The following is a 70470-nucleotide window of genomic DNA, read 5'->3' as shown; positions in this document are numbered from 1 at the left end:
TATAGAAATTGTTACAAAACTAATTATGAAAGTGTCCTTTATTTTTTAGTGCATTTGTTTTACAAAATATGGCTATTACTGTCATTGGATTAATATTATAACTATTATATAGTAGGTGTAATGTAAATAGACACTGTAACTAAAAGAGGTTTGAATTTTTCTTTGTTTAATTTGCACACTGAATATGGGTTGGAGCTTTTAATTTTGAACTCTCAAAGTGCACCAGATTGATGAATTTAACATTAAAATGCACAAAATTTTCTCACGGGGGGGCATGCCCCCGAACCCCCCTAGAAGAACCAAGGTCCACCCACCACAGTTTTAACAAAAAATCCTGTAAGAAACACTTGTATTGCTATGCCAGAGCCGCTTATAGCTTGTTTTAGGATTCACCACTGTGGAGTATAGTTCGACTGTATTAATAAATGTCAAATTTGTACTTATTTCATCTGTAAACTTACACTCGTTCCTATACTCACTCATTACATGGCATTAGTGGTTTTAATGAATAGGAGTTGGTATGCATATAATTAAGGGCGTGCAAAGATGGGTGGTGTTTATGATCATATAGTGGGCCGGTCTGGGCCAAAATGCCCGGGCCGATTTTTTGTCCCAGTCCAGCCCTGCCTGGCATATCACTAATAATTGCAATCTTTCTCCAACCTCACAATGGTCTACTGGAGACAAAAACATGCCCAAAGATGAAGTTTTCATTTTATTTGGAGCCTGGACTCTCAGGGTGTTTATTTCAGAGGACTATGATTGAATTAGAGCAGCAACGGCAAATGTTTGATTGGCCCAGACACAACGCTAAATTACATTAGTCAGTTATTCTCCAGCCGAGAACAGCCATCAGCTCTCGATTAAAACACAGAGTTGATTTCATCTCCAATGTGATGAAATTTGTGGCAACACATTCATTCTGAGAATGAAGAACTCAACCTGTCAAGCAGTTCAGCCGATCTCAGTTCTGGATCCACACACACGCTCCTTTGCTGACTCTCAGAATCATACAAATATATAAATTATAAAGTAATGTACATCAATATTAAATGATCCCAGGGCATTTTAGGATTTATTTCATATATCAAAGTTTCTGAAATGACAGCTTCGCTACATCCATGCCCAAACAGAAAGAGTGTATGTACACAGAAAAATACAGGTTTCTATAAATACTACATATGAAGAAATTATATACAAAATCAAATTATTTAATTTTGTATATATATATATATAATATATTCATTTAATGCTTTAATGCATTTGATGCTTAAATTAAAATTAACAAATAATTGGGATAAATTTGATTTATTGACCAGCATATCCAAAAATGATTGAATGCCCTAATATATACTTTTAGCTCCTTTTTAATAATATATGGTTAAAATATAATTAGTAACAAATATAATTCATATTACATTACATAAATCATAGATTTCATTTTTTCATTTAAAATCTAATAGAATCCAAAAGAAATTGTATTCATTGAAAATATATTAAATAAGAGCAATGAACACTCTATTCTTGCTTTCTTTCTCTCTAACCAGCTGACTGTTTCCTCTTCTTGGCTTATGGAAAGTAAACAGTCCCCTGTGATAAAAAAAAAAGCCCAAAAAACTGAGACAGTAGTAGTGAAAAATGATGCATTCTGGGGGATATGTGTTGGTAATAAAAATGACCATAAAGTGGATGAATGACACTGGAGAGTAACAGAGCTCACACGAAATAAAAGGAGTCTAGAAAGGCATGAAGTGGAGCATCATTTAGACAAGAGACCTCGACAGGCCAAAAACGCTCCGCAGGGGAAACCGGTAAAGAGACGACCTTGGGATGGGGGGGTGGAGTTGAGCGTATAACAAAATAGCCGAAGAATAGCAGTTTTTCAACTTGACTTCCAACATTTTGTCGCCTTTTGTCAAGTTTCAGCATGAGAAGAATGTGTGTGTAACGCAAGATGCCAAAAGGTATCTGACATAATGAATCATCAGGGAACATGGAGTTGCTTTTGTAGCACTGAAGCGGCGTGTGTGAAACGGCTCTGAGGGACGCTTTGGCACCGGGAGCTGTCAGTTTCAAACAAAAGCGCCGTATGCTGACACTTTTTAAAAGTGTTTGTTCTTCTTCTTTGTGTTGTTATTCTCTGTGGAAAAGGTCAGCGTCCCCTTTTCAATTTATAATGACTTCATTTACATACAGCACAAGTCAGGGCATCAAGGAAACATGACAGAAGCGCACTTGTACACATACAACCCAATAAAAACACATTCAGGCACCATTAACACTTCATGAAATCCTTTTTGTGACATTATCTGCAGCGCTTTTCACGTGGAAGTCAAGCGATGCATGGCATTTGTGTTGAGAGATGCGTTAAAGTCCTAATGTGAGTTGTGTGTGATACTGTGAAGGAGTCTACTTTCTCAAGGATTGGTTAGATTGAATGAATGTAGCATATTTTTTGTTAAATATTTTCTGTGGTATGCCTATAGTTCACCCAGAAACCAAAAATTCTGTCAGTATACTCACCGTTACGTCGGATATTTGAACAAATATAACAGGAAATTGTGGCAAACACCATTGCTCTCCTTTTGTGCCATCCAGCTCTTCACACTCGAAATGTTCATCTTCTGGCATTTTATACACAACAAGTGCATTTATGCCACGCCACCTACTGGACTAATCACTTTGTAGGCTAATCGGCTGTTAGCATCACACTGGTTCCCTCAACAAAAACCCAATAGGATTTTTCCATAGGCTTTTGGATTATCGCAAAAAACAAGCTCTGTGATCAACAAAAGTTTATGATACTTACACGTTTTGTCCGTCAAGATAAGTATCACAGATTAACACAACTTTTATGAATTTTGAAGCCTAAATGCAGTCGCCAGAGGTAAAAAGCTAAAGGTATAGGCTATAAACGAAACTACACCATGGTCCCACGACTTCAACGTCACCATCACTAAGTTTCCGACAACTCTGTTTTTATCAAAAAAAAACATTTTCCCAGAACGCTTGAGTTGGAATAGTTTATAAGAGCACAATTATCAGCATTACGAGGCTTTAAAAGCGGACTGAGTTTACCTGTTCGGCGTGATGGCGTTTAATCTCCTCGACAGCCTCTGTAGTCCCATTTAGCCACTTGTTAGCAACCACCTTTTTCAAGACATGTAACAGCTTAAAAAAAATCACGAGTGGAGTAATACTGATGTATTTTATGTCGTAGAATAAAACTTTAAGTATCTTGCACTTGTGTTCACCACAGACATTATTTCAGCCATTTAACCAAAAACCCATTCAAAAAACCCATTGATTTCAGGACGATGGATGCTAACGCTAACTCTGGATGAAATGCTAACTCGTTTCTGCGTTTTGCCTGCACGAATTGTTGTTCAAAAAGCAAGCAGTCCCGCCCTGAACACACGCCATTGGTTGAGCCAGTGTTCAAACAAGCAGATTGCAATTCCATTTGGAGCCATTAGTGCAGGGGTGTCCAAACTCAGTCCTGGAGGGCCACTGTCCTGCAGAGTTTAGCTCCAACCCCAATTAAACACACCTGAACCAGATCATCAGACCTTGATTATCTGGTTCAGGTGTGTTTAATTGGGGTTGGAGCTAAACTCTGCAGGACAGTGGCCCTCCAGGACTGAGTTTGGACACCCCTGCATTAGTGGCACAGAAACTATAAGTGTGTTTTTATATACGTTCATATAAATGAGCATGTGTTTTGATTGGTGTCTAGGTGGGCTTTTCCACAGGATCTGGACTCATAGAGAGGCTTAAGTATGCTAGTGTCCTGGGACAGCTGAATAGGTTCAGAGAGCATACACATGTACTACAGTACACACTGGCTGAGCTGGCGGTCGCACCCTACCTGCAGGACATCGGTCCTTCTGATGCAGAGCTGGTGAGTCAGTTACTTTTTATTTCTGCCCCTCACTCTATTAAAGTCGTCCTGAAACGGAAGTCGAGATCGTCTTTTCTTCCTTAGTGTGGCGTATATCCGAGTGAAATGACTTCTCAAACTAGAAAAACTTGGATGGGACTTGATTTTGTCCATTGGGAACTGATTGGATTGGGTTGTTATCGTTTGAATAAAAAAAAAGTGCACTGATAAATCATTTATATTAAATACTGTCAATTTTGATTTCATGATGACGTCCATGGAACACAAAGGAAGATATTTTGAAAAATGTTGATGCTATTTTCCATACCATGAAAGTGAATAATATATATAAAAATATCAAAAAAGTTTTTTGTACGGCATCATAAGAGTGGTACATGCACATGTGGAAAAAGTGTGCTTAATTGTATTGAATGTTTTAAAATGTAGTATTAATGATAAAAATGTATATATTTGCAGATAATATAGTATTAATAAAAATAAAAGGCCATGTAAGTGTACTTAAAGGGTTAGTTCATTTACTCGTTCACCCTCGTGTCGTTCCAAAGTCAAACCCTTTTTGATTTTTTTGATGAAATCTGAGCTTTCTGTCCCTCCATTGACAGGAACATTGTTTTTGTTTTTTTGCGCAAACAAAGCTCTTCATAAATTGAGGTTAAACCACTGGAGTCTCATGGATAACTTTAATGATGTCTTTACAACCTTTCTGGGGCTTGAAAGTGGTAGTTGCTTAGGCTGTCAATAGAATAGAATAAGCTTGTGAGAGAAACTTAAATTTAAGCTGTTATTAACTGAAAATCTCATTTAAACCATGGTGACCATTCACTTTCATTGTATGAACAAGAGCAGCATGGGCATTCTGCTATTAATAACTCCTTTTGTTTTCCTTGGAAGAGAAAGTGATAAGAGTTTCATGTATTTGTATCCTCTCATGGCAGGATTGTTTATTTTATCGGGGTGAAAAATTCCTGTAGCGAATTCTTGCCGATTTTTACTTTTCTCTTGTGCTTTTTAATGTCATTCGATGAAAGAAAGAAAAAAGTTACATGAAAACAAAGCTATTCTCCTCATCTCCAACTTCAAACGAATGTTCCTCCAAAAGGCATTCATAATATGCAGATAAACTGCTGCACAGGGCCAAGCTTGCTCTCCGAGTACAGGTGGAGGAAGCAGACAGCTGGAATGAGACGCGGTGGCGATCCCTGGAGTGTGCATGCACTGAAAAATACAAGAATGAAATCAAATCAAAGGATTATAAACATCCTCTATCGGATTCAGATCAGTCTGAAGTGGGAATTTAGTCTAAATGCACATTTACATAGAGATCTTTCTTTTATTTCTTCTTATCGCTATTTAAGTGTTCCCCTTGCTGTGAACAGGCTGAGCTACTTATGCAGATCTCTTGATAGCTCTGGGCCATTCTAGGCACACTTAACACTGATCTAAGAACAGTTTTAGATGGTAACTGCTCTCATTGGGCTCTACCCAAGCTGGTAGAGCCCAGTGTCCGATTCACAGACGAATGGCTCTAATGAAGCTGGTTCTTTTTAGTGGAGGATTCTAATGGAGGCTTCCCCTTCGTAAGCCTGCTGTCGGTAAGTGGGCGGCACCTTGTGTTATGTTACCATTGTGGCACAAAATCACTTTCAAGAACGTTTTTGTTCACTGTTCCTTAATGGTGGAATGATCTTCCCAGCTCTATATCCGGACAGCCGGATCCCTGACAATATTCAAGAAATAGTTGTAAACTCATCTTTTTTTGTGAGAAATGTAATGCATCCTGCTGAAAAAACACAATTCTTTAATCCCTCCCTGCATTAGCTGTTCTGAACAATGTCTTAAACATTGTATTACTAACACTTCTTGTGTTTATTGGCACTTTAAGATTGCTTGTTGTATTCCTCATTTGCATGTTGCTTTGGATAAAAGTGCCTGTTAAATGAATAAACGTATTCTGATTCTCTTCTAAAGTGGCTATTTTTAGTGAATTAAAAGCATACAGTTTAGTGTAATTCCCGAATTAATGACTACGATAAGTCGGTTCTTTTAGTGAATCAAAAACATGCTGCACAAACAGCGTAGTTCAATTTCCCAAAAGAATCATTTAAATGAGTCGATGATTATAACAAATAGTTCAAAAAAGCGAATTGCCTGTTAGAATCAGTCTGGCACAGTAGCATAGAGAGAATTTCTTACATCAGCAAATACACCTGAACAAATCAAAATCAATTCAGATTGAATTGAGAGCTTGTAAATGAGAATTTAATTCAAATTGGGAAATCTGTATCAATACGCAGTCCTATTCAAAAGTAGAGTTTTTTTTGTTTTTTTACAAGAAACATTTTATATCATTACACTGTTAAAGGAGAACTCCGGTCAATTTTAACATTGAGCTCATTTTTTTGTACATTTGGAGTGCTGTCAGTACAGAGAACAACGACAAAAATCGATGTTGCCTACACGGTGTTATCCTCGTTTAAAAATTTGCACCCTGTTGACTTCAATGGGGCAAGTTTTAAACCTGCTTTTAGCCTCTTAAAGGGATAGTTCACTTTGAAATTAATTTTTGATATGTTTTAGCTTACCTCAAGGGCATCCAAGATGTAGGTGTCTTTGTTTCCGCAGTAGTTTCAATTTTGATATTTTTAGGTCAAACCGTTCTTGTCTGTCAGTCATATAATGCATGTCGATGGTCACTGGCTCAAAACACAAGCACAGAGTCCAAATTAAAACAATTCCCCATCGTCCAAATGAAACAATTCCCCATCATAAGTACACATTGATGGCCTAAGACACGAAACGAGCGGTTTGTGTGAGAAAACGAACAGTATTTATATCGTTGTTATCTCTTGAAAACAGCACACGTCCAAATGATCTGACGGCGCGGGCGGGTATAGATATAAACATAGATTTCGCCTTGGCTACTGCAGTTCATTTGAACGAAACCGTAGCCAAGGCGACATCTATGTATATATCATATATCACATATCTGCGGAAACAAAGACACCTACATCTTGGATGCCCTTGAGGTAAGCTAAAACATATCAAAAATTAATTTCAAAGTGAACTATCCCTTTAACATCCTTGATGTGTCATTACAAGTGCACAGGTCATGTGAGTGATTCCTTCTGAGTGAACGCGGGTGAATCTGACTGCAGTGGATGTGAAAGAAATATATAAAAAATGATGTTTATTCAGCCAGCGCACATACTTGTATTTACATCCTGTTTTCGGTCGAAGTCCACAGTAATCGATTGTCGAGTTCACGCGCATAGGTTTAGTACCTATGATCACGCGCGTGAACTCAAAAATCGACTACTGTGGACTTCGACCGAAAACAGGATGTAAATACAGGTATGTGCGCTGGCTGAATAAACATCATATATTTCTTTCACAAAAAAAATGTGTCATTTTTTTTTGTAATGACACATCAAGGATGTTAAGAGGCTAAAAGCAGGTTTAAAACTTGCCCCATTGAAGTCAACAGGGTGCAAATTTTAAAAAGAGGATAACACGGTGTAGGCAACACCGATTTTTGTCGTTGTTCTCTGTACTGACAGCACTCCAAATGTACAAAAAAATTAGCTCAATGTTAAAATTTACCGGAGTTCTCCTTTAAAAAGTATAATGATCAATAAGTTATGACAACATGTCTTTACAATGCTTTAACAAATTTTAAGTAATTTCAACTTTTTTTTATACGTTTTTTTTAAGATTCTTGTATATGCTCGCAATGGCATACAATTTTTGGATCAGAAAATCAAGTTAGTCAGGAAGTTATACCACTGTGTGTTTTGAGGGAGCGATCATGTAACTTCATACCACAAGAGCAGAACCAGGCCAGCTTGATTTAATAAAGTCTGGAATTATGCACGGCAATAAAACAGCTCTGTTGTGAATATTTATGAGATTGAAAGGGAAACTAACGCAGACAAAGACGACAACCGCTATTGTGCATGCATATATAGAAGTGATGGAACAGAACAGAGAAAAAAGAAAGAATAGAAGGAGGAGATGACATAAATCTCATTCTGGCATACAGTGCTGAAGCACCATAATTGCCTCTTTACTAGATTAGCGCTCCACAGTGGTGAGATTAGCCCAGATCAATAGAGCATGATGTATGTGAGATTGCGACCAAATCTGCCATGAATGGAGAGCCACAGGGCGCTCAATTACCGTGATGTTTGTATGGGCGCAATACAACACCTCCCAGAATCATACTGACAAATTGCAAGGACCTGCAATTAAATAGAAACCTACAATAGAGAAGCACATATATGTACATGAGTAACTGTTGCTTCAAAAGAGGTTCAGAGCCACATGCTGCTTCTGAAAATGGTATGTACTTATACATGAGAATATAAGAGAGCGTACAGAGCGATTGTGTGAAGAGAGTGTGTGGTATACTGTATATCGAGAGTGGATTCACTACAAAATCAACTCGATATACTTTAACTGCACTTAGTAAAGCCAGCTACTTTCACTTCTTGTACACGTTTAGCACTGCTCTCTGGTTTTTGATGATGAAAATATTTTTCAAAATCTAGTTTGAAACACGTGCCAGGTTATTAATAATCGTAGTATTTTTTTTAATGTTTACAATATTTCTTTTTAAATAAATCATTTCTTTTATTTTTTGTTCTTTTTGAAATCATCTAATAATAATAATAACTTTCCAGTATTCTAATGAGATTTTTTCTTTCTTCTATCTCCTCCTTTGTGCTTCTCAGTCTCTTTTACTTTTCCATCCTGGTCCTAAATGAATCTTAGCATTATTAATAATCGTATTCATTTTTCAAAAATATTTACATCATTTTCAACAAAAAGTTTGTGTGTGAGTGTGAAGTATCAAACTTTTTTTTTTTTTACTTTTTCAATTGTGAATATTACATTTAGTTTTCTTGAGTTTGTACCATAGGATATGACACACTAAATTACTACTTATTATCTGGTATTTTTGTTTGAGTCTACATGGTTCCTCTCTGTGATGTCATTTCCTGTATTATAATTGTCCTTCCTAGAGCTTATATCGCACTGATTTTGACATTGCGGACAATTATTGGTATTTTTTTTAAAGAATTCCAATCTTTTCAGGAGATTTTATTCATTACAATCGCTGTATAGTTATAGTGCCTTAACATATTTTACTTTCCCATAAAATTTCCAAAAAATTAACTAATTAAAATTGAATTGATGAATCAGTGCCACATCATTGACCCCATTTACATTATTTATCTATCACGTTCTCTGTTTCTTAATGTCCCTTTAACTTCCCCTTCCTTCTCTCTCTTACTCTCCTCCATCCTGGATCTTCAGGTAAATGGGTCTCAGCGTGCAGCCCTGTGTACATTACCATCCGCTGTGCCCTGTGATGGACGAGTGTTGTTCCTCAATTTGTCTGCATTGTTTTAGTTTCTAACCAGCGGCCTTGTAAAAACCCAAGACCATCTCTCCCCCTCTCCACCACCCAAAGGGGAACAAGAAGGAAGTCCTCATTATATGAGGGATGACTTATAAAAATCAGCTGCCAACAAATGATTTTTAATTAGCTTTTAAGGTGCAGCGTTTAGAAAAGTTATGGCGTTTGTGTGAACTGAGCAGTGATAATCTTTATCTCCTCCTGGCAGCTGCTGGCTCTAATGGCAGACATCATGGACACCCTTGAAGGCAAGCGGTCTGATCAGGAACGTGTGTGGAATGCAATGCAAAAGGTAAATAGACAGCGAAAAGGAAAAGGACAATGACGGCGTGTGTAGATGGGGCACAAATGCCACTCAGTGCCTGCGCATACACACTCCGTTGCACATTGTTCCATACACACACTCCTCAGAATTCAAAAAAGACATTTGATATACCAAATCTGAAGGGTAAAATTCATTTTCCGAGGTGGTCTTCAGGGCCTGCGGAGACTTCTTGGCAGGACTGTCATCTCTATTATGGTTAACTAAGTCGTGTGAACTTCAAAATGGCACTTTTGATGTGGCCAGTTCTTTGATTCTCGTCTATAAAGGAATTTCCCCTGTTAATTAGCCTGGCTCGGGATATTCAAATTGCTACTGAGAGTAGGAAATCAAGCCAGGACCCTGGCAAGAGCAGAGTTAAGCCCATGATTCATATTTCATAGAGCACTGAGCCTTTTGAAATGTTGTTCTGAAGCACCATGGAAACTATTGACAGTGTATGCTAGCCTGTTTACCGTCTTGTGTCTGAATGAATTGAATCTACCTCCCACTCTTGTGGAAGCCTGACCAGAATAGAGACTTTTAAAGGTAAGTTTGGGTATACTTTGAAGGCTACAGTATTTAGAAGATTCCAAAAAATGCAGTTCCTCTCAAGGATTCATGTTTGTACTGAAATCTGTAATTATTGAGTGAAATTCGAATGCTTACAGCTTGATAATGAATTTAGTTGGTGCTTTGGAGGTGCTCAGGGAACGCTGGAGATTAGGTTCCCAGGAAGAAGTTGCAAAAATGTCAGAATATGTGCAGTAGAATATGATGTCATGCTCTATAGGGCTTCTGTTTGTAATAAATAATTATCTCTAAATCAGATTTTTGCTGTGTCGGCAGGTATCTGATCGATTGTAACGATTGGACAAACATCTATGTAAAAAAAATTATATTTAGACCACTACTCTTATTGATGTGAAGAGAGTTTTAACCAGTATAACAAAAAATGCCTACCCTACCTTAAAGGGATAGTTCACCCAAAAATGAAAATTAGCCCATGATTTACTCACCCTGAAGCCAACCTAGGTGTATATGACATTCTTCTTTCAGACGAATACAATCGGAGTTATATAAAAAAAATGTCCTGGCTCTTCCAAACTTTATAATGGGAGTGAATGGGCACCACAAGTCTATACAAGTGCATCTATCCATCATAAAAGTGTCCCAAATGGCTCCGAGGGGTTAATAAAGGCCTTCTGAAGCGAAGCGTTGATGTAAGAAAAATTCCCATATTTAAAACTTTATCGACTAAAATCAACATCGTCAAGTGTTACTCTTTTGGCTTAAGTCAGTGGTTCTCAACTCCAGTCCTCGTGACCCACTGCTCTGCACATTTTGTATGTCTCTCTTATCTGACATACTCATGTTCATGGAGTCTCTCCTAATGAGCTGATGATCTGGTTCAGGTGTGTTAAATAAGGGAGACATACAAAATGTGCAGAGCAGTGGGTCACGAGGACTGGAATTGAGAACCACTGGCTTAAGTCGACTTGCGTATGGTCGTCTGCCAGAAGCTAGTTATTTTAGTCAATAAAGTTTTAAATATGGACATTTTACTTACAAGAATGCAAAGCTTCGCTTCAGAAGGCCTTTATTAACCCCTCGGAGCCATTTGGGACACTTTTATGATGGATAGAATCACTTGTATGGACTTGTGGTACCCATTCATTGCCATTATAAAGCTTGGAAGAGCCAGGAAATTGTTTTATATAACTCCGATTGTATTCGTCTGAAAGAAGAATGTCATATACACCTAGGATGGCTTCGGGGTGAGTAAATCATGGGCTAATTTTCATTTTTGGGTGAACTATCCCTTTAAGGTAGGGTAGGCAATTTTTGTTATACTGGTTGAAACTCTCTTCACATCCTTATAGCAATCAATAAGAGTAGTGGTCTAAATAGATAAACCCTGTTTTTTAGCTTTAGTATGAATATTTTAGGTTATGAATAAGCTGGTGTTCTCCAAAACAATGACAAAATTCGCATTTAGGAGATTCCGCATTCAAAACTTACAGTCTCTCGCTTCCGCTAAAATGGATTATGGATTTTTATGACATCACAGCGGACTTCAGCTTCTCATCACATCTTCTGTCCAATCAAATGCTCTCTAGAATCTAAAGCGTGCCTTTTCAGGCACCCAAAACGCTGTTGTCGTGTAAACGAACGGCCAAAACGCATAAAAAGTTTTACGTTTTTAGTTGAAAACGGTGTCGTGTAAACAGCCCCTCAGTTAACAGTTCTTTCAAAGGTTATTTACTATGTTGGGGTTTCATTTTAGTGGGAGTGTGGAGGATGTTGTTTTCAGGCCAGTGGGGTTATGGGTTGGACTCCAGGGCTCCGTTCAGTCGGGGATTGTTGGGTCTAGAAAGGGAATGTGTTGTCTGGGCCGTAGCGGTGATGAATTACGCTGAGGAAGGAATGATGACACTCACACAGTAAAAGACAGTGCATCAGCGGGTCACTCGCTCTCAACCACAGCAGCGCCTGTCGCCCTGGGGTTACTGATGGACCCTTATTAATCACTCCATCAGCTGCCCGCACCTCAGAGTCGCTCTGATTACATCACACGCCGCTGCTAAAACACACTCTTCTTTAAAGCTCACACTCTCTCCGGTGGACGTGACCTTTCACTCCAGATCTGTCTCATACATCATCCAGCCAGCATTTGGGACAAAGGGAGTGAGGGAGGAAGAGAGGGCAATGGGCAGAGATGAGGCCCGTCCCGCAGTTGATGATACTTAAATACTAAATCCAGGGGCAGGGAGAAAGACGTTTCTGGCACAGCTATGGAGTTCATCACAGTGTAATTGCTCAAGGGCACAACCTCTGGAGGGACAGTGGGGTTGGAAGAAGGTTGCAATTGTGTGTTTTCTTTCTAAGATGAAAGATACTGGTCTGTAAAAGCAACAAGCCATATTTACACACACTTAAAGTAATCCCACCAATATTCATGGCTCAAATCATCAGAAATTAGAAATCAGATTAACTGGATTTTAGTGCTGAGAAATAGCTATAAAAATCTGGAAAAAAAAAAAGATAAAAAAGATATATATATATAGCCTATACTAAGATATTTCTAGTCAACTAGTAATCATTAATTTAAGCCATTTGTCGCACATTTATATAATTTAATTACTTAAATCTACAATATGTAATTTTTTTCGCCGCTAGGGGTCGCTAACCTCTTACAATAACAGCGGCTTAGATTGATAACGCATAAGCGGAATTATGGATCTTGTCGTCATGCTGATGGATCTAATATTGTTTCTGGATGAGTGAATACATTCATGTTTTTAACATGACTGGTATGAAGCTGGGCGCGATTGCTAGACATATCAGCGCCACATGCGAGTCCCGCGGATATAAAGGAATAAGGACATTTCATTCTACCGAACTACTCGCAAGTGCTGAATTACTACTCACAAAGGGTCAGTTTATTAGACGAATTAAACTTTTGAGGTAACGCAGCGCTGTTTTACTTGCTAAAGTTATAATGTTATTCTATGTGTTAGTTTGTTGGCTGTTTGAGACTAGCAGTAAGCTAGATCAACATTAGAATAACATACTGATCATATTCTAACTTTTCATCATGTTGAGCTATATAATATTGATTAGTTTTATGTACATTTGCTCACCTGTCTAATAAAGTACATGCAAGAGACTAATTGAAGTCTCTGTCAAGTCAAAGTTTGTCGCGGACGTGGAGCTCTCTGCATCTCGAAAACGGCACGCTGATATTGATCCTCGTTTTATTTCTCCTTTTCTCCCAAAGTCTGCTTGTCATGGTCCATAATGTTTGAACGAAACAACAACAGTGTGAGTGTGCCGCTAGACGTTACGCAGTTGTCCACCTCTGTCGCCATGGTTACTATGGCAGTACGAGCGGAAACAAGGGATAGCGCGGATATTATGTCATTGACAGGCGACAATGACAAGGGGTGAGCCATTATTTAAAATTGAAATTTCTCTGAAATTAAAAAATCTTTGGGAACTTTTGGGATATTGTAAGTATACAACTGCAGGAAATATATCACACTGTGCAAGTGATTTTTGGATATTTTATTACAAAAATCGGACATATTGTACCTTTAAATATATACTGAGGAGAATACTAAACCATAATGACCGTTAAATATAAGCGTAAGCGCATGCATAAAGCTTGCTGCAAATCACTGCCAAAAGAAATGATTATGAAGGTGAATAATAGCAAGGAGACGTTTTGAAGGGGTGGTATAATGTCCCATTTTACAATATGTAAAATAAGTCTCTGTTGTCCCCAGACTGTGTATGTGAAGTTTTAGCTCAAAATACCCAACAGATAATTTTTTACAGTATGTTAAAATTGTCCCTTTTTGAGGGTCAGTAAAAACACGTAGTTTTGTGTGTGTCCCTTTAAATGCAAATGAGCTGCTGCTCCCGGCACAGAGGGCGGAGCTTCAATAGCTTGTGTGTGTGTGTGTGTGTGTGTTAGCAGCACCTCAACGCAGAGTCTGACAATGATGGAGAGACTCAAAAAGAAGTGACAACATGCAGAATGCAACAGGACGTTTCTGAATGGTTAGTTATCATGTTATGTCATGATAAACTATAAAATAATTTGTGTGGGAACTGTTGTAATATGATTACAACAATATGGTTACAAAAATATGGTTTTCACAAGATACAGGGATGAAGAAGGTCATTGACTACAATGGGGAGAACAAGTATTTGATACACTGCTGATTTTGCAGGTTTTCCCACTTACAAAGCATGTAGAAGTCTGTAATTTTTATCATATGTACTCTTCAACTGTGAGTGACGGAATCTAAAACAAAAATCCAGAAAATCACATTGTATGATTTTTAAGTAATTAATTTGCATTTTATTGCATGACATAAGTATTTGATACATCAGAAAAGCAGAACTTAATATTTGGTACAGAAACCTTTGTTTGCAATTACAGAGATCATACGTTTCCTGTAGTTCTTGACCAGGTTTGCACACACTGCAGCAGGGATTTTGGCCCACTCCTCCATACAGACCTTCTCCAGATTATTCATGTTTCGGGGCTGTCGCTAGGCAATATGGACTTTCAGCTCCCTCCAAAGATTTTCTATTGGGTTCAGGTCTGGAGACTGGCTAGGCCACTCCAGGACCTTGAGATGCTTCTTACGGAGCCTCTCCTTAGTTGCCCTGGCTGTGTGTTTCGAGTCGTTGTCATGCTGGAAGACCCAGCCACGACCCATCTTCAATGCTCTTACTGAGGGAAGGAGGTTGTTGGCCAAGATCTCGCGATACATGGCCCCATCCATCCTCCCCTTAATACGGTGCAGTCGTCCTGTCCCCTTTGCAGAACAGCATCCCCAAAGAATGATGTTTCCACCTCCATGCTTCACGGTTGGGATGGTGTTCTTAAGGTTGTACTCATCCTTCTTCTTCCTCCAAACACGGCGAGTGGAGTTTAGACCAAAAAGCTCTATTTTTGTCTCATCAGACCACATGACCTTCTCCCATTCCTCCTCTGGATCATCCAGATGGTCATTGGCAAACTTCAGATGGGCCTGGACATGCGCTGGCTTGAGCAGGGGGACCTTGCGTGAGCTGCAGGATTTTAATCCATGACGGCGTAGTGTGTTACTAATGGTTTTCTTTGAGACTGTGGTCCCAGCTCTCTTCAGGTCATTGACCAGGTCCTGCCGTGTAGTTCTGGGCTGATCCCTCACCTTCCTCTTGCATGGTGAGAGGCATGGTGCCCCAGACCGAGGGAGATTGACCGTCATCTTGAACTTCTTCCATTTTCTAATAATTGCGCCAACAGTTGTTGCCTTCTCACCAAGCTGCTTGCCTATTGTCCTGTAGCCCATACCAGCCTTGTGCAGGTCTACAATTTTATCCCTGATGTCCTTACACAGCTCTCTGGTCTTGGCCATTGTGGAGAGGTTGGAGTCTGTTTGATTGAGTGTGTGGACAGGTGTCTTTTATACAGGTAACGAGTTCAAACAGGTGCAGTTAACACAGGTAATGAGTGGAGAACAGGAGGGCTTCTTAAAGAAAAACTAACAGGTCTGTGAGAGCCGGAATTCTTACTGGTTGGTAGGTGATCAAATACTAATGTCATGCAATAAAATGCAAATTAATTATTTAAAAATCATACAATGTGATTTTCTGGATTTTTGTTTTAGATTCCGTCTCTCACAGTTGAAGAGTACCTATGATAAATTATAGACCTCTACATGCTTTGTAAGTAGGAAAACCTGGAAAATCAGCAGTGTATCAAATAATTGTTCTCCCCACTGTAGGTGTTCTCACAGTTTATTTATATATTTATTTTTTACACAATTTATTATTTATGGTGGATATAAACATGGGTAAATATGTATGTTATTTTTGTATTTCTTGGTGTGTGGAGATAAACAGATTAAGATGATCAGCCAACCGGATGATTATTTACGAGTAGTGGAGGAGTAGGATTAAATAAGCTTATGCTTCTTCCTACTCCTTTTCGGACATGTATAAGTTAGACTGTTATTGTTTTGCTTTCTGTTTTGTTGAGTATTTTTTCTTTTTTGTCCATTAGCTTTTATTGCATTACTATTATTATTATTATTATTATTGTTTCTTTTACATGTTTGAAAAAAAGCCATTCATTCAACATTACACACTAACTGAAGTTAGAAAAGTGAAATCATAATCAACCACCCCTTTAATTATTTATTAATAAACTAGTGTTTTCTTAGTCAGTGTCGGCTGCAAAAGATGAAGTTGACGATGCTGCCTCGTAATCTCTGCAGTATAGTGAACGCACCTATAAAGAAAAATGCACCTTTCATACACATTAAATAAGCAGAGACTATTTCTTTTAGTTTCAAATTGGTTCGTTTAAAAGTAGACATTTCAAGCTTTCTATATATATATTTCTCCTGTCTGTGAGGCAAGGTTCATTTTTGCAACGCGCTCCAGTTCATGGAGACAGAGACGGCACAAAGCGCGTCCTGTTTGTTTTCTTTATTTTACAAAAGCACAACTTGCTTTTTTTGTTATTGTGAGTTTACACAAATAAAACCTGTAAGGACCACCCATTGGCCCAACGACGGAATCCAACGGTGGGCGAAGGAATAATGCGTGTGTGTCTTTTCAGCGCTCCAGTGAAGTTCACTTAATTTATTGGAATTTAGTTTCAATATTACTTTAGCTCCACGCTTAATCTGACTCCAATTTCAAATGATAATCAAATTTAGATTGTGTTTGTGATTAGAAAATAATCATAAATATTGATTATGATTTAATTTAGATCTTTGATTATTCTGAGCATCTCATAATTTCAAATATTCGTTCATTAAGGCCCAGTGTCACTTTGAGACGTCACGTCGCGAATGTGCGCTCACGATCACAAACTAGCCAGTCCTGAAATAGTCAGAGGGTGCAGTGCAACTATTTTACCCTAAGCGGCCGCTCACTGCTGGTGAGGTGCTCACCGTAGGTGTAATTTTTGCAATAGTTGCAGCATACAACATGCTAAGTCAGGGAATAGTCAGAAATCGGAAGGTCTTCCTAAGATGTGCCCCATGCTCCATTCATAGTGCCTTCGGTTTGATCTATCCTGGACAGAGATTTGCGGAAACACCAGACTGCACTTTAATCTACTGGAAATAATGATTTCAGAAAACTGTGATTTCAGTAAAGTAAATGATTAAAAGCCAATTCAGAAATAATAAATACTCAAAAGATGACTCTAAAAGTAAGCAATGTATTCCTGACAGAGACACAGAGTGGTCACAGATAAGGAAGAACAAAAGTTTGGACAGGGCAATGTCCTGTGCTCTGTCTTTGCAATCTTCTGTCCAGAGTGCATTTTATGGCTTTATTGCAGGGTGAGTTTTTGTTTTAGCAGGAAAATCAGTCCTTACAAACCCTTTACAGTTTCGATTGATGTATTACTCTTACGTATGACCAAAAATGACGGAGTGTTTTAAGTTGTTTCCGCTGTTATCAGGAAGAAATGCTAGTGATTGCTCCTCCATGTCATGCAGAAAAGCGCGTTATACTGTACTTTAGATTCCACATCCACACTCAGCACAAACACTCGGACATGCGCCTAATAATAGCACAGATTTATCTAGGTTAATGTTAGAGCAAGCAGCCATGTAAAGTTGTTACTTACATGTTTCAAATAATTAAGCCATATTTGGTCGACGGATGATAGGCGAACGTTTTAATTACTACAAGAACCCGCCACTAACTATCTGTCCCTCACGGACTGCGTTTTTTGTGTGTGCAACTAACCAACTAATACAATTTTGGTCGACTTAAGATCCGTTCACACCAAGAACGATAATAACGATAACTATATTTGCGTCCACCACACCAACGAACGATAACGGTCTGTTTATTCTAAGCTCGCGCGCTGCGGTTTCAGAGTGTGTACAATGTCACTGAACATGTTTTCGCTGTTCTTGTTGCATTTACACAGCTTTAACCAGCAGATATCCTCAGCATTCTATGTTTTGAGTGAAGCTAGTGTAATCGATCTAATAATCTAACAGTGAATTTACATGATGTAGTCAATATAGTGGAACAAAAACAACACCTAGTCTTTTTCACCGCAACTTTAAAGGAAGCAAGACAATGTTGTCGAAACGATCGCTGGATACCTGAGGTGATACTTCTCACCATTTATTTAGAGGGTATGAACGATTGTTTTCCCTATCCATTTTCTTGAAAATGGGCTTGACGGGTGGATTTTTCTGGACCTCTGCGATTAACTTCTCCGCAATGTTGTCTGCCATTTTAAACTAGTAGGGATAACTGCAGGCTGGAGCAATGGGCGTGCCAAAAGGGATGGGGTGTGCCATAAGGTCTTTACAATTGGATGCGAAAGCTTCCTGTTCCGCATAAAAGCAAGCCATAAACTTTATCACCATTAGCCAACAAATAATTCAATAAGACCAAATACCTTTCTTTCACCGTAAAAATAGCGATAATGATATTGAGAATATTACATTCTAAAAAGTACGTTACCTTTGGAACTTCTTACATGACGTCATCACCACCGCGACTTTGTTTAGGGCTTATAGTGGAGCAGTCATTCAAATAAATCATAAAAACCGAATTACAATTATTTTTTTATTATTATGTCTCCTGACACACTAGTTGTTCATCATTTGGAAATAACCGGTTGTAGCGTCTATTACCATTGTATTGGTTACACATATCAAAAATACATGATACAATTAGTCATTTGTACTGTTTTGAACTGATTTCATTTTTCTTTCATTTAAAGTGCATACAAACTAAAAACAAATTTGTTTTGACTGTTTAAACTGTTTAATAACCTTCTGTTAAGTGACATTAACTAATTTAGCAAAACAGATACCGTTTTATCCACAAAACATTTATTCAGTTTTCAGTTGTCATTTTGCAACAATTCATTTTTTGAAGCGTCAATTCAATTTCTGTTATCAAAGGCTTGTGTTCAAAGTCAAAACACAAAGAAAACTCATTCCTTCGCTCATTCATACTGTAGTAGCAGTCCATTGAACAGAAGCCATCAAACTCTTTGTCTGAATAGAACGCAGTGAGGACCCGCTTCTTTCCATTGCCGCAATATCCAGAGGTGTTTTTGTAGATGAATCCACAGGCATCACACCTGGTGAGCTCAAACTCCAACCTGTATTCTTCCCTCAAATCCAGACGGACAGACTTCCAGTCAACAATACCTGCAAGGGGGGGAAAAAACCTGAATTAATCCAATAAACTTAATTAAATATATTAGCTTAACTTGTTCATTTCATAAAAGTAATACATATACATACTGTCCAGCCAGGCAAAGTGAGCTTTTTTTTTTTTTTGAAAACCTGGATGGTTTCATTAAACTTTCTGCACACTAGTGACAGAGTCTGAAAGGCTTTGTCTCCTCATCTAGAAGAATGTGACTGAGCACCTCTGTTGGTAGCTGGAAAAAAATATAGAAAAACTATTTTAAAATGTTAAATAACTCTAATGAAATACTTCATATTCCACCGTACATCAGCAAGGCCTCCTGTTGGGTCCATGGATGGAAAAATATTTTTTATTGCAAAGCATACATGCATCTTTATAAAATTGTAAATGACAATATTGTTTATATCTATGAAATTACAACTACAAATTCCACATTCACTAAGTTTTCAGATGTGCATTAAAGGAAAAATAGGTGTAAAAAAACAACATTTGTACATGTGAACAAAGTAACATTTCATTTTCCAAGAAACTGCTGATTTTATTTCTTTTTCAATCATTATGGGTTAGCCATTGAAGCCTTAATGTTTTTTCATTCTCATTTTCACCAGCCATGTTTTTAATATATTTTTACATATGTTTTATATTTTAAACTGTTTAACATAACAGATTTGACTTCACACGGGCCTTCAACCTGAGCATCTTTTCTGTGCCTTTTCCGATCTGTAGGAGACCTTAAAAATGAGAGAGAGAGAGAGAGAAAGAGAGAGAGATTTACAAAGTGCTAAATGCTAGAATTAGAAATTACCCTGAGCCTTCAAGTAGCAGTACACGCCACCGAAGATGCTGACTGGTCCATCTTTGGAGCTGTCACTACACCGAGAAGGAGAAATTTAAAATAGGAAAATTCATATATAAAGCAAAAATGTTTGACATAAGTTTCCAATTATGATACGTAACATCACCGTCCACATTATCATCTATAACCTTAACAAATTATCTGTAAGGTAACAGGCATGCATATCACAACTGAACTTATACTTACGTTCACGATGAACCGCGCGAAGTCTGTGGCTTTGCAGATGACTATAGCCGCTTTCCGACCAAGTAGTTACAGGAACTTAGTTCTAGGAACTGTCCACTTCTAAACAGTTCTAAGAACTACTCTCCCCCAAACTCAGTTTTGCTGTTTGTGTTCGCACTGGCCAAGTGGCCATAGGAACTGGTAGGAGGGGTAAGGGCGTGACGCAAGCACGGTGACTTTTATTTTGACGGCGCGACAGACCTTTATTTTGGCGGCGCTGAGAACGCCAGAGCAAACAATGCTCGCATTCTCTGTTTATTAGTTAGCGATCTGTCTAACAGTACTGTTTAATATGTTATTAGATAGAACTGTTATAGAAAGTAGACAGTATATGAAAGGAAAAAAAAGGTTATTAGCCTATGCCTGTGGTTGATGTGTGCTCCAGTGTTGCTAGCTGGGCAGATAAACATAATCATGTTTGGCTTGGTCCCCTCAAAGTTGCGTTGGATTTTCTCTTCAGCATAAAGGTTTAGAGACCCATCTATCACTGTTTTCCATGTTTGTATAGTTAGTTTCTGGAGTAAATATATAATCTGTGTGTTTATATTCTAGCTGTTTTAAAAATGGCGGGTGCTGGTGTTCTGCGTGCGTTCGGTCAATCAGCGTACACTAACGTCACGGGTAGTTCCTATAGTGCTGGTTTAGACCCTACTCTGAAGTAGGACCTAAATTAGTTCCTCCAAATGGAGTTCCTAGAACTAAAATCGTTCCTAGTTCCTGCAGTGCGAACACGCCGACATCCGGGTACTTTAGCCAATAGTTCTAGGAACTGTGAAAAGGTTCCTCCGGTCGGAAAGCGGCTTATGTATCTTGTGTATTTCACATGGTCTAAAAACACTGGTTGCACAAAACGGACATCGAAACAAATCGCCGGCTCTGAAGTCTTCAATGCAAACGCAGTCATTGCTTCGTCTCACTGTAATGTGTCTGTCAACACCAATTAAATAATTACCAAAGGTGAAAGATGTAACGCAAAGGAAACAACAAATTATGATATCGTATACATGCATTACCACTGCCATCTTCCTTCAGTCTAAAGGAAATGACGTAGAAGTATGGTTACTGCTGATTGGCCAATGCAGTTGCCAGGAGGAAACTCCTTTCACCAATGAGAAACCTTTCAACACGGCCCCCTACCTTTTGACACGCCCTTACCTTTCGACATGCCCATTACTCCAAGGTGCAGCTACCTCTGTCTCATTTTAAATGCGCAAGACCTTAAATTAGAATGGATTCTAATTGGCTGTCAGTGTTTTAGCGTTCAACAGCTGAAAAAAAAAAAAGTCCCGAAAGTGATCCCAACAATTTTGTTTCTCTGTGCAATTATCGTTATAGCTGTGGTGTGAACTCTGCTATTCTGTAATATTGAGAATGATTTTTAGAACTATATTTTTATCGTCCTTTGTATGAACGGGCCTTAAGCCTCTTCTAGTCAACTAACGTTTAGTCGACTATTAGGGGGCAGCCCTAGCCTATACCATGGTCTGTCAGAATACGCTATTCTGATTGGCTGGAAGGTCAAACCGCATAATGCACATGTAGTTCCAGTTTGTTCTGTTCACCGTTCTACTTGTCAGTGTTGGCAAGTAACCAACTGCGATTTTAACGCACTTCGTGAAGTCGGGTGGTTTCTTTGCCTCCATGCCATGTATTAAAATCATGTAATGCACACCTAGCCATGGATTATCAAGCTTTAAAATGAAACTGAAAATTGAAAATTATAAATAAAAATGAAAAATATGAATAAATTCTATAGTATTACATAATACTAAAACAACTCCAAGTACTAAAATTTCCTCCAAGTTTGATTCTCAGACATAAGTTAATGGCTAAATACAAAGCGTCTTCAAAAACAAATTAATATTGAATATATTACAAATATTTTCTATCACGGTTTCTTGTGCTTTATAGAACAGATCAGAATCCCAGACAGGAATCAGAGATCAGAGGCATGCGAGAGAGACAGGTCTGTGGGCAGTGCATTTTCTGTTCTGTGTGGCATGTGGTCCTCTGCTTCAGTCTCCCAATTTTGAAGTACTTGATCTTAAACTAAACATTGTGGACCATGTTTTTGAGACGAATTAACTGGATAAATCTCCACCCAGAGGTTTCTAGAGAGACCAAGCCAAAAGATAAACAGTTTCCAAAACATGCCAACCCAGCGCTCAACAAGAAACCGAGCCCAAGGGGAACTTCTGTTATCAAATACTGAATACTGATATCTCAGCATACATACATACAGTCTTGGACATGGATTCCTTTTGTTAATCTCCTGATGCAATCCATCTGCCCTTAGAAGATAAAAAATACCATCATAGCATAAATACCATCATGTGGTCTGACATATGCCTGACTTAACTGGCATAGGCCTGACATAAATGAGACTGACTGATTTGCCAATGCCAAATTTTTGAAAAAGTAACTTGAGAAAAAAAAAAACTGCTGTGAAAAAAATTAACTGCTCCGCATGAAGGCATAAAAAGCCTTAATAAACAAGGCAGACATCAAACTTCATATGCAGCTCAAGTGCTTCAGCCCTTCATCTCCTTCAAATTATTGAGTAGTTAATTTATGAAGCTCGGCAGCACGTCCTTCTCAGAAATACACCAGTAACAGGTTTCATTTCCAACCCCAATTTGTTCTACATGAATCAAAGGGCCATTAAGCGACACATTCTGATGAGCGCTGGAGTTCACATATTGAGGCCGTACATGTATTGATTTGGCAGTTTGTTTTTGGAGAGTCATTAGATGCTGTGTTTCGGGCTGTTTTTTTCCAACACACTATAGTATAAGTGCACATGGGCGTCTTCACATTTATGAGCATAAGCTACATGCTCTCAGCTCGTTTCATTCTCTGCCAGCTGCCATCCCATCTATTTCTGACTCCTCCCGCGGGAGGGAGAACAGATATGAGTAATCGTTCCTACATTAAGTCTGCGCTTTGGTGCTTGTCGATTCACTTCGAGAGCAGAGAACAATCTGACTTCGTGGAAGTGTGACCTTTGACCTCCCGAGATGAAAAACCTCAGGCTGCCTGATCTCCTTAGTTTTTCAAATAGGTATTCATACATAATGTTCACACATATATTTTCTGCACGTTTAGATATGAACTGAATACAAATATGGCTATATGTACAAAATAGATTATTTATTTAAGGAACACTATGTAATTTTTCGCCACTAGAGGTCGTTTATTCAAAACAAAGGCGTAGCTTGATGACGCCTTGATTTCGCGGAATCATGGGGTTGTTGTCTTCACCTCTACAGCCGGTGGAGAATTCGACAGGACTCGGGCAGAAATAATATTCATGGATGACCAGTAATGTTTTAAAGATTTATTAACGTTACGAAAGCCGTTGGAGCGGAACGAGGCCGCTGGAGCGATTGCTAATGAGAGACGAGCACGACACACAGTTCGAGAGCAGTGGAGCTTTTATTATGCCGCTGACCACTTCTTCTGGTCATGCGTATGTGGGGTAACGCAGCGCCGTTTCATCATATTAGATACATTTGAGTGTGATGGAAGTTGTTATAATGCTACTATATGAGACACTTGTTGCAAATGGTAAATATGATACTCGCGGTAAATCAAGAAAACGAGATTTAAACAAAAAGACTAACTGTGTTGAGCTGTATAACAATGATTCGTTTTCTGTCGATGAATGTATCCAAACAGTTGCTCACCTGTCTAATAAAACACATAATATATTAAAGCATCTTTGGTGTTTCCATGGTTTCTTCAAAATAAAAACGGAAATCGAGGGTAACGCGGGTATGATGTCATTGATAGGCGACGCACGGACACAGTCCGTGTCCTGGTTAAAACTGCTTATTTCTCTGGATTTAAACATTCTTAGAAACATTTGGGATATTGTAAGTACACAAATCAACTAAATATTTAACATTGTTCTAGTGGTTTTTGGATATTTTGATCCAAAATTCTCACATAGTGTGCCTTTAACAGCAAATATAATGCAAAAGTATATATATTCACAGCTTTAGTGTGTGTGTGTGTGTGTGTGTGTGTGTGTGTGTGTGTGTGTGTGTGTGTGTGTATATATATATACTGTATATATATATATATATATAATGTATGTGTGTATATACATATATATATATATATATATATATATATATATATACAGTACAGGCCAAAAGTTTGGAAACATTACTATTTTTAATGTTTTTGAAAGTTTTTGTAATATTAATATTTGATCATTAATTGTAATAATCCAGTGATATTTGTGTATGCACAAGGAATCTGACAACAGCCAGGATGATCTGATCTCACCATCATCGAGTCCGTCTGTGATTACATGAAGAAACAGAAAAAACTGAGACAGACTAAATCCAGAAGAACTGCGGGAACGTCTCCAAGATGCTTGAAGAAACCTTCCAGCAAAGCTACAGTACTGTGAAAAGTACTGGCACTTGTGTTAAAATGCTGTAAAGTGAGAATGCTTTCAAAAATAAAATCACAAATTGAATTTATTTATGATTTAACTTCTATTAACTAATTCAAATCAATATATGGTGTAACGACCCTTTGCGTTTAAAACGGCTTTTGTCCAGGTACACTTGCGCATAGTTTTTCAGGTAGCTTTGCAGGAAGGTTTCTTCAAGCATCTCAGAGACGTTCCCGTAGTTCTTCTGGATTTAGTCTGTCTCAGTTTTTTCTGTTTCTTCATGTAATCAGACGGACTCGATGATGGTGAGATCAGATCATCCTGGCTGTTGTCAGACTCCTTGTGCATACAGAAATCTCAGTGGATTATTACAATTAATGGCAAAAAGAATGTTTGGAAATGTACGGTAAACTGATATTTCCTACTGACACACTACAGCAAAAGATATAAATAACTGACTTAAAACCATTTTTTTGGGGGGACGGGGGGTGGGGGATATTAACATGCCTAAGACTTTTGCACAGTACTGTACATACATACATATATACATAAATATATATATACATTTTACAATTAGATGATAGATTAGAAAGTCACTTTAGTAAAGCAGTTGTCTAATTTAATTTGCTCACGTCAGATAAACAGTGAGGGACTTTCATTCAGCCTATTTAAAGCTCCATCAAAATGGCTCGAACTGCCAAAATCTGATTTCACTGGATTTTCGACCCCTAGTGCAGACTGTTTAATGCACAGAGGTGGCAAAAAATACACCTACCACAATTGCTGCAAATAATGTATAACGCTCAAAAGCTGATTGCTGATTCTCGCGTACACAGCCACAGAAAAAAAGCATGCACTGATTTTCTTAGCCATAACTACAGCATAATAAAAAAATTGTTACATTTATTTTTCTATTCACATACTCAAACAGCGACAAAACAATTTCTGCCACTCAGGGACTGAGTTCCGGACCCCCCAAACTTCATCTAGTGAATAAGTGTCTAACTGCGTAAACGGTTAAAAGGCCAGTAAAGGCCAGCAGGACTGACAGTCTGACTGCATAATGAGCTTTACTGTATTCTGAAGCAGAGGATGGGCTCTTTGATCAGGGCTCTGTTTCCTCTCTGTCGAGAAGGCCCTTTGTTTTGGGGACTGAATGATGGGCGCTGACAGGTTTGATAGGCATTTTGACAGCTCTCGTATCGCTGCTGAATGCCTAAGTGGTAGCAGGAGCAAAAAGCCAAGACCTGCACACACACAAAAACCAACAGATATGCACAGTAATGGAGAGCTAATTGTTGCTGCAGAGCCGAATCTGTCCGTTTATGAGTGGGTAGGCGGCCACACGGACCGAGAACGAGAAGAAAAGAGAAAATGGAAGGGTGTTTCAGTAAAAAAAGTGAGCAAAAGGGGAGAAAGAATACCTTTGAACGTGGAATGGCTGTTCAGCCCTCTACTATGGAGCTTTCAGGCCGGTTCCCAGAGGAGAAAAAGCAAAAACCTTCCAAACAAACGCACTTGGACTGAATTCATAAGCAAACTGGACTCACCGCCTACATATAACTGTGTGTTTCTGAACTACTGAGCCTTTGACACGGTCTCTCTTTCCCTCAACCTTGCTTTTCTTTTCCACCCTAACTCACATCCCGCATTCACTTTCATATTTCACTCCCCCTCTTTCCCCGTTCTCCGAGAGCAGACATAATAAATTCCCACGCCAAGCCATCTACTCAAAAATGAGAGGTCGAAAGGGGAGCAACTTCGTAATTAAGTCTCTAAGGGGGGCGGGGGGGTTACTTTGCAAGTGCTTTTGTGTTGATCTGCAGCCTTCTCAAATGCTAAAGCTTGATAAAAATGATGTCATGTCCCTGTCCTCTGATAGTATGTGTTAGTGTATGTCTTAAAGCAACGGTTCACCCCAAAATTCTCCCTCGTGTAAATCTAAACCAGGGGTGTTCAAAGTTGGTCCTGGAGAGTTTAGCTCCGATTTGCCTCATCACAACTGCCAGGAAGCTTCTAGTATGCCTGGAAAGAGCATGATTGGCTGGTTCAGGTGTGTTTAATTGGGGTTGGAGCTAAACTCTGCAGGACAGTTGCCCTCAAGGAGCAGGATTGGACACCCCTGTTCTAAACTCAATTTTTTCGGTGGAACATAAAATGAGAAATTATATTTACATTATTCTTATAATGATTCTCATTACACGGTGAACAAAATTGTCACATAACCAAAATGTGCTTCATGCTATTTAAGTGAAAACAAGGAACAATAATGTGATAATATGAAGGAATTTTCCGTATTCATTTTTCTTCTGTGCTTTGTCCGTATTTTGAATTATGCATTGTGTTGTAATTTAGGGTTAAAGGAGATATTTGTGAGCTTAATCCTGGCAGAAAATTACATTTTTTGCTATGGATTGTTTTGTTTTCTTACAGTGTGTGGTAACATCTAAATGAACAGATTTGATTCAAGTCAAATATATTATTATTTTCAAATATATAAAACTTTATTAGGACATTAAAGGAATAATTAGTAGTTGGACCCCATTGACTTCCATAGTAGGACAAATAAATACCAACATTCTTCAAAATATCTTTTTTTTTGTTTTGTTTTTTTCAGCAGAAGAGAGAAATACATACAGGTTTGAAACAACTTGAGGGTGAGTAAATGATGACAGGATTTTAATTTTTAAGTAAATTATTCCTTTAAAGGTCTGATCCAGTAGAAATAGCTTAGTTTTTTATTTATTATTATTAATCAAATGTAGTACAACTACTGTAAAAAAAAAAAAAAAAAATGGATTGAATAACATTTTACATTTTACAATGTTTAAACATTATGTCATAACATTTATTACATTTAATTAATATTTTTAAACAATTTTTACATTAGAGAAATGAGAAAGGATTCAGTTTATATAAGAATGTTTAGATTTTAGCCAGAAACATTGAATGCACTGAAAGGAAAGAAAACAGAAAGTCCCTGGACTGGCAAGCTTCAAAAAGGACCAAAAACCATCATAAAAGTGCTAAAAGATCCATCACAGCTCTCAAATCTAATTTGTGCATTCGCATATTCAAACTTTGCATGTCAAGACTCAAGTTTGACGTCAATGACGACTGACACATTTGGTTTTTGCTTCTTCTAATCAAACCACGTTTAAATACGGAAAATGCAAATGAGATTTGAGAGCTATGGCAAATCAAAAAACAACTTGATAACATTTGTTTCAAAGGATGGCACATGATGAACCACTGAAAACATTTGGTGTAGAAACATTTTTCGCTTAAAAATTGCCAGTACTCAAAAATGATTACAAAAAAACAGCAAGTAACATTAAATTAAACGTGAGATTTTAAAGTAGAAACACTGAAATATTTACTTTTTTTTTTTTTTTTTTTGAGGGGCGGGGAGTGACCACTATATGCTTTCAAAAAGAACAGCTATATTCTTTAAAATGTCTCTCAATGCTTCATAAAAGAAAAGCATATAGATTGGGTGAGCAAATCCTCATGTGTGGCTGAACTTTTCTTTTATAGGTGGAGGCAGTGAAGGATATGCTTTATCAGTTAGAGGAGACCTATCTGAAGGAGGAGGCACTGAGGGCCACCAGACAGCAAAAGGCTAAAGAGAAGAAAGCCCTAAAAAAGACGTCCCCCAGGAGTCCCGCCACACCACCCCAGGGCGAACCAAATGCAGTGGTCCGACCCTCAGCCCAGTCATCCAATAAGTGAGAACCTTCCGCCACCCCACAGACACTTATCTTCTGCCAGGAAGTAGGACACTCCACCAGGCCATTACTCCACCCTGACGGAAATAAATGAGCTTTGCGGGCGAACCATCATTCAGATCCGTCTTTTCTCAAACCATCCCACATTCGTTTTACGACTCAAGAAACCCCCTTTCCCCACACCTCTCCCTTCCTGGGTATCTACATTGGGTTGACATGAATAAAATAGCATATTTATAGCATATTAATTAATAAAATAGCATATTAATAGCATATGCCGCACTGAAAGGGGTCTGTTTCACTTATGTAACCATTCATATAGAATATGGATGAATCTCAGGAACACATTTCACCACAAATTCAATAGGAAAAAGTAAGAAATTAATGCATAGTCTGTATTTAGTTCCATAAATATTTTTTTCTTGGACAATTAAGCTAATTTTCCACTTAAATTGTCATTTACCATAATGTGTTTGACATTTTATTGAAATCATTCTTAGTATTCTCAATTATGATCCTCATTACACTGTAAGAATATGTTGTCTAAAAATGTCCCTCATGTTTTAACGTTTAAATAAATGATTTTGTTCAAGTCAAATATATATTTTTAAATGACTTACACCAGTAAAGGTAATTTTAAAATAATTTTTTTTGTTGTTAAATAATTATTATAAAGTTATAATGACATTTTTTGTGAAAAATTATTTTTTTATTATTAAATAATCAGATAAAAAAAAAAAACAGCATTGAATATGATCCCCACCAAATTATTATAAAATTATAATATATTTTTTAATAAATAAAATATTTTTAAATAAGCATTAGTTAAAGGCAGTAAAAACAACTCTTTACAGTATTTACAAATAATATATTGCTTATTTTAAATGTAATAATGACGATAATAATACGTTTGTTTTCATTTTAAATATATACTTCTACTAAAGTTTGTGTTTACATAATATGTGTGTGTGTACTGTGTATAATTATTTTGTATATATAAATACACACATATGTATATAATATATTTATACATAATTTATATTATATAGAAATATAATTTTTATATATATAAATAACACATTTTTCTTAAATATATACATGCATATCTGTGTATTTATATACAAAATAATTATACACAGTACACATACATATATTATGTGTAAACAACTTTTATTTTGGATGCGATTAATCACGATTGATATATGAAAAATATCATTCCTCAATATTTTGGTCTGAAATGTGACCCAAACATTCTCGAGCACTACAAATGCACCACAAGCTGAACCAGTAAAAGCAAACCCAGCATGCCAAGACAGAAAACACATCACTGAAGCATGACTGTATTATTGTTTGCTGGGGAGTTAATGATCTGAATTCACAGGTTACAGTCGGAGGCGGAGAAAGATTGATCAGGCGCTTCAAAACACAAGGAGTAAACATGCACACACACACCAAAGGCTCCGTCACTCACGTGATGGGTGAAGATTGATCGCTCGCACGCACACCACAGGGGTCCCGCGGGAAGGGGAGGGGGGGGCGTTTTCAGCCATATTGACAGCTGCGGAGATCTCTGCACACACACACACACACACACACACATATGCACAGTGCTGATTCATTTAAGTCCTTGAGTTTTTGCAACATACAGTACCCACAATCTCCATTAGCCAGGACCCAATTATAGACCGTCCCAAACAATAGTGCTTAGCCCTGAGTTTCTGATGGGCCCGTCCGGTGTCTTTAGGCAATTAGGAGTCTTTGGTCGAGTCCGCACGGCCCCTCCAGTGTTAGGGTCAGCAATTAGTGCGTATTCATTTCAATACATTAAAGGCATTCATCGAGTGGAGTGAGAAGGAAAGACATTTGCATTGCACACTATCGGCATGTTGTAGAGATTAATTACCGCCACGTGTTTTCTAAATGGTAAACAGTTATTGTAATCCACTCTTGCATGTAAAACGAAGAGGAATTCACTGCACGGCAACAGCACTATAAAGAGAATATGTGATGCTGGTTTTGTTGGTGGTTTAGATTGTATAATGATGTTTCTGAACGCTGTGGATTTTGATAAAGCGCGAAAAAACGCGCGCCGATCCAGTTTTCGCACACGTAAGCAGCTCGGGCGTTAAATCATTATATTCTACAGGAGTGATTGAAGTATTTCCGTTCACAGCTTGAGAGGAAAGGTTTTAAATTAAAAGGAGATGAGAGAGTTTTGCTTTCCTCTGTTCTGCTGCGAAATAACCGGCACTCTGTGGTTCACATGATAAGCTATTAATTTTCTATAACTAGAATGCCGTCCAATTTTACACAGGAAAACCACTGATGTAGGTCTCAACACACACCGGTGCTGTAAAAACACAGCACTGGTTTTGTGTTTTATGTTTACATTAGTTGTATTAAAGTATAGCATTAAGCTAATGTCTTTAGGTGCAGAATTTAGTCTTAATTTAATAAAGGCGGCAGCTATTTACTCTAAAAAGTGATAGAAAATATTTTCTTTGCATTAGTTAGATGCTATTCATACTTAATGTACATAGTGGAAGATATTATTTAGTATTAATAATAAAAAAAATTCAGCAAGGACGCATTCAATTCATCAAAAGGGACAGTAAAGGCATTTAAAATGTTACAAAATATTTCTATTTCAAATAAATGGCGTTCTTTTGAACTTTAATTCATCAAAGAACCCTGAAAAACGTATTGTGGTTTCCACAAAAATATTACGCAGCACATTGATAATAATAAGAAATGTTTCTTGAGCAGCAAATCAGCATATTAGAATGATTTCTGAAGGATCATGTGACACTGAAGACTGGAGGAATTATGCTGAAAATTCAGCTTTGCCGTCGCAGAAATATATTACATTTTAAAATATATTAAAATAGAGAGCAGTTATTTTACATTTTGACAACATTTCACAGTAATGTTGGTCAAATAAATGCAGCCTTGGTGAGCATAATATACTTTTTTATATTAATTATTATTATTTTTTATATTTTTATATTTATCAAAATGTTATGTTGAGCAAATTCATTAAGTGCTGCTATGTAACAAACATAGCGATCCATTATGGGAGCTAGATCAAATATATAACATATATAATATATAATATATATGGTAAATAGATCAAATATATAACATAACTGGAAAGCTGTACTGACCAATCGGCATCCACCACTATGCACTTTATATAAAAATGAAAGAACAGCAAACAAAATTCAATAATAGCTCTATGCGGTAAAAACAATCATTCAGAAGCATCTTATGAAATCGGTCAACACCCCGTAGAGCTTCAGCGAGGTCTGAAACTGGCCGCCTGCTGTTCTGAACACTGCCCAGCTCCCGGAGCCAGGTATCAAACTGCTTATCTGCAGTATATGATTAATATTTACAGGAATAAGCTAGACGTAGGCGGTATGAGTGCGTGGAGAGAGTCGCAACATGGAATATGGAAAGCCATAGTTGTTTGACTAACAAATATACAGTCGTCTGAAAGAAAGACGATGAACTTGGCTGGCAGATCCCGGTGTGTGAAAGGAGGAGCTGGTTTCGCTAGGATTTCAGGTGGAATAAACTGTTTGCTCTGAGCCCAAGAGAGCATGCAGGTAAACATTTCTCCTGCCATGTTTTTTTTTTTTTTTTTTTCGCTAGGAAGAAGTTGGGAGATCTTTCTGATCAAATAGAGTGAGCACAGAAGTGCTGCTGTGGTTAGAACTTGGGGGACTGAAGAAGTACCATTTTTTATTTTTTTTCCTCTCTCTCTCCTTCTGTTCCCGTCTCTCATTTCCAAGAGGAAAAGTAGAGACAGGTGCGAATCTGTCACTTGAGTGTGGAGTACAAAATCTGATCTGAGCCCATCTCATTCCAAACTATTCCACAATCAGAACAAACAGGGTTTTTCAGAAGAGCTTCACGCTTTAAAGACGACACGAGCTTCGTGAAGGCTCTGTCTGGAAATAGGCTAGTCTGTGTTCTCAAACTGCAGTGAAACATTTAAAAGGGAATGGTTTAGCAGAAGACCATTCAACATCAAACAATCAGACCAAATTCAGTACTCTATCAAGAGACAGATTAAAGGGATGGGAAAAAAGAAGCATGTCTTTTTTTTACTCACCCTCGCTTCATCCAAAACTCGTATGACTTTCTTTATTCCGTGGGACTCTAAAGGAGATATTTTGAAGAAAGTACCCCTTTTCCATCGTTTTTCGAACCGTTCCATTCCATTTCCACTGCAGGAAAGGGGGTTCTGGGCTGGAAAGATAGGTTCAACAGAGGGTGTTTTGCCATTCGTTCCTCAAGTCTGTGGAAACACGCAGCCGGTTCGCAACAGGCTCCAGTTTGCATGGCTCTGGCTCCAGAACGCGAAACCAAGGTACTGACCGCTTGCAAGAACGGATGGCATTTGGTGTTTCACATCAAGATTTGAAATGACTTCAGTCTGGTCCTCATACAAAAGACACGGCATAATGCAAATTAGTCGTATGGATCACTTTTATGGGGAATTTTTTAGAGCTTTCCTGTCCATCGTCCCCATTTACAATCATTCTACAGCAGCTTTGACATTTTGCAAGCACATATTTTATGTTCAAGGAAAAAAGTCTTTTTAGATTCATTTCTGGTTGTCTATTCCGCTAAGGTTTTTGGTATTCTTAACTTCAAATGATTCGTTTTCGAACGTGGTTGTATAAGATCAAAGATTCTCTCTTTTGGCTTGGAGATCACTAAGATATATAATTGACCCTCAACCATTTTACATCGAGATAAAAGATCAGTATGTTAGCAGGAATCAGACTTAAGGCCATTCCGCATGAACTTGAACGAGTGAATGTGATTTGGAGACATGGTTTTTGGTTACGTTCATACTCCATACAGCAGGGTTATGATCAAAAGCTCGCAGTGCTGAATTATGTAAGGGGCTTTCCAGTAAATCTGTGGAAAGGGTAATACTTCAGTTTTACAGCTCGGTTGTAGTAAATTACGGGCACTGAATGAGATTTATTAAAGTCTTGACTAATATTAACTTATAAACCTTTTTATTGCAAAATCATAAAGTCTTTAAGTCTGTAAAAAACAAAATGCCACGCAAATAGGAAAAATTGGAAGCTAGCGGTTACATTCAACTCTCAAGCATTTAAAAGCATGAATTACGGCCATATTTATGGCTATGTAGAATATTAAAGTGCGGGATGCCTCTAATTAAGATTTTCATGATACCTGCAGCGTTTATGCCACCGTGCAAACCATCAAAAAAAGCTGTTTCGCGTGTGACCTTTAGCTGGTGCGCTTCAGTAACGGTGCTTTGTAAAAGGGATGAGGTATTTGTAGCACTGAATAGATGAACAATTACAGCTTATTACGCCTCTCCTCAGCACGAACTATTGATCTTGTGCAATTTTACACTCAGAAATGCCTGCCTGCGGAAGATCACGGAAATTAGACTAATTATTTTCCCAAACAAAAGGGATGAGTTTGAATCCTCCGCTGGAGTTTCTTCACCGAGTCTTGAAGTAGCATCTTTGAAGACACCCACAGGAGATTCAGAAGACATAAACAGGCGTCTCTGGGTAATATGAAAGCAGTCGCAGGGTGGCAGTAATCTAAATTGTCTCAGACTGTGCCAACACCGTCAATAACAGCGAATTATCAATGCTATATGCCAAAAGAGTGGATGGAAATCGAGGTACAAAGGTTTTCCGCATGCATATCGCACATGACACACAGTGAGCTGTGAGTTGAGTAGTGGCTGTCTGTACTCTGGATATCAAAAGGATTTATTTAACAGTCACTCTCCAGAGGCAGCGTGTTACATCTGTATAATCCTGACGGAATTTTCAAGGTTACGTTTTTAATGCTCGTTAGACGCGGAGGAAGATTCCGAAAATATATTTAATTGGACGCGTTTACGAGGCGCGCTCTGATTTTGTCTCCCGGAGACCGAACAAACTCATTCTCTGAAATGAGAAGTACCGTCTGAATTCCAGAGGAGAGCCGTTTCGGGCTACAGTCATTATCGCAGCCTTGTGAGAGTTAATGTGGTACGCGCTCATTTGGGAATAATCAGAGTCCTTTGAACATAAACACTTCAATGGACTTCCTGCACAAAGCAGTTACAGCAGAGAAAGGACTGGTGGAGGAAAAGTAGAAGCGCATGAATGGGGGCGCTAATCAGCAGGAGGAAGAAAGATTACCTCGGCCCAACCAAAAGCAAAGTCAGTTTGGCTGGTTAGCACGGACCAATTAGCTCCTGTGGCTAGATGCTAGCTAGAACCATGGTATCTGTCAGCAAAACAACAGCCAAACAAATTTAAAACAGATAATTGGACCATTTTATGACAATGCAAGTCACATTTGCATTCATTGTATTTGAAAGTTTTCTTACATTTCTGAATGTTTTTCAAACCATATGAAACCAACATGAATACAAAGAGTAAATTTCTAATAACCGTGCATGTGTCTAACTAGATAGAAACTTAGGAATGCTAACAATAACCCTCCAACATGTGTTTCTCATGCTAAGCGAGAAGTCCCTACATTGCCCTTCCATCTTTTCCCATTTCCACTAGTCTCACATGGGATGAGATCTTCAACAGGAAGCCTGGAGCTCACTGGGATACATCATCAATAAATCATTAGTCTTTTTGTAGAAAAAACACGCAGCATTCTAATGAGAGGTACTTGCACAATCCGCGGTCCTACTACAAACAACCCAACAGCTTCTTATAGCTATTTGTACTCGGCTTACAACAGCAGCTGTGTACTGATGCATCATTTAGCTGCACTTTTCTTCATTATTGATTCCACGCAGCAAGCAAAGGAGAAGACGAAGGGATTGGAGAAACATAAGGAACTAACTTGCTGTACTAGCTTATCTGATGTCCTAAACAAACCCCCCTAGAGGAGTCCCACTCTCAGTGGATCTTAGCATTCTGTTAACTGCGGAAAATGCCCTTTCACAGCAAGACTTACATGATTAAAAAGTATAATGTATTTGCAAACAATTCAATTTCATACCAAAACTACCAAGTCCATTTCCAGAATAAAATGTTCAGTGTCCGTATTAGAGATGCACTGATGTATCGTACAATTTTTGCATATCGGTTAGCATGAAAAAGGCAGATGTAACAAACCTATGGTTTATTAATTAACTGCAACTGAGTTGTATAATGTCTGTTGTATAATCCAGTGTTTTTTTCTAGGTAATTTTTTTCAAATACTTGCTAAGACAAAATGAAATCTGCAAATGAATCAAAACTATATCAAAATGGCCGTCTTGGCGAGTATCCTTGTACACATAGTCGGTTGTCTTCAACGTAAACAGTTGAGAAATAAAATGCTTAAGTATCAGTATATTGGATCCGCGCAGCTCTTAAAGTGACAGCAAAAATACGAAAAATATATTTTACATTTGATTACTTTATTTCTTTACTTGAAATCTACTGTTAGACCTACTTGAAAAGCACAGTTTATTTCATATGTATCTTTGTTCTGTTGTATTTATGTCAGACTGTTGAATGTTAAATGGATCCAATCCATGGTCAATATTTGATACAGCAATAAACTAGCTAGTATACCTTTAAAGCAGAACTCGGCAACTCTAGCGAACTCTAGTCACTTCTTAGCTGATTTTCCCTTTTGTTGTTGCATGTTTTCCCCATGAGCTCCCCCTACAGCTGTGGGGGGGCGTATATTTCACAACACTGTCGTAAAAAAACTCACTTGCGGCGGCCTCCTACCCCTCTCTACCGCTGCTCATGTGTGTTTGTTATGATCGGACAGAGCCCGTCTACGGAGAGCCTGCCCACTCCCTATTAAGTCCTATTGTACCGAATTTTGGTTGTAGTTCCACCAGAGTTCCACTGGGGGCGATCGCCCATGAGTGCAGATTGAATGGGAGTCTATGGGGCTAGACGGCTAAATTTGTCTCTTTCACCCGATTGCCGTTGAGAAATCTCAGATTCGATAGTAGGTTTTGCAAGTTCAACATGGGTTATAGGTCGAAAGTTGAATGAACGAGTACTTATGTCCTTTTGATTTCTTACAGGTTGAGTTGTTGTTGCCCATAACACGCTAGCATTCTGCTAATGAACGCTGATTGGTCAGTGAAGGACTGATTACGACCAGAGATACCGCTTGATGGCATCGTGGCATCCGAAGCGGGACCAGAAACAAACAAAACGAAAACTCTTCTAGCACGTGTATTTACCTGTGCCAGCTGTGTTGTCGATGCCTGGAGAGAAAAGAAAGTGCAGAGTGCGAAAGCACCAGAGTGACTGAAGGATTGCCGTAAAGCAGTATCTCTGGTCGTACGATGTGTATGACGTCATTGACACTTTAAAAGACTTTTTAAAGCAAATAAGTGACTCTAACACCCAGCAATGTGTAATTTCTTTGCATCTCCTTTCGAATACAATATTCAAATTACTAGACAAAAAATTATATCCTGAGAAAAGTGGATTTTGACGGGTATACTACCATAGACCTCCATTCATTCTGCACTCGTCCTGTGAGCGCCCTCATATGGAATCAAAGTGGAACTGCAACCATTTCAGAAGCCGGAAGTGTACTGAGAGTGAAACTTCTCGCTTTATTAGACATTCTCTGGATCGGAGCAAGCCAACTGTATCGTGTGGAGCTATGTCTACCGAGGTGGGTAATACATCATACACATTATCATAGAGCATTGACATGACGTAAAGCAATTCGTGTTTAGCGCTCGTTCTCGTTCTCACGAGACTTCCAATTTCTATCTTGCCGGGACGGTGGTCCCCAAGTTGCAAGGTTGGTTTTCCGCCTGGGAACACTGGGGGGAGCGGGGAAAGTCAAAAAACCCTATCGGTGCATCCCTTATATACAGTGTAAATTCAGATCAATTGAAAATGCTTGGTTATAACGGTATGAAAAGGCTTCTCTGAACTCCAGCTTACAGTATGCAAAAATGTAACAATGTTATTTACCACATTTTAAATGCATTCACAGAGAATTCAAAATGCTTTATTTTGACATCAGAAATAAGGTATCTGGTTTATTGCATCCCCTTGCTTTGAAAACATTTCTACAGTAAAGGAAATGAACTGGTATTAGAAGCGAAGAAAACATTACAAAAAGTTTTAAAGAACCTTGAGTAAAACAGACCAGGAAAGAGACGTGAGTGAGGATTTGGGGAGAGATGTGAAAGATTCCAGGAGTGCAGAGAAATAATTCATGGGATATTAAATCGGTGATCGAGATCATAAGAATGCAGTGTCTGTTGTATTTCACATTGGAAGAAAAGAATCAAAAGAATATAATCTGCAACTGTTCTTTATATGACTAAAAGAGCTCTGGCCACTGATAAAAAATTTGTGTGATAATGTCAAAAGCATCACAATATTAACAGATACAAATAAAGCATGATGGAAAATTCACAACTCAGTCCGTCAAAGGAATCATTATTTGTAGCTCAACCTCTGGTTTCACATTTACACCTTTTTCGAATGTGGTCAGAATCCGTCGGGACGTGGCTTCAGCAGTGCGAAATGATCTAGCTTGCATTTGCAACTTGCTTTGAGTTTGGCCAAGTGCTGCCCGATTTGCTCACCGAAAATGCAGGTGTAAATGGGCCCCAGGTTACAAATTGCCAGAAGCAGCTATTCAACAAAAACTGCTAGAGTTTTTTCTGCTCTCTGTGTTGAGATAAGTGAAATGATGAAATTCTGACCTATGAGTTTGTATCAGACACATTTCATTTTGCCATATGAAATCATGGGGAGTTTTCACTCCCCAACTTGAATGATGCAATGTTTGCTCTATATAAACCCTGTCGGCCTTGTTAGCTTGTATCTTAACGTTATCCTATTCGTATCTTTGTTCGCACCTCAGGTCAGGTCATTTTTACTGTATTAAACTCTCTTTGAAACTTGCTTTGAGGATAGAGCTAAGCTTGGGGCAGTGACCTCGTATTGCCTATGAAACAACAAACGAGAACATAAGGCCTATACTTGCCTAACCAATGACAAACAAGAGGCATTTATTGGCTTTGAAGTGGAATAAAGGCAAATATAAAAAGAAAAAAAAGACCCCTGCTATCCTTTTTTATATATATTCTTGGCCTTTCTTAGCCAGGGCTCCAGGGTTAGCTCAGTATCCAGGATACTATTCAGCATCTATACCTTTAGTTAGGTGAAACAAAGGCTGGCTGTATAGTGCCAAACTGTGCACAGATACAACGAAAACCCGGATTGTGCTTTGAAGGAGGAAAAAACAGCACAAGTATCAGGCAAAGGCCTCCTGGTGCAATAATGAGCACCCTGGAATGGCACAACAGATTTGCTCAAGACTGGACGGAGCCGCTTAAGCCTCCAAATCTATTGTTTGAGGGGTTGAAAAAGTGTCAACGGTACACTGCATAATAATTAGCCTATTTGATGCTTTTGAAAACCGACTCAATGGTCCATATCGGTCTTCATGTGTTTCTTTACAAGCCCATAAATAAATCTGCAAGTGACGCCATCGGATTCTTCTGTCGAACAGCTGTTTGGCTGCATCAGTTATGATTGTGAACCTTCTGTTCATCTTCCAACGAGTCAAATGACACATCTAAAGAGCAAAGAGACATTCAGATGTGACACACATCACCCACAATGGCCCTCATTCAATCTGGGAATGGATCCAATATTTTAAACTATCATTTCTGTTGACTGCGATCCAAGCCTCCACTATTTTTCTGGTAACAATTGTTCAGAACAGTCAGGGATTTGGATCGACATTAGAGGGAGTAAATGAGCACATGATGAGAGAATTTGCATTTTTGGGGTAATTATAAATTGAATATATAGGACTTACATTTTGGTTTTGGACCAAAAACTACTGGAGATGGCAACAAGTCAAGTCACCTTTATTTTTTATAGTGCTTTATAAAATACTGATTGTTTCAAAGCAGCTTAACAGTGATAACAGGAAGATGATGATTCAATGATGCAAACAGAATTCAATTCGACTGTAAAGCAAAAAAATAAATAAAAGTCATTGTTCAGCTGAAGTCAGTTCAGTGTTGATTCAGTTTCAGTGTAAAGATCATCAATTATTAAATTAGTTCAAACAGTAATGTCATCATCCAGGGGTGCGTTTCCCAAATGGTCGCAAGATCTGTCGTTACCAATAGAGTTCAATGGAAATTGCGATCATAGTTGGCTAACTATGCTTTTTGGAAACGCACCCCTGCTCAGTTCTCATCAATTAGTGTCAGCGCAGTCGGATCAATAATATTGTTGAATATTAAGTGTCCCCAACTAAGCAAGCCAGAGGCGACAGTGGCAAGAAAATGTCTAGCCAAAGATGTAGTTAACTAAGCGTAATATCAGTTTTACATGTGAACATGTATATTTAAAAACAAATGTGTATAGGGCCTTTAAGGATCTTCGTCCTGGAAGGAGATTTCTACTGAAGTAAACTATGCTTTAGTTTACAGTGCAAGATAGGAAAATGGATTGCAATGTTACATTTTCATCTGAGATCTTATAGAAGAGCCCATTTCAAACAGATTCCTACATAAAAAATAACGGTTATCAAACAGACACAAACACGAAGGCTTTATGCTTCTTTTATTGATAAAGAATAAATGAAGTCACCTTCAAAAGTAGTCAAACCAATAACATAAAACCAACCCACTCCAAACAAATCTGCAGTAGGCAAGGACATTATATGAATCCATTTACAGACTAAAGTGAATTTTGCTTTACACATGAACTCATGTTGGTGTTGATGTAAGTGCAGAGACTACAAAAAGGTAGAGACGAACTGTAATTAGTATGACAATCACATGAGGACAAATACAATATTTACACATAAATAGAGACAGAAAGGAGGATTTACATAAACATTTTTAGAAGTGATTCTGGAGAATAAATATGGCAGGCTGACCACAACAACTCTCTTTTGACTTTTAGAAACCAATACCCCTGAATCAACAATAAAAAAAATCACTTCTAAAAGTACAAGGCCGCATTTTAAACCAGACATGGCTGTGGTAGCTCAGTGCATTTCCACTGAAAATGCAACGGGCCAGATGTCTATAGCTTTATAAAAGCTGAAAACTAGATTAGTTTAGATTAAGAAATAAAACATATGAAATACTTGCAGTGGTTAACAATTGCGTGAAAACTCTACTCTAATAAAATCAGAACACGACAGTTATAAATGTCCCTATGTTAATTAAATGTGCCCAGACGTCGCCATCAACACAAGCCGTTCCTTCATTTGGTGTGTCCTGGACCTGTAAATTAAACCCGGGTGGGGGTGGGGGGGGTAATGTGCTAGAGGCGTCGGGCGGATGTGGTACCATAGTGTGGAATTAATTTTAATACTGTAGAGTGCAGAACGCAAAGTTCAGATCAGGTGAGTTGTGGATCTGCTGAAGGTGTGATACTTCCTCTCAAAGGCAGAGGAGAGGTTGATCATGGACGGAGAATGAACAGCCTGGAAAAAGAAAACGAAAAAATGTAATATAGCGATGAAAGGATAGTTTTAGGGTAATACTGAGTTATTTCCATTCCAGTCTGTAATTAGTTTAAGACCCAAGAGTGCTGAATTGGACGTGGTGGATGTGTTAACCTTTGGTGCATTTCCATACCCAGAAGACCTTGTTAAAGATTCAATGCAGGGTTTGAGTGCTGGTTGAGCTGTAATGCTCTTAGGGCACTTTTTACAAACTATTCATACTGGAGTCTAGGAGTGGGCGGTATGACAGTGTGATTTTATAAAATCACTCACACAGTGGTGATAACATTATCATTTTTTACGATGCTATATTTAAAAGTGCATTTATTATGCTATTTTGTTTTGGAGGTTTCCTACAGTAGGTTTGCATGCATTCAAGGTCACTTTAAATTTCTCATAATATAAATTGCCTGAGTCTGAAAATGATTCGGTCTCTATAAACCCCTCCTTACCGCGAGCCTACTCTGCTCTGATTGGTCAGATGGCCCAGTCTGTTGTGATTGATCTACAGCGCCCACATCTGAATTTCAACTCTGTAGGCTTCCTTAGCAATTGGTACACCATGATACAAACAATGGTGTCAGTTTTTCCGTATCAATTCCAGCGCAAGTCCTTATCCTTATTGATTTGCATGCAAAGTGGATTTGCAGTGCTGAAAACAGCATATTCTTGATATGTCGACAATACAAACCAAACTCCATGCCTCAGCTAGAGCTACAGCGTTTGAGGGCGGGTCAAAGTGGACGTTGTTCGTGGGCAGCCAATAAAGACTGGCTGGCATTATGGAAATTTGTTATATTGTTACATATGTTTTTAACAGGAAGGGAGACTGGAATTGCTGACGACTAATTTCAGCAGTTCTTTCTTTTAGGAGACAATAACTATCTTTGAGCACTTTGATCTTTAAAACTTTAGATTTTTTACAGTCACAAACAGCTATATTACACTACATGAAAAGTAATATTCGAAAAAGCATAATAGGGGGCAATTTAAAATAGTTGATTCAATAAATATCAATGTGCTATTGGATAATCCAGTGAATTAAATCATTCACAAACCAAAGACGACAAAAGTTTGCAACCAAGTTTAAAAATAAAAAAAATCTCGAATGAAATAAAGGATAACTGTTGCCAAAATGCAACCTAGGGTCTTTTTGTTAATCTACCCGAGGCAAACTTTCGTTTAAAAGCATAATTAGAATGGAAACGCCACTTTTAAGTTTGACCGCATTTTCGTTTTCGGTACCTCGAGCAAAGTTTCATGTTGTGTCGAGCCTTTTTAGTGTTTTAAAAATAGCGATTTTTTATGCTATCATAGTAGTGCCCCAAGCACTCCCATTCAAAAGGCAATTTGACCGGAAATGAAAATACGGTCAAACTTAAGTGGCGTTTCCATTCTAATTATGCTTTTAAACGAAAGTTTGCCTCGGGTAGATTAACAAAAAGTTTGCATTTTGGCGACAGTTATCCTTTAAGTCTGGCATTAACGATTTCACATTATGTAACACGAGTTAAAAAACAAGACTCAAAATAGTTAACTGATAAATTTGACCCTAAATTTGGATTAGATGAGCGACAATCGAAATTGTAGAAAAGTAGCTTTGAATGAGAATTAAACGAGATTATTTACATTTTAGATCGAATTTGCACATTAACTGAAGTTCTGTATCAAGGTGGGATGTTGCTCTGCAAAGTGGTAACATTTCCACAGTTACATAGCTTAAGTGTTACTTAGTTTTTTTTTTTTTATTGCCTTTTGATGATAAAATGTGCTTATATTTAGTTATTTAATATTTTGTCATTGTTTAATTTGGCTTAAATTGGCATCAAACATATGTACTTCGATTTTCATCAATGGTATATATTTAATTAACAGTTTAATTGTAATCTAGTTTTCATGAAAACTTTGTCAAAGAATATTTTTATTTTGTAATTTTGTTGATGAGAGTAACAGTTCACGGTATATTCACCATCACACCGCCCATCCCTGCAGAATCCTAACAGAACTACAGCTCATCTTCATGGATTGAGGCTAGGAACTAAACATTAAATAATGTAGAGATTTTCTGTCTTTTAACCAAAAGCCAGTGCCTTTAAGTCTTCTAGCAGAAGCCAGAGGTTCACAGGTTTTTGTAGAAGTTTATTCAAGAGGGGTTAGAAGAGGCGAGGGGAGAAATCCGTGTTAATGATATTGGCTTTACAAGCTCGCTGAGGTAAGAATGCACACAGTTGACCCTAGTTAAGTGTTCACCCTTCAGAACCAACAGTGTTACCCAAAGGAATAACCTACATGCAGAGGATAATACTAAATTCTCTTCTTTAAACATATGTGAGAGTGAAAAGGAGGTTAGCAAACCACAAACCCAATTTATTTTGCTTTACTCTTAATGAGCCCACCGATGTAACGAGCACCAGGCTGCTTTCACACATGCACACAAATAATCCTATTATTTAGCATTGCTTAATAAGAATTAAGGTGGCCTTGCACTGCCGTTGGAGGCCTCAGGATCAATAAAGGTGGCCGATGGCAATGAGGGGAAAAAAACATTTGATGAATTGCCTTGTGTGCTAAACGAAACATGCACACACACTCCAGTATACAGATGACACTTTATGGGTTTAAATTAGAAATAGGAGGAGATTAAATCACGGTCATCAGCCACTTTACAGCTTTCACACCCATAGATCATGCCAATGTGATCTCGTAACAGTCTCATAGTAAAAATATGAGATTTATTTAAAAAAAAAAAATAATAATCCCCCCCCCCCAAAAAAAATCACATCGTATGCCACAGTAACAATTACGTCTTTATATGAGAACCGCCATTATACTCAGAATCATGGAACTATAAAAGCATGTGTCAGCTGGTCTCATATTTTACCCATCATAAATGATCTGAGGTCTGTGTTAAAGGGATATTTCACCAAAAATAAGGATATTTCTGTCTTTTTTTATTTTGTAGAACACAAAATGTGTTTTAACAGAATTTCTAGGTTATTTACCAAGCAATAAAAAGTGGATGGGGACCTGGATTGTCAAGCTCCAAACAAATAAAGGAAATGTTTTTTTATTTATTTAAATATTATAAAAGGGTTTCATATGAATAATATGATGCATTTCAGTCTGAAACAGATCCAAATCCCAGGGTTGTTATCATTAAACTATTAAAAGTATCATTAATTAAAATAAAGCAGAAATGAAATAACTTAAATTAGAATGAATTATTTGGCAACTAATTGAAATAAAAATAATTTTAATTTAATTTAAAAAGTACTAAAATTAATAAGACCAAAAAAAAATTTAATAAATTGAATTTATTATTCATTTAAACTGATTTATTAATAAAATTAATTAAACTGAAAATATAAAAAGCCAATTCAAAATGTTAATAAAGACTAAAGTAGTATACAAATAATACTGCATTGTGTCAACTTTGAAGACATGACATCGATATGATGGCCAATTATTGATCATGTGATGCATATTCGTAAATCATAATGTTAAAAGTTTGAATATGCAGAAGTGCGAATGAGATGATAGCTACTTCAGAGGTCAGGACAAGTTAACAATGGTCAATTTCAGTTACGTTCCAGTTATGGAGCTTTATTTGTCATTTGCTGCCAATCTGGACCCCCATTCACTCATTATGGAAAAAAAAGTGGCCAGTACATTTCTAACCATTACAACAATAAATTACTTAAACTCAGTCATACAGGGTGAGAGTAAGTAAATGACAATTTTCATATTTAAGTGATCCCTCTGAACGTATCCTCTGATCATCTATAATAAATGAGTGCTACCATAGCCCATCCGTGTGCTAGTGAGTAAGTGTTGACACCGTCCCCAGACACAGTAGGAGTTAGTAAGTCACAGTGAGTCAAAGAGGGAGAACTGCTGTGCTCACATTTAAGAGTCCTACAGGTGGGTCTCCCGCCGCGGGGACCTGCGCTGCGGTTGGGGGGGCACCAGCAGCTCTCTGCACTGAGCTACAGGCTGAGCTGGGAGGCACAGGACGGATGGACTGAGCTGGGTCTCGGGAGCTCTCTCTGGACTGCACGGAGTGCGGACACACAGTGGGACTCTGGGCCGCGGAGCATGGTCCAGAGAGTTTGACCGCTGAACCACTGCGCTTTTAATAGAGTCGGTCAGACTGAACGTGGAGGCTGAACGAGACATCTACACTCACACGGAGGGAAGAGGGAGATGGAGAGAAAGAAAGAGAGAGCGCATTAACCTCATCTGGCTCCGTCCCTGCATCGCATGGCTTCACAATCACTCACTTTAAAATTGAAAGAGGAAGTGAAATTTCAACGCGATCTCATTACGAACGCAGGGATTTCTCAAATATTTAGCAGTGCATGAATCACCTTAATAATAAAAAATAAAAAAAAGGTAAAAATATCCCTTTTCAAGGAACATTTGAGCATTTGAGAGCAGTAGCTCTGGTGCCACTAAGTTCTACAGATGGTGGCGCTGGGGGGATTTTTAATCATAAAGGTAATTTAATCATAAAATTATGATTAAATTACTAAGATGCAGAAAATTACTATTATTTTTGCTATTAACTGCAGTACCTAATAATATTACATGTTTATTTCTTGGAAATGCACATTTGACCGTAAAGCACTGAGCTAGAGCCAAGATGCAGTAATAACAGTAACATGTAAAAACCTGGTTTTTATTGGCAAAAATGACTCTCTTTTTTTTGGTCATCACATTAATTAAATTGGATAATATTAAGAGCTTTGAAGAGCTGGAAAAAGTGTGACGCACTTGAAAGCCCTTGAAAAAAAAGTGCTTGAATTTCACTTTCAAAAGGTTGTATGAATGAACCCTGAAATGAATAATGTAAAAACATTTGACAATTTCTCCCACAATACCATGGTTACAGTTGTAGACATCCCACCTCTACCTAAAGGTCTGTGAGTCTCCCACATATTGATAGCGGCTCCCTGACTGCCGCAAATTTTATACAAGCGAGCGACCCGGGTAATACGGCTTACGACTCTTAATGTACTACTACCTGATGAGATGAAACTCACACATTATAATATATTATATTATAATGTAGACACATTATATTGTGTAGTAATATTGGGTGGGTGGAGGTTGGAGGGGTTGATGCTACCTCCCTGAAATGAGTTTTTGCAGGGTGGGATGTCTGCAGTTAAGGTTGCTACATTAAATGCATGGTGAATGTTAGTGATTTGTCGACTGAAAAGCCTTCTATAACTCTATAACAGAGAATTCTGCACTGAATTTGAATATTTTCACTAGATCTCGCAGCGATGTTATTAACACTGCACCGAATTCAAATGCTTTGTCACTGGATTTCCCAGCACGGTGTAGTTACGGTGTCGCGTGATCGAGATCAGATGTCTAATATTGGTCCAAACTGATAAACGGTCCACGCTGCGCAGCTCAAACGAGAAGCGTGGTTTTGTTCTGCTTTTGTTTCGTTTGCCGTTTTAAGTTTTTCCAATATGCAACAGAAAGGCCAGCTCTTATCAGTTGGGCAACGTTGTGGTGGCACCAGTGTGACCTCTTAACAAATTTTAGTCACACCAGCAGTCTGGAGCCCTGCCTTATGCTGAAGGAAAGAAAAACAGGAGCGAATGACCAAAGCAACAAGTAAATCCTCTGAGAGGGAAATTCAATCCAACTGAATTGGCGAGTCATACTGTAAAGGTTTAACTGTGAAAAATGAGATTAAATAAAGATACGAATTTATGTAAATGCCTGTTTACACTAAGTGTGATGCGACTAAATATCAATCATCATATTTCCATACCTGCTTGCGCAGACATCGCACGTCATCAGCGCGTTCCGTAAGGCTACGCAGAGTTGTAGACAGACAGCCAGCCACCATAAAAAAAATAAGACAGCGCCAAAAATAAACAGCAGCCAGTTCCTCCTGAACCAAAACAATGAACTTGAGCTGCGTTCACATCATGTCGTAACCATAATTACGAGATGGAGACCAGTGACGTTCTACCCGGAGCTGTTCACATCCTCAGACCCAGATTTTTACTTTTTATTTCAACACTAGCAACGACAAAATGAATCTGCAGCAGTCAGGTGGTACAAGTAAGAGCTCTATAAGTTGTTGGAAGAGCTCTTGTAAGTTGTTCATTATTATTGTAAAGTTATGTGCTTTGAGACGAAGTATTTTAACGCCGTCTCTCATCTTCTGACACTTTGCAGATTCTGCTCTTGCTCATGTGTTTTGAAGGAGGTGTGGCTATGGAGAGCGCTGTGAAGGGAGGGTGGGATCTCAAGCTTTCAAAAGCTAACTTGCTATATTCCTAGCCTCTCCGGAACTGCCTACCCAACTTATAAAAAATAAATCGTACTGACCAAACTTTCGAACGGTAGTTTAAGTAAAGATAATTAAACAGCAAAGGTGGTGATATGACAAAAGGGAAATTAGTTTAATATATATTCATACTATACCCATTACACCCTTTTATTTCAGTAGTCAATACTAGTGATACCAGTCAAAGATCAGTACCAATTGTTGTTATTTGTTTTCTAATTTAAGCAAAATGTGCTCATTTATAAAATACATACATTAAATCATACAGCTACAAATATTTAATTTTAGATTAATAGCAGGGTTTTTTTGTTACCATTTACTAAAATACACTATTACTGAGTTCCTTCCGTCAAATCACAGCCGTGCTGATATTCAGAACAACAGCACACTGGAAATTTCTATGAAAAGGGAATTGAAAATGCTCAGTCTGCTCCGCACAAGCAGAAACGTACAGATAAAAAAAAAAAAAAAAAAAAAAATTCTTGTTCATGTTCCTTGAATAGGGACCAGGGATGACAAGCTCCAAAAACACTTTTTGCTTTATTCTTCGAGTGAATTAGCCTTGAAGGAGCACATCCTATAGATGCATCATGTTGTTGTGCGTGTTTTTCTGAACATTAGTAAGAGGATGGCGTGAATAGATCTTAAATGTGAGTGCGTTATATTATGCTGCATCAATCGACCGGGTGTGCGTATTTTATTCGTGTGTTAGACCAGTGGATTTGTGAGAAGAAAGACAGACAGAGAAAGAGTGTGTGTGTGTGTGGACTCACAGCCAGTGTGGAGCTGCTGGACATTCGGCCCATGTGATCGCCATCTGGGCCAGGACTCCTCTCATCTGGGGTACCATTGGCCATAAATGCCCTCTGAAGCACACGCTTGGGGGTTTTAGTGAAAGAAAACGCTCTTGTGACCTGAACACACAAAAATGCACAATTAGTCTATACGTTTTCTACAAGGCACTGAGTTAAGAATAGTTACTTTATGATATCATTCTCAAGAAAGCATTCAGAACATTGACAGCAAGACCAAATTTGCATGCGTGTCGTGTAATTGTTTTCAGGTTCCTCGCTCTACCTTCTTTGAGGTCTTTTTGATGGCCCTGGATGCTCGGCTGAGCGTGCTGTCCATGTCCTTTGTGCTCACTTGGACGGAGTCAGGATCAGTGCTCTGAATGAGATCTTCCTGTTTAAGACATGGAAAATTAAATAAATACACAGCGATACTGCTGGCCTGTCAAAATGCAAAGAGAAGCATCACTGTTTAGCTTTCCAAACAGCTGGGACTTCTTGATATTCAGAGGAGCAGAGAGGGAATGAGGCCGCATTTCACGCGGGTGACGTGTGGATAGGTCGCCACCTCATGGTCGATGGGAGAACTGCAGGCCAGGCCAAAATGAACTTAGCCGCAGGGTTTGGTCTGATTGTTTTAATTATAAAGGGAAATACATGCATCTGTCCGCCTGCACCAATTACATGTGCCGTGGTGGATGGCCTGGGCGGGACCTGCGTTTCTGCAGCATGAAGATAAAGACGTCTGTGTCTGAAGTGTAAAGTTCAAGTACAATTCCACTCTTAATTACATTAATCTGCCTCCCAGTTTAACCACACAGGAGCATCTAATAGGATTAGCCAACACCAAAAGGCCCACACAAACCTCCTAATTTATAGCCACAATAAAAGAAAGCAGAGCTAATAAAATAAATAATTGAGTTCTGTTCCAGGCCTGAGGGGGATGATCTGAGGAGGAAGTGACCATGTTTCTATATGTGTGTGTGCGCGTGTTCACTCACCGCATCAGCTCGGCAAATCGTGTTGGCCACTTGTCGACATAGAGTTTTGAGCCAGGCAGATTTGAGGGTGTCCTCGGCCGTCAACTTGAAACTGAATAACAGGTTCTCCTGTTCTGTAGGAGGACGCACGACCAGGGCAAAGGCATTCTGACAATCTGAGAGAGACACAAAAATGTGAGGTCAGGGATGTGACCTAGAACTAAGGCTGGGCGGTATGAATCTTCAGGATGATACGAGACCCTTTCAGAGTTTATTTTCTAATAATGACCAGCTGGATGTACATTGTCACTGACATTTTGTTCGTTTGCAAACATTCACAACACATTTAACATCTTTCAGATCTTGTCCTTCCAAGTGAAAATATTCATTGGGAATCAATGTAGGGCAGGAGTTCATTCTATACATTGATGGGACCATAACAAGTGGACTACTGGGAAATTAGTTCATTTGAAACATGAAATTGATTCTAGTATGAGCCGCTCTTGTGGACGCACAGATTTGAATCTCAGTCAAATTTCCAGACTCCAGAATGTGATCTTCATCAATAATGTGCTATTACGGTGTGAAATTATGGTCTTACTGTGACTTTAGCTCATCAAAATCCAGTAAAGTAGGGCTGGGTGATATATAAAAAATTCACAATATATTCTCAATGATTCTGCTGGTGATAAAAAATAATGCTGTGAATATTGCAAAGATTTTATATGCGTTTTATGGCCATTGAATTTCCTAAAGACCACAGAATCAGATTAGTTTTGTGATCCTTCCACTTCCTTGTTTGGCATAAAAGAATTCAGACGCGTTTTATTAGCATATCCGCTATAGACAATCACAAAAATTATTTTAGAGCCTGCAAGTTTGATTAATTTCTCTGAACTGGTTTCAAAGAATCAAATCAAAACTCTTACATCCTCACCTAAAATGTTCATAAAATGTTTAATAAAACTATAAATGTGCTATGTATGGCAATATTTGTAAAAGTAAACAAGATTAAGGATTTAGTGTCCTTGAGAATCTGTTTTAGACCAAAATACAATTCATTTTTACCAACATCAGCCAGCTCTACAGTAAACTGACACACTTAACCAGACTTAACCTCCCTCTCCAGGGTGCCAATTCAGAACACAGAAAACTAAAATATGCACTAGTGTACTTGGTAGAATGCAGAATGCCGGGTGGTCCCCTCACCCTCTGTGTCTTGGATGTCGAGGACTCTTCTGATCTGGGACAGGGGCATCAGGGCTATGTGTTTGAGCTGGGCGGGCGGCCGTGTCTGACCCAACGGACTCCGGAACGTGGTTATCACCTTGTGTCTCTTCCTGGCGATCTGAATATGAAGACACACAAGGAAAAAGCACACACACGCACACATTATTAAACGCTTAAAACATGCAGCTTTCTTCATAATGCAGGAATGTCAATGTTCTCTTCTGGAATAGTGGGGAGTCTTTCTGGTGCTTTAGAAGAGCTGAAATGTGTAATGCAGATCGGGGTGACAGATATGCATACAGAGGACTTCCTAAAATGAATAATTGATCACTCAGAGTCTTCCCTTTCCCTGCTCTCATTACTAGGCCAGAGCCGGCATTGGGCGAGGAGGACCACAGCCGCATGCCGGCACACGCGAGTGAACCCCTCCACGGGGCTTAAACGCATCCCCTTCACCAAGTGGGGAAACAGACCAGAGAGTCGAGTCAGCAAGCACAGATTGAACACACATAAATTATACACATTTTTCTTCAACGGTACCGCTCACCCGTAAACTGATCAAACAATTGTTGAGGATGCTGAAATTTTGGAGAAAAAAAAGGGAGGAAATTTAGGGAGGACAGAGGGAAGGGAAGACCAAAAAAGAGATATTCACCAAAAACCATGATAAATCTAGTTTGAATAGATGTGCTAGTTACTTAGAAAGCTAATAGGTTAAAAAATAATAATAATAATAATTAATGAAAAATGTCAAATGGAGTAAACAATGCATCAAGTAACATTTTCCTGACACTGTAAATATGAGAGTATATGAATCATTTTTAAACAGTAATAAAGTGAAAAGTATTGTTACAGAATAAATATTTGAATCATAAATATTCTGGTATTTTCTTGGGGTTATACTAGTTGGTATTTGAACTATACAGAAAATCTCTAAAGTGAAAATCTAGCTAGTACCGGTAGTTTGACATAAAGCTATCATTAAAAACCCCATAAACAAGACCAGAAATCAAGACTAATGTCTTTCATATATTGGTGCTACTTTTAGGAAGCTGATGGAGCATTTGCATTATGAAGAAAAGAGAGGGGGGGAGACCTTCCCATCTGTAATATTTCCATAAACGCATTCAGAAGAGCAGTTATGGTGCAGTGACAAGGAAAGACTGAGCTTTACCTCCAAACAGTCGTTGAAAAGGAAGAGTGTGACATGTTCTCCCCGATCGCAGGGTTTGTCTCCCAGAGCGATGGTCTCCACCCTGTGAACCAGACTCCGGTGGGACGACAACAGATTGGCCTGCAGGCGCACACAAAAATCAGTTTCCTCCTCGCATAACATTTGCAACCTTTTCAGCAAATGAATTAATTATAAGTGATTGGTGTGCAGAAATTTGTTCAAATCAGAGCGCCTGATGAACATGCTGCATTTCCTGTCTCTGAGCCTGCGGGCACATATTCTCAGATTCCTCTGAGTGCTGTTCCTGGATCAGACTCTGACTCGTGTCCATGCTGCTTCAGTTCCCATGAGCCACAAAAACCAAACTGATCCAGGAAAAGCTGGGGGGGCGATCATTGGTTTGGCAGCCTCTTCTCTAAACGCAGCTGTTCTGGGGCGAATCTGACAGGAGACAACATGAGCTGACTCACTCTGATCGATTTAATGGTGAAAGGAAGTTTCAGAGAGCATGGCAGCATCTCCCATCACAGAGAGAAGAGGAACATCAACCAACAATACAGCGTCACACTTTACAATTTACTGTTGAAATAGCCATATTCTAACACATTCATTGCATTTAATACATTTCTTGAAGTCCACTTCTAAATGTTAGTTAAGCTTTATAGCACTAAAAATGGTTAATTTAGTTTTACAATACCATTTCCGCCCTGTCTGACCTTTAGAAACACACTATTTCAGCTTCAACATTAGAAATGTGGCTTTAAAGTGTCCCTATATTATTACAACTATAGTTTTACATGCATCCGATAGAAAAACTATATTAAGAAAAAAGGTCAGAATATACATTGCAGCATTACCTCTTTTCTCAGTGTTTGAAATGGTTCCATAAAGGATTCAGTCTCTCTAAACCCCTCCTTTCCGAGAGCCTACTCTGCTCTGATTAGTCAGATGACCCAGTCGGTTGTGACTGGTCTACCGCTCATAACTCATTACCATATCTGAACTTCAGCTCTGGAGGTTTCCTCAGCACAGTGATCCGAACAGTACCGATAGCATATTTTGGAAGTGCAAGCAAAGTGGATTTGCTTTCACGGCACAGAAAACCGCGTATTCTTGATGCCGATTACACGATCCAAACTCTTCTAGGCCTCAGGTAGAGCTACAGTGTTTGCATCGGGTCAAAGTAGATGTCAGGGTAGCATTGATCTTTGAAACTTTGCAAACATTCACAAACAGCCATATTAAACACTACATGAAAGGTATTATCAGAAAAAGCACAAGAGAGGCACTTTAACATCTATTTGGAAGTGACATCTCTTACGATACTGTTCGTTGCTCAGACTCGCTCTCCCAGTTTAAAACTAGATTAAAGTCGCATCTCTTCAGCCAGGCATTCATATAACATTTTTAATCTTACAGTTCAAATTACAATCCGGCCTCTAGTTAATAAACGCCAGAGGAGAACTGGCCCCCGACTGAGCCTGGGTTCTCCCAAGGTTTTTTTTCTCCATTAGGTCACCTGATGGAGTTTTAGGACACCATTAGGTCACTTGATGGAGTTTTTCGGTTCCTTGCCACTGTTGCCTTTGGCTTGCTCAGTTGGGGATATTCTGGGGATATCTAATTTGATTTTATCAATAAATTCCACTAGAAACAAACCTTGTTGTATTATTTTAATTTAATACTGTGAAGCTGCTTTGATGCGATCTGTATTGTGAAAAGCGCTATACAAATATACTTGACTTGACTTGACGATTGGCTGCGCTCTATTGCAAAATAGTTGAATTTTTTTGGGGGGTGTAAATGGATGGTCATGTTTTAATGTGCTCATGGTTCTGACCTCAACACTGTGATGACTTCTGAATGAGCGCTTTTTATAGTTTTCATGGTCTGAGTGGACTGGCGCTGGAGATTTGCTTGGTGAATGCTGGAGTATGCTTACATCATACTCCTATTTCAAAAGAGCGACCAAAATCCCTTGGTCATAATATGGTGACTTCATTTGTGCTGGTCGGAGACATGGAAATGAGGTGAAGTTATTTGAGAGCTGTGACAGAGGGCGGCGATTTTCAGCAAATAGCGTATTTCATTGCAGTCTGTTGACTCAAAGCTTCAAAAGACTTGGAATATAGCTCTGCTTGTTAGAAGGCAAGTAAATAACAGAATTATGGGTGAACTATTTCCAGAAAAGTGGAAAAATTACTCACAGGGCAGCCGTCCACCTCATAAACAACATCAAAGATCTGTTTCTGTCCCTCTGTTTTCCTTTTATCCTCATTTATATGCCTGTAAAAATAGAGAGAGAGAGAAATCTAAAGAAATCTTTAGTTAAACGTCACTGTTTCAGCCCACTAAACCTGTTTTGGCTGAAAAAGAAAAACTAATTTGGCTGAAAATTGTTGCTTGCCAAACTTTTGGTGCATCTTCATCACAAATCTATTTTAAGGAAAACTTTAAGAGTTAATCGCAGGACTCACGTCATCACTTCCTTGAGAGACTCGATGGCCTTTTCAAGTGTCACTTTATCTGGGTTGTCATCTGATGTGTGTTTCCTTATATCTACAGAGAACAAAATCCACTCTAAATCTCGTTTTCTTGTGTCAGCATACAGAGGTGAAACAAACCGCTTATTGAATAATGTTTGTATTTTCCATGAGGTTGATCAACAATTGTTTTTTTTCCCCCATGCAATCATCTTAAATCATCTGGATTCAGTCAGATTTACTGAATAGAAACAACTGTTTGTGTGTCTTTCACTTGCATCCTGCGGACAGCCGTATTCATGTGTTACCGTTCAGCAAGAGGGCGACGCTCGGCAGTCTCTGTACTGGACGAATCAAAAGCTCAACGAGAGTCTGGCGGCCACACTCGGGTTTAGCCTGATTAATCTGGATAACAAAATGAAAGAAGATGTGAATAAACGGTCTTCATGAAAAAAAGCCCTTATAAAACCATTTAAACTAGAGTAGATTTAAACTCTAAAGATATCAGTACCTTCAGGAACGCGTGAAATCTTGGCTTCTGTCTCTCACATCTCACTATGGTCTCTTTGCTCATCTCAAAGAAGTTGACAAATGGTGGGTAGGCCTTCACCAGCTCTCCAGACTGAGAGACGATTTAAAAAAATAAAGAGAGATCACAAAAGCTGCCATTCAGTCTTTGACTTCGTTATGAGCTCCATGCCGGAGGAGGTCGAGTTCAAAGCTTTATCACACTCACATATTTCAGAATAATGTCTCCAACGCTCCTCTCTTCAGACCAGTTCATCACCAACTCCTCAAGATCCGCCTGTCAAAGCACATTCATCAGCGAACACGTTCAACACAGCCTTTACTCAGCGTTTTGGAAAGGTTATTGCCTACCTTTATTCTTGTGTGCACATCATAGATGTCTGGAATACTGCCAAAGATGGTCTTGATCTCTTCTTGAGCTAGAATGGGGCCTCCCACCTGACCCTCTTTGTCCAGTGGGTCTTTGAAGAGCTAAAAGAAACGATGAATAAAAGAAATTGCATCACTAAGCCAGGATGGACCACTCACTAATGCCGTGGGACCTGACGGTAGAGGTCTGCATTCCTGCCGATTAGATTTGCTGCGGGACTGGACTAAACTTCTGATTTGTAGGCATGAGAGGGTGCTATTTCTAAGAGATGGCAGCCAAAGTGGGCAGATTTATAGTAGAGTGGGGTGATCGGTTTCAATATTTTTCAGTCTTTTGACATTTTAAAATAAACCCTAAAACCATAGTTTATTCACTACCATTCAAAAGTTTGAGGTACTCAAGGTTTTCTTTTAAATAAGTCTCTGAGGCTCAAATTAACACTGCATTAAAAATTGAGTAAAAACACTGATAATATTGTGAAACAGTATATTACTATTTAAAATAACTTTTCTATTTGAAACTATTTTTCTGTGATGCAAAGCTGATTTTTCATCAGCCATTATTCCAGTCACATGATCTTTAAAGGGGTGGTATAATGCCCTTTTCACAAGATGTAAAATAATCTCTCAGCCAAGTAAAGCTCAATTAAATTATATGCGCTAAACTTATTTACAGGCGACTGTAATAATACAATTTACTATTCTTTGGTTAAAGATTTTTTTTTAAATGATATTTGGTCGCATATGCGAGTGATTTACTCGTATAAAAAAAGAAATGAATTTATAAAAATAATATAAACTAGTCATAAAATGAAATAATTCTATATTTTTTATATAATAAACTGTTGAGAACATAACATATGGAAACAATTTACAGTTCTGCGAGAGTGGAATGAAACCGGGAAAATCAGTCCCGTGCAGACCTCTACTTGACAGCTACTCCATAAACTTAATAACAATCCAGTGGACCACAATGGAAAGGTCAGGCTATTCAGTATTGCCTGATGATCTGACACCACTGTTCAGTGAAATTTGCTGGATTCTGATTGCATATGATGTGGCATTTACTATGCAAGCAGACACAGAAGTGTGTGTGCATGTGTGTTTTTGTATGAGCTCCACATGTAGGAGTGCAAAGCAAAGCTCAAACGTCCATAGCATTTGTGTCGAAATCTAATTCATTTTCCTCCCTACTGGTCAGAGGCACTAGCTTGATAAGTCCACAGCCATGTACCACATTCTTATGTGTGTGAAAGGAGAAAGAGAACACACAAGACGCACACTGAACACTGAACACAAACCTGCATGACCGTGGCCAGGATATCAACGTAGTTGCTCTCGGTTTGATAGAGCTCCTTGGAGACCTGCCATCGCGCCGACTGCTTGGGAAGGGCGGGAGTTGAGCATTTGGGAGGTTTGGCATTCTCTGAAACACATAAGCAGACACGCAGGGGTTAGCAGATATATTACACATTGTTTCTTCTCATCCTATGATAGGTTTCATCCTCTTTTTAAAATATATTTGATGTTGAAGAAAAATAAAGTCAATAGGAATCTATCTATGAAATCATAAGTTAAAATTTGCAGTTTAATTAAAAGTAATGTTCCATGTTCAATAGAAATAAAAAAAATCAATCAGGAACACAGAAAAAGAGTAAAATGCACCATTCTCAGTTATTCTGAAGTTCAAGTTCAGCTGTATTAAATCAAATCATATACATGTAGTAGTTCACTCAAATATTCTGTCATTTACTCACCCTCATATCATTCCAAAATACTTTCTTCAGTGGAAAACAAAAGAATATATGTTGGTAACTAAACAATTTTGGTTCCCATTGACTTCCATTGTATTGACCAAAAGAAAAAAAAAAGTCAATTGGAACCAAAACTTTAAAAAATATTTCTTAAGTTCACCAGAAGAAAGAAACGCATACATGTTTAGAACGACATGAGGTTGAGTAAATGATGATAGAATTTAAATGTTTCAGTGGACTATCCATTTAAGTACAGGTGGTGTAAATATAAAATATTATTTTTTATCTTAGTCATTTTTGCTGTTCTGTTTGGTAAAATGGTAGAAATTTTAGAAAATATTTTCTGTGGTTATCGACATGAGGGTGTGTTCACACTTGGCAGGATTGTTTTCCGTTGCAAAATATACATCTCAAAAGCTGTTGTTTTTTCGTTTGTTTGCTTTGTATCTTTAGGTTCGGTCTTAAAAATGAGAGTATGAATGCTAAGTGAACCAGGTTTAAATGTATCAAATCTTCCATCTTAAGGACCACAATGGAAACAAGCCTTTGGGCTTTTTGTGTTTTTTATCCTTTTGAACACTTCGTGTTGATTGTTGTTGTTCAATAAAGTTTTCACGAGTGTGAACACACCCTAAATTGTATTGAGCATTGTGCATTCCAAGGAAATAATAATAATAAAACATTTTTTTTTTTAAACACGTTTGAACCAATAATAAGAAATTGTATCAATGTAAGCAACCTCCATTTGTCCAAAAGACCTACATTAATATAGGTAGATGTTTACATTAACCCTACCCCCTTGGCTAAAGTTGTATGAATGTCACCTGTCTGGTTTTCCTGCCTGCACACTGGAGTGCTTGTGCGCTGCAGTGGCCACTCTCTCTCTGATCTACGCTGTCTGGCACTCCTCCGCCTACCGCTGCTCCTCCTGCACCTGAGCTCTGCAAAAAGACAGCTGCCTCACTCATCTAAAACAAACCCTGACCTGGTTCTGGTTCATCTCAGCCTTGCCTGGGATCACCCTGGACCTCAGAGATCAAAGCCTAGAGAGTTCTGGAACAGAACTCTTACATAATGCAGTGGGAACTTGTGCAAACTTTTCAAACAACCAATCAGGGCAATGTTGTTGTTTTTTTACTGAATGTTTAAAAAATATATATTCTATCCATTTGTTTAACTAGAGAAGACAGTGGAAGTGTTATATTATTTGGCCGCTTTAGTCACATGACATGCCGGATCATTCATTTCACCTCCACTGGTTTTGCACGTGTCGGGTGTGTTGGAGATGTCCAGCAGTGAGCCCATGGAGAGGGAGTGCTCAGCCGAGGGTCTCTTGCGTGGTGGGAAGGGAGAAATCTCTGTCTCTTTGGTGAGCTGAGCCAAAGTTTCTCTGAGACGACGCCGTTTCCTGCCACTGTTGGGTGTCGTGAGAGACAGCAGAGACACGGCTTTCTTCATCGCAGGACTCTCCGGCTGAGAGGACGACAGAGTGACAACATATATAAGTGCACTGCACTTAAGTGAAGATGTAAATTCAATCACAGTACTTATAATTCATGATACGTTGCATTATAAAGTGAGGCAGAGATGACATATTCAACTAGTTAGCATTTTAGCACTAATAGTACATGGGTAACCAAACAGTTGATGACATTCTTCAAAATATCTTTTGTGTTCAGCAGAAGAAATCAATCATTCAGGTTAGGAACAACTTGAGTGAGAGTAAATGACAGAATTTTCATTTTTGGGTGAATAACCATTTAAGTCAATGGGTTTTTGAATAGGTTTTTGGCTAAATGCCTAAAATAAGATATTTTCATATTTAATCTATGACAAAGAAATACATCAGTAACACCCCTTTGTGATTCTTTTTTTTAAAGCTTTTAATTGTCTTGAAAATGGCTGTTGCTAACAAGTGGCTAAATGGGACATTGTTCTAACTCAATTTCAAGGATTACAAAAGGATTTTAAAGACTCTGAAAGAGTAGTCAGGAGCAAAACTGTGGTGACACTGAAGTCATGCAACAATGGTGTAGTTTGTTTAGGGAAAAACTGCGGGCCAGGCAACCCAGGCTTGAACTACTAGTAATTGTTTTTTGTTGTTTTTTTAACCTAATGCATTATTGTCTTTGACATACAAAATTCAACATGAGACCTTTTTTTTTTTTTTTTTTTTTTGTCTTCCACCCCTTTTGATTGACAGGATATAATCGGCCCTTATTAAAAGCTGTTTTTAAACAATCGGCTGGTGGCTGATAGTGAAAATAATTGCTTTTAAATACATTGGTGCATCCCTAGATTTAAAATATTACCTGAAATCAGACTTCTACAAAAGCACAGACCATCACTTCAGAACTAATTGTGAGGTTTGCTGTGAAATGTTTATGTTCATAATAAAAAAAAATAATCTAAAGAGAAAACAAATGAGATTAGTACTTCCAGAACCAAACTGCTGTCATTTTACAGGATTCCTCACCTTTTCATAAGAGTACATAGATTCCCCAGCACGGGCGTCCATTTGTATACTGCCCCAAAACCACTGCGGAAAAAACACAGAATGAGAAATAAAAGAACACAAACCTAAATGCATTCATTTAAAAACACCTCCACTGAACCCTTTAACACCTTTAAATAAATAGTGATGCATTTATGATTGTAACTGAACTACTAAAACCCCTGATGTGTGCAAAAAAAAAAAAAGATTCCCACTCCTCGCAACAACCTACAGTAAATAATGGACTACAGACAGTAAACAGCGTGAAATAACAGTGTATTTCTACACACTATTATTAAGGACCCACACAAAGCCCAGCGTGTACTTGTGAGACGTTAAGTCAAGTTCATACCTCCTGCTTCACTACATAGAGTCTTTTCAAGGGAGTAAAGGGCAGTTCTTTAATGGAGTTCTCTTCAACTACCAAGTGAGTGCACTTTTCATCACCCACCGCCTGAACTCGTCCACCTGAACAAAACAAGCAGAACACACTCCTTTAAAAAAAATCCCCCTCAAGCAGAAGTCAGGGGTCATTGGCTTTTACAGAGAGGGTCTAGCAATAAAATACAGAGACATATCATTGGGTCAACGTCTCAGATGCATCAGAATGAAAAAGCTTTGGTTAATCGAGAATTATTTGAGCAGAAGTTGTGCGACATTTGAAAACATGAAACGTTTTAGATTGGTTTCAGAAAAGACACTGAAGCATGAGAGTTCAGTACCGTGTTTCTGAGTCCTCTCCTCCATGTTAGTTTTCTCCTCCTCAGAGAATCCCAGAAAGCTCAACACGCAATCCTGGAACGGAGGGACTTTAAACTCTGTGCGGAACTCCTCGTTGCCTGCGTGGAAATTGCTAAACCAAAAAAAATAATAAAAAAATTTGCAATCAGACACACCACAACACCAATATATGCTACTAAAGATGAGCAGAATTTTTTTTGTGTGTGTGTTAAAATAGTTACAATTCTGTGTGTGAATTAAAATAAAATTGACTTCCATTATCTGATGCATTTCCAGGCTAAGGGTATAGTTTTATTGGAATAATTTGAAGACTCACTGGGGTCCCTCTATAGGTTTGCCAAGGCCCCCTGGTTAAGACCCACTGTCTTAGAGCCCTCTTGGCTAACATTAACTACTAGCCTGCGCCATTTATGTAACATCGTTCAAAAAAGAATGTAATTTCAAAGGAAGAGCAAATTATATTTTGATGAAAAATGATAAATAACATTCACTGATGCATCTTGCACAACAAGGCCAGACACATGTATTAAGACAGAGCAAGGTCAATTTTGATTCAATATTGGCTTCAAGACTTTCTCCATTAAGTATTGTAGGCACAGAGTGGAAGGTATGGAGAAAAAAAAAAAAAAAAACTTAGATTTAACATCCAGTCCAGAGTGGCAGTTCATTCATGTGAAAGGTCAGGTTCAATGCTCAATACATGTGTGGAAAATGTCAAAAACTAATTGCAGTGGAAATCAATTTAAATATGGAAGCAGGGAGGGCCCATCTGGTTTGCGCACCAGTGGCTGGACTTTTCGGCTTCATCATTCACAGTTTTTACTCCTCTATACCCACACAGTGGATTGACGCAGGGAATAGTTTTATGCCCGACACACACACACACAATCTTACATGTCATCTCTGTGCTCCCATGCCTTGCGTATCCACTCAGGGGTGAGGATGGGTGTGCCCATGCACACTGCCAACTTAAAAAGACAAAAAGAAGAAAGCAGTTAATAGCATCAGGACGGAAGAGATCCCCTCACCATAGCCTGCTTGATGCATTATGCATGAGACTAATGAATGATTCAGCCCAATTCAGCACGCTGTGAGAAGAGATACAAGAGAACTGTTTTAATCAAACCCTTTCTAAATAACACAGACACATCAACAGCAGACCACGTTCCAGAGAGCACACCTGGAGCTTGAGGAGCCATCAGGAAATAGCCATCATTGAACAAAAAGATATTTAATCAAGAGTCTCTTTACTGAGGTTGATTTTTAGGACTTAAAATATGAATGAGGAAATAAAGGATATAAAGAGCAATGCATTTAACAGTCTGGGTGAGGAAACACTACAAGACTATAAAGGTTTCTGGGATTTGAAGGTGAGCGAATTTAACCAGTATCACATCACCTGATTTTCAGTCCATAATGCTGATTATTCTGGTCCAGAACTACACACTTAGACAGGAAGAGCTCATCCGACAGGCGCATAAAGTGATCAAGTTTGGTTTGTTTTTTTATGTAGCGTTTAGGAATACTTTTTTATTACAATAATAATAAAAACATACAGAAAACACGTCTATAGACTGTGTAATCAGAATGTTTGTCGATCCAAACGTGATATTTACAAATTACACGACAGTTTAAAGTTTGGAGTCTGTACGTTTTTGAAAAAAGTCTCTTATGCCCACCAATGCTGCATATATTTTTATCAAAATATTGTATAAATATAATACATAAACTAAGAAACATGATTAGAATTTTAAATATATTTTCTACATTAATATATATATATATATATATATATATATATGTACATATATTTAATTGTGATGGCAAAGCTGAATTTTCAGCAGACATTACTCCAGTCTTCAGTCACATGATCCTTTATTTGATGCTCAAGAAACTTTTCTTATTATTATTATCCACGTTAAAAACAGTTGAGCAGCTTAATATTTTGTGGAAACCATGATAAAAAAGAAAGTTCAAAATAGATACATTTCTAATAATTTTTTTTAAACAAATATTTTTGCCCTTTTTTTTTTAATCAATTTAATGTGTCCCTGCTGAATAAAAGTATTAATTTCTTTAAAAGAAAAACCTTACTGTCCCCAGACATCAGAATTTTCATTCTGTAGTGAAAACGGTTCCTTAAACTAATTATGATCCATAATGTCAAAGTATTTTGTAAATCTGTGTTTTGAATGCATGTATACTTTTTTGTATATTTGCTTACTGTGTAAATTTGTATTCATATATATTACTCTCCTGCAGAACACACAGCCATGCCTCATCTTTACATCGGTGTATATGATTTGATTTGTGGCAGCAATCATAGATACTGTCATTACAGCAGGGTGAGTCAGACCCAAACAAAGGATTTCAGAACTGAAAATCTTTTTTCCCTGATGATTCCGTATAGACAAAAATCAGTGGGTCTGAAAGATGATATACATGTATGTGTGGATGGGGTGGATAAATACCCTGTACTTTTCACCATGGGTTGAATGGGCGATGAGGTGTGAGACTTTAGCGCTGTCAAACTCTTTTCGGATGGTACCCCCCATGTGATGAACGAGATTTACCAGGGTAACCTGAAGAAAAACAGTTAATTGGAACAAATAATCCGACAGTGAAAATATGGCCTGTTTTGGAGTCCGATGAGCAGACAAGCAGAACTCACCACTTCCTCTTTTTTACGGAATCCGGTGAAGCAGAGAGACAAGTTGAGCATGGTCATAGAGTAGAGAGGCCTGGAGGAGAACGGCAGAGGCTGCGAAAGAGGGCATGGAGGATCACAAAGATGGAATACATCATTAATACAAATAAAAGAAGATCACAAATCTGAGGATGCACAAGAAAAACAGACTGAACAGATCAGGACTATGTCATGACATGGCGTTTATGTCAATCATAATAGGAAGTCACTTACATAGACGTCTTTAAGGTACAGTAGCAACTAATGTTCCCTCTAAGCCAAGCGTGTCCAATCCTGCTCCTGGAGGGCAACTGCCTTGCAAAGTTTACCTCCAACTCCAATTAAACACACCTGAACCAGCTAATTAAGGTCTTAATAGGCATACTAGAAATTTCCAGGCAGATGTGTGGAGGCAATTTGGAGCTAAACTCTGCAGGACAGTGGCCCTCCAGGACCGACTTTGGACACCCCTGCTCTAAGCAGACCCTTAAATTTTGATGAGCCAAAGCATTAGCCACAGGTGAAGCGAATATAATTGATCATCTCTTAAGGCCACAAATTAAGGTCTGGGTAGATTAGATGGTAAGCAAACAATCAGTTCTCGTAATCAGCGTGTTGGATGCAGGACAAATGGGCAGGAATAAAGATCTGACAAGGGCCAAATTGTTATGGCAAGCCAACTGGGTCAGAGTATCTCTGAAACGGCAAGGCTTGTGTGTTGCTCCCGGTCAACAGTGGTCCGAGGAGGGACAAACAACAAACCGGCGACAGTGTTGGGCGCCAAAGGCTCATCGATGCACGAGGGCAATGAAGTCTGGTCTGAACCAACAGAACCTCAACAGTGGCACAAAATTTCAATGATGGTTATGGGAGGAATATGTCACACAGTGCATCCAATTCTTCTGCGTATGAGGCTGTGCAGCCACAGGCCAATCAGAGTGCCTATGATGACCCCAGTCCACCTTTAAAAAAAGTCTACAAAGGGCACTCGAGTGTCAGCACTGGAACTTAGAGCAGTGGAAGAAGTTCAATGAATCCAGTTCTCTTTTACATCACGTGGACAGCCATGTACGTGTGTGCCGTTTGACACCAGGATGCACTGTGGGACGATGACAAGCCGGTGAAGGTGTGATACTCTGTGCAATGTTCTTCTGGGAAACCCTGGGTCCGGCTATTCATGTGGACTTACATTTGACGTGCCACCACCTAAACATTGTTGAACACCACTTAATGACAATGGTGTTCCCTGGAAGAAGTGGTCTCTTTCAGCAGGATAATGCACCCTGCCGCACTGCGCACATTTGTGTGTTTGTGACTTAAAGAATCTGCTGCTAATGTCTGGCTGCCAGATACAATAAGACATCTTCAGAGTCCATGCCTCGGGAGGTGGGCACTGTTTTGGCAGCACTCGCAGGGCAATAATAAATAATGATAAAGTATTTAAATATATTTAAAAAAATCATTTCATTTTAAATGTAAAAAAAATAAATATATAGTATAATTGATAAATAGCATTATTATACAAATACAATTATTTAAATTATAAAACAAAAAAATAAATATACTGTATTATTTTATTATATATAAAATAAAAAAACAATGGATATAAAAATGTGATTTTGTTTTATTTAAATTTCAAAAACAACAATAGCAATAAATATATATAATTCCTTTAAAACGATAAAAACAAACACGTGTACGTATGTGTATTTACCATTATGTACTATTGTTGTTATTTGTGTATAACTTACAATACATTTTAAATGTTATTCATTTTATTTACATCTACATTTTATTTTTTATACATTTCTGTGTGACCGCTCAGGTGTTAAGACTATGGAGTGTGTACTGTGGCAGATAAGCTGTGTACCGCAAGATTTAACAGCAATAAGACAAGCCCTCATTTCTCACTGGAATGTTGCAGTCGTATCTATATTCTAGTGTTCGTCAGACTTAATCTTTCTGTCCGGTACCGATCGCTAGCCAGCCAAGTGTTCGTTTTGCTCTGGAATATCTGTAGGAGTCAAACAGACACTCCTGCGTACACTCAGATAAGCCAGCAACATTTTTCAGGCTATACAGAAGCAATCAAAGCTGCTTACGAATCCATTTCAGTTGGAAGAACAACTTTATTTCAACAGGCTTTTACTCAACCCATGACGGCAAGCAGATGCTGCTAGTATCAAACCATTTCACCACCTCAGGGAGGAAAAAACACAGAAGATGGCTGTGATCCTGTGGGTGCTTGTTGTTTTATTTCAGGGTCTTACCTCTCCCTTGCTGGCGCAGTGCATCACGGCAGGAGGCCCCAGGATACGGCTGTCATTCTTGTACAAGAAGCTGTATTCGGGAGCCTGGAAGTCTTTCAACACAAACACAGTCTCGAACTCGCAATTCTCGCCGTCACCAAAATCTCTGACATTGTCAGTCTTGATGCAGCGGGTGTTTATATCCTAATGGGATGAAGAGAAAAATTCAGAACTGAAATAAAAATGACAGAAAACAATATCAACAAACACATTAGTTAGATTGTGATCAGCATGTCCTCAAAAGCAAAGAGATATCTCCTTTAGTATAAGGGATCTTAAAGATGTTAAAGTGTTCTGACAGATGACACACTGGAGAAAGACAGCAGTCATTTGTCACATGTAGATTTAGTGACACAAAAACAAGTGTCAAGGACGGTTCACACAGGACAGCTAGACGGAACAGAGTGAAGAGATGCATTTTTCTGATGCCATGGTCAATATAGGAGATTTACTTATACATGCTCATTTATGCCATTTAAATTTTTGCCATTATCATGCACTCACATAAAATATGTAATATTTAATACTTCATGTACAAATTAATAGTAATAATAACTAATACAATGCTACGCTAAAATAGAAGTACAAATTTATACTGTATATATATAAAAAAGTATTTAAAATCTGTACAAATTAATAATAGTAATAATGATGTGCACAAAGTGCAAAAGCATATGTCCGGTGTGAACAGCACCTTGCATTCTTAAAGGGAACTGAAAGGAGGTCTGTTAGTTCAGAAACTTCCATTATTCTTCTCTTTTGGGGTTTACTTTCAGAAAAGATTATACTTACCTGCATGTAAAAACAAAAGATTAAAAGAAACAATTAAATGACACTAAAAAGGGATTAATCACCAAAGGGTTGATTACATAATTGATTGAATTAATTCTTAATTATGGATTAAAGACCACCTGTTGGACAAACACAGGACAAGTTGTTAGATCACATTGTTAGAACTTAGTCCAGACCACCGCGTGAGTGAGTTCGACATTAGACAGCGCAGTGCCCGACCGAATCCCCATGCTGCAAATCCCCCAGTGCTCTCAAGCATGCAAAGATTCTGGATCCCGAGACGTACCATATTGACTATAGATTTTATCAATTTCTCACGCGCCTCTGTGCCCGGCTGCCCTTCTTTAATCTTTACCACCGGGACTTCCATTATTGTGATGGCCTGTAAAAATGAAGAATTGACGTCAACCTGGCAACCCAAAGCTGATAAATTTCCCAGGCAGGAGGGTCTTACAACCTTGTCAGAATCGAAATGAGAACTTCAAACAAATGTCAAGCAAAGTCCAGGAGGAAGTTCTGCTACGTTAATAAGTTGCAGGGAGAATAGAATACTAAAAGAAGCAGCTACATCTGAAGTCCTCTCACATCATGTTCAAGGGCAAAGAAAGGAGAATTTCAGGAACATCCCCATCCTCCCCCGTGCACTACATAAGAATATTTCATCCTTATTCCACATATTCCAGCTTTGTCATTTATCAAGCTCTGGGCGTAGATGTCCCATCATTGACCCTCCAAACACAAACCGTCAGAGCAAATTACATTCATAACATTCATGACCTTTCGTCCATCAACTCCCAACCCGCCACATACCACATCTCAGTGTAAGAATGCTGAGTAATATGTTCATCAGCATCGAATCAGAAAAAAAAAACACCGTCCTCAAAGGTGCCGTACAAACTACTGACACGCTTATCCAAATTCTGCATCTGCCCTGGGCTCAAACGGCTCAAGCAGACATTGCATGATTCAAAACAAAGACTTACTACTGTTTCAACACTTAAAGGATTTGGTCACTCCAAAATTGATGATTTACTCACCGCCATGTCTTCCAAGATGTTCATGTCTTTCTTTCTTCAGTCGAAAAGAAATTAAGGTTTTTCTCTATATAGTGGACTTCAATGGGTTGAAGGTCCAAATTGAGGTTTCAAAGGGCACTACATGATCCCATAAGGGACAAAATAAGGGACTTATCCAGCGAAACGATCGGTCATTTTAAAAAATTAAAATAAAGAATTTATATACTTTAACCACAAATGCTCGTCTTGCACTAGCTCTGCGATGCGCCACGCATTACGTAATCACGTTGGAAAGGTCACACGTGACGTTGGCGGAAGGTTACAGGGTAGAGTGAAAAACTCCCTTTTCTCATTTTCTCCTCCAACTTACATTAAATCATCAGGATTCATTTCCCAACTAATTGAACTAATCCTTTAAATTTGATCTCATTAGAAAATTTACCAATTGTTAATCTAGGATATAGTAGTGTTTCTCCAGAATTCCATGACACTCATTTTTGTCTTCTTGTATGAGGCTGAAAGTAACACAATGACCTACACCGTTTGACATGACACATAAAAAAAATATATAGATGAATGAATATACAAATAAATTAATAAAATAGCAAAACAATTCCATTGTCATATATTATAAAAAAAATTTTTTTTTAATATTTCCATATGTCACTACCATTACTGCCAAAAACATTCATTTGGACCCTGGTTGAAGCATTTCCAAGGATAACGCTGTGTCCTAACCAGAGGCGACATCTGCGATAAGTATTTTTATTTGTCCAGCGACAAATACTGTCTGTCCACAACAGACGTGACTGCGAGATGCGTCAAAATCAATCAAAACCCACAGCCAATCAGAACAGCGTGTGGGCGGAGTCTCGGGGCAAGTAGGCTACATAATCAAATGCACTACGCCATTTAACCATTATTAAAAATACATAGGCTACTGAGTTACTAAAACAATCTTTGTCAAAGAATACACTTGTTTGTTCACAGTTTGAACGTTCTTGTTATCGTTTGTTTAATGAGGTGAATTATCCATTGTTGCTTTTACAGCTACAAAGCTGGGAGCACTAAATGATACTCAAAGTCACATTACACGCTTTTAACATTAAATAAAGCACATAAACAGTACCTGAGATTATCATTGCCACACATTGTGTTTGTTGTTCCAGCCGGTGTCGCCATCGCGGCTGGTTAGGACAAAATCTCTGATTAACATGGAAAAGATACCTTGTATCGCGCATCACGTGTAGTTAGGACACGGTGTACACATGTCTGCTAAAATGAATTTGGGGGCAGTAAGATATTTTTATTAAAGAACTTATTCATACTTTTATTCAACAAGGATACTATCAAAACTGACAAAAGAGACATTTATAATGTTGCAAAAAAATTAATAAATGTTTTTAACTTTCTAGTCATCAAAGAATCTTGAAAAAGAAAGCGTATCACGGTTTCCACAAAAAATATTAGGCAGCACTAACTTTTTCAATGTTGATAAGAAGAAATGTTTAGGATTTCTGAAAATCCATCACATGAATTAATGATATTTTACACTATATTCAAATGGAAACAGTTATTTAAAATTGTTATAAAACTTCTATACTATAATACTGTTTTCAGTGTGCTTTTGATCAAATAAATACCGCCTTGGTGAGCATAGGAGACTTCTTTCGAACTTTGAGTAACTGTGTTCATGTAAATGTGTAAGTGCACTACATTTGCTGCTCAGACCATCTTTAATCAGTCAAGGACACAAGTGTATCTGAATAAAAACTACTGTTTTAATTTTATCTTAAAATGACCCTAAAATTCTAACAAAAATTGTTTCAGTCAGGCAAACGGAAGAATTTAATGTTTATCCTTCATGCATAGTACTGGGCACAAAGCTGGCCAACACAAAATGACTCCCTGTTAACGTGATTACTTTTAATCAGATTAGAAGATTCACACTGAACTGACCGTTCTAAAGTAATGCATCTCATTAATTGCCTTCTTGCCTCAGTGAAAACCATATGGCTGAAATCAATCTATATGAATAGCTTCTTCTACGGTACCTGAAGGGCTTTCTCAAGTTCTGCGATGTTGCCGGCCTCCCCCACCAACACCACCCTGGTCTCAACTCTGGGCAATGCATCTGAAAAAGAGAAAAGACCACAGGCAAAGGTGAATCTCTATGGAAATAGACAGCAAACCGGTCCACACTACAGAAATGTCAGATGATATAGGGTTGACCGAGAAGGAGGGCGGTTCACTTACCCTCTGTCTCGTCTGCGTGTAGACCCAAGAAAAATTGCTCCTTTGTGGTCTCGGCCATCCGGGAGTCGTAAACGGAGGAGTCCACCAGCAGGCTGCGGCCCGGCCCTAAAGTAACTATGCTGCTGTCAGCCATGGCGCTGTGACAAGGGGTGGCGACCCAGTCCTGTCCAGAATATCAAAAGCTGGAAGCCAGAGAGAAAGTAGTGAACAAGGGCAGCACAGGCACAAAAATAAGAAACAATCAATCGAGCTTCTAGGAGGGAATGAAGGATAAAGGGAGAAGAGAATCAATGTGTGTGTGCGCATGTATTATATATATATATATATATATATATATATATATATATATATATATATATATATATTCTGAAATGAATCTTATTAAAACTAAAAAAAATTCAACTCACCAGCTGCATAAATCTAATGAGTAATTATTCTGAATGCAGCATTACAATAATAAAATGCTGCTGCAGTTCATTAACTCCCTCGATTGAATAACAAAACATTGCATGTATATTCATTAGGGTGTACATTTTGATAAGTAATGAAATAAAGTTTCACATATTGTAAAGATCTGTCAGCTTTTTAGAGAGCAATGGTATGACAGCTGATTGGCAGCTGCAATGCACTTCAATGACATGCGCTAGCATAGGGGTGGCTAGCTAACTTCTAAACAAAAGATTTTCTTCTTAAACAGAGCCTTGTGTTTAGCTTTAAGCAAATGTATAATGAAAACTTACCGTTTAAAACTCTAGACCAGATTTGTGCTGGAAAACGTTCTGGTGAATGAAGAAACACTGAGAGTTCGGCTGGTTACCGAACCAGCTGAGCAATCTGGGGTTATGTTAGCCAAACTATTGATTAAAACTAACGCCTGGAAGCGTAAACACCGCTGTCGTCGCAATGACACGTAAAGTTTGCCCAACGCGCAAAATAATACGGTTAAGTTACGAAAATAAGTTTAGTTGGAATTTTAAGCCCATTGTATACGCTCATTTGATAGGTCGTTTTCTGCTCAAATCTCTCTCTGAATTCAAAAAAGCAAGCAAACATGAGAGCCTAACGCCGATTGGCTGAGAGTGAAGAGCTCGGCGGAAGTTCTGAAGCGACGCCTCTGATTGGCTTTTGAATTCAAACGGCGATGCACGCTGCTGCTCCGTCGGTGATAGAATGACACACAATTATTTAATTGCCGGTATTTAACATTATGAATAAAACACAAGATACTGATGTAAACACAAAATTGCAATGTAATTCATTAAAACACACACAAAAAAGTCGCGAACTAAAAGACAATGTTAATCAATGAAACAATGAAAATCATTGTTTAGCCTCAGGCAAATTTATGATGTTAAGCCTTACAAACTTCACCATGCTAACCATAGTTTCCATCGATATACATTTATTGTAGGCTATATTTATATTTATATTTAAATTGATATTTATATTTGTAGCCATTTATAATATTATATATAACTTAATATGGGATTTTCTTTGGTATTGTAGAAACTGTATTATATTATATTAT

At 38.3% G+C, this 70470-nt stretch overlaps 2 protein-coding genes across 8 annotated transcripts; one reads left to right on the top strand and one right to left on the bottom strand.

The window, feature by feature from the left end:
• Positions 1 to 2193: 2193 nt before the first annotated feature.
• Positions 2194 to 29141, top strand: LOC311281550 (spermatogenesis-associated protein 16-like). Its single transcript, XM_084394579.1, has 3 exons — positions 2194 to 3901; positions 9529 to 9612; positions 28356 to 29141. The coding sequence occupies exons 2-3, from the start codon at positions 9541 to 9543 to the stop codon at positions 28548 to 28550; spliced, it is 267 nt and encodes an 88-aa protein (XP_084250705.1). The 5' UTR covers positions 2194 to 3901; positions 9529 to 9540; the 3' UTR covers positions 28551 to 29141.
• A 10970-nt stretch (positions 29142 to 40111) lies between these two features.
• ect2 (epithelial cell transforming 2) lies at positions 40112 to 69999 on the bottom strand. Of its 7 annotated transcripts, XM_084394484.1 has the most exons (27): positions 69683 to 69999; positions 68943 to 69124; positions 68741 to 68820; positions 65957 to 66052; positions 64840 to 65022; positions 62555 to 62644; positions 62355 to 62465; positions 60778 to 60851; positions 59865 to 59995; positions 59495 to 59610; positions 59125 to 59187; positions 57899 to 58121; positions 57473 to 57589; positions 56196 to 56320; positions 54877 to 54996; positions 54734 to 54802; positions 54509 to 54619; positions 54306 to 54402; positions 53992 to 54073; positions 53722 to 53800; positions 51515 to 51634; positions 50320 to 50458; positions 49132 to 49286; positions 48417 to 48524; positions 48113 to 48253; positions 44928 to 45199; positions 40112 to 41002 (listed from the first exon to the last, which is right to left on the bottom strand). In XM_084394484.1, the coding sequence occupies exons 2-26, from the start codon at positions 69073 to 69075 to the stop codon at positions 44939 to 44941; spliced, it is 3024 nt and encodes a 1007-aa protein (XP_084250610.1). In that variant the 5' UTR covers positions 69076 to 69124; positions 69683 to 69999; the 3' UTR covers positions 40112 to 41002; positions 44928 to 44938. The 7 variants fall into 7 exon arrangements, with proteins under 7 accessions (XP_084250610.1, XP_084250613.1, XP_084250612.1 ...); XM_084394487.1 differs by lacking the exon at positions 44928 to 45199; XM_084394486.1 differs by lacking the exon at positions 57473 to 57589 and having other exon boundaries at positions 69683 to 69971.
• Between the last annotated feature and the right edge of the window lie 471 nt (positions 70000 to 70470).

This window comes from Rutilus rutilus (assembly GCF_951802725.1).
Source record: "Rutilus rutilus genome assembly, chromosome: 22".
NCBI classification, from domain to species: Eukaryota; Metazoa; Chordata; class Actinopteri; order Cypriniformes; family Leuciscidae; genus Rutilus; species Rutilus rutilus.
This window is presented reverse-complemented; position numbering and strand designations above follow the sequence as displayed.

Coding starts and splice junctions, on each gene's coding strand:
- ect2 (XM_084394484.1), bottom strand. CDS start 69,075: ATGGCTGACAGCAGCATAGTTACTTTAGGGCCGGGCCGCAGCCTGCTG. Junction 68,821..68,942: donor ACACGCAGACGAGACAGAGG/GTAAGTGAACCG, acceptor TCTCTTTTTCAG/ATGCATTGCCCAGAGTTGAG. Junction 54,403..54,508: donor GATTTCACGCGTTCCTGAAG/GTACTGATATCT, acceptor TTTGTTATCCAG/ATTAATCAGGCTAAACCCGA.
- LOC311281550 (XM_084394579.1), top strand. CDS start 9,541: ATGGCAGACATCATGGACACCCTTGAAGGCAAGCGGTCTGATCAGGAA. Junction 9,613..28,355: donor TGTGGAATGCAATGCAAAAG/GTAAATAGACAG, acceptor TTTCTTTTATAG/GTGGAGGCAGTGAAGGATAT.